The 72,089-nt window shown below is 41.6% G+C and overlaps 1 protein-coding gene and 1 pseudogene across 2 annotated transcripts; both read left to right on the top strand.

Moving 5' to 3' along the window:
• Positions 1-19,827: 19,827 nt before the first annotated feature.
• Positions 19,828-20,206, top strand: LOC146654720 (guanine nucleotide-binding protein G(I)/G(S)/G(O) subunit gamma-10 pseudogene; annotated as a pseudogene).
• A 9,902-nt stretch (positions 20,207-30,108) lies between these two features.
• LOC146654719 (uncharacterized) lies at positions 30,109-54,384 on the top strand. 2 transcript variants are annotated; one of them, XM_085380010.1, is made up of 9 exons: positions 30,109-30,274; positions 32,499-32,602; positions 34,232-34,341; positions 41,957-42,179; positions 42,719-42,834; positions 43,050-43,161; positions 45,367-45,568; positions 49,641-49,967; positions 50,602-54,384. In XM_085380010.1, the coding sequence occupies exons 1-9, from the start codon at positions 30,192-30,194 to the stop codon at positions 50,738-50,740; spliced, it is 1,416 nt and encodes a 471-aa protein (XP_085236136.1). In that variant the 5' UTR covers positions 30,109-30,191; the 3' UTR covers positions 50,741-54,384. The 2 variants fall into 2 exon arrangements, with proteins under 2 accessions (XP_085236136.1, XP_085236137.1); XM_085380011.1 differs by having other exon boundaries at positions 30,113-30,274; positions 41,957-42,173; positions 50,602-54,383.
• The last annotated feature ends 17,705 nt before the right edge of the window (positions 54,385-72,089 follow it).

The raw sequence follows: 72,089 nt of genomic DNA, 5'->3' as shown, positions 1-72,089 counted from the left end.
GTTTCCATGGTTATCTTTGTTGGTAGCGTTTTAAAATGAAGAAAGGGCAGCTGTCAGCAGATACTTAATTTCCACATTCAAGTCTGCAAAAGTGAAATGGAGAGACTTACTGGATGAGATGTAGGGAGGCAGTGCCATCTAGTGTACGCTTTAGTGAGGTACAAAATTATATGAGGGAGTTGGGGATCCTCTGTGTGCGTCATAAAAACGCAATCATTCATCTTCCAACTGTATCTTTCTGTTCTGGCTTTAGAATCATAGGTTGTTTACTGATCTGTACTTTGGGAGTCATGCTGTTGTGATACTGGGGAGAAAAGGGTAAGGTTTGATAGACTAAACCCTTACACACAAAACTTGAAAAACCTAAAGAGTGTGTGAGACTAGCTGTGTTGTTCAGCAATAAACTCATCTACAAATGTGTTAGTAAAGAGTGACTTGTACTTCTGTCCCATTAAGCAACGGTTTAACAAATTTCACTGCAAACTATAAAAGGAATCTGGATTTAAATAGAACATAGCAGTGATGGATTAAGTGCAGGAAACACTAGTATAAGATGTCTATGGAACAAATCTCCTTCAACGTTCAAAATGACCAAAGTGAGGACTACAGGCGTTTCTCTCAGTTGGTTGTGTTCAGGGAAAAAGCAGCTAAATACACTGAGACTGCTCCACATTGTTAGTGAGTTAACTCTGGATATCTGTAGGTTTTGTCAAACTTGGAGTGAACAAATGCAGAAAAAACAGTAAAAGATGCAGACAGTGAAAGTCTGGTTTATTTCATGAACACAGTGAAACATTTTACAGTCCACAGAGCAAAGTAGCATACATGATAAATAGATACACATAACACGGACGGTGAGAAGTAAAACTCGTCGTCTTACCACATGTTATATTCTGTAAACTTAAAATAAACCACAGAAATTAGAGTTTGGTGTTTTATAGTCACCTATTAAAAACATGAGTCAACATTACTGAAGTGACACTTTAATGATGCTTCATATCACAGTCTTTATGATGATAAAACTTGTTTTCTCATTAGCAGATGTCTGCGCTGTCACTTGTCATGAAAATGTCCTGAGCCAGGGTTCAAGCTTCCTCTTCAATTACCATTGATCATTAATAGGACACACAAAAGATTTGTCGCATTATCCCCATAAATAAAATGCTTTTATAGAAATCATTGTGACACAAATATTTAGATTCTTGATTCACAATGTGCCTGAACTCAAAATCTTTAGAGTTTCATAATTTTAAATTACCGCAAAGAATACATTTATACCATTGTATGAGCTACACTTCTTGTAAAAAATAAACTGATGCGTTTGAGAAAAGCTCCTGCTGTGACCTTCCTTCTGTGTGGCACACACACTCTCACACACACACACACACACACACACACACACTCACACACAGAGGGGGGAGATCATTAATACAAAGGATTGGAGCCGGTTTTTTGGATTTTCACTTGTTGGCTTTAATATGAACAGTCACATAAAATTCATTCCAATTTTTTGCCTTTGCTTCAATTAAGATGTTTCTTTAAATCTACAACACCTTCCTTTTCAAAAAGTTTACTGACATAGTAAAGAAGTAGCTAGGGAACTCAGTAAGTATGAGCAGCAATAGCTTAGGGACACTTTCTCCAATAAAGAGGAATTAATCATCTGCTGTTCATCAAAAAGTGCCATTAAAAACAATTCAGCAGACCCTCAAAAAAAGTGCCATTACATTACTACTCCTGGGGATCCCGCAGGCAAATGGGAACCATGAAGAGGTAGAGTTGGATGTCTCGAGACTGGTCTTGGTCTCGAGACTACTTTTACGTGGTCTTGGTCTCGTCTTGGTCTCGACGGACTTTTGTCTTGGTCTCGCTGTTTCTGTCTTGCGTTCTCAAATCGACATAGTGTTCGGGAGATTTGGAGTCAACCATAAGCGGAGCGGGGGGGGGGTGGCTTACTGGGCTTAAGCCCGGGTCATTTTTTCAGAAGCATGGGGTCTTTTGGAGTGTAATTTTTTAGTTAGATGCCTGACTGACAACTGTATAAAACAAAAACAACACACGAAGCACAGAGCGCACCGTCGTAAATTCCCCCTAATTTTGGTATGATCCGAGCTCAGGCACTAGGCGACTGAGCACAGCACCCATGTGAGCGAGGGGGGAGAAGCTGCTGGCTGTAGTGATGGGATTTCCGGCTCTTTTTAGAGATCCGGCTCTTTCGGTTCGGCTCACTAAAAAGAGTCGGCTCTTTCGGCTCCGAACCGGCTCTTCAGGTTGTTTTGTTGCTTTAATTAATTTATTATTAACAATAATATAAAATTATGCACAAAAGGAATTACTAACGTAAAAAAAGTGGTTTTATTTGTATATGTTTATATATAAATATATGCGGTGGCCCCTACAGACAAAACACGTACAAACTCCAAAACACATTTCTAGCATGAACTGAACTTCCAAAGCAGAGCTACTAGATCACTTAAATTACACAATTGAAAGCATGTGTGTATTGTTTGTGTATTTATACACAGGCACTCATATATATTCAAATAATTTTAAAAAAGTTCATTTACCTGTTACTACCACACACCAAATCCGGTCGTTGGTACTTGCTGGCTTGTGTAGCCACTAGGTAACAAAAGCTCAACACTGCGCCCAGCATCCTGGAGCACTTCTGTTGTCTTTTGTACGTGTTTTGAGTTTTTACGTGTTTTGGAGTTTGTACGTGTTTTTACGTGTTTTGGAGTTTGTACATGCTTCAGAGTTCGTACGTGATTTGAAGTTTGTATGTGCTTTGTCTGTAGGGGCCACTGTAAATATACTTTTATTTTTTCACTCCACATAAAATGTAATAAATAAATCATATAATACAAAAATCAACTATTCACATTTCAACTTTTAACTATTTAAATTTTCAGCTTTTTCCTTTTACAAATTTAAAGTGAAAACAACACAAAACACTGCAAACCACAACACAATTAAATATAAATTATAATATGAAAACAAAAAGAACATTCATATTCTCTGTCATATGGGCCTGCATGAATAAACTTTCTGAATCCTTTATCATCTGCAACCGAAAATAGTTGTGGATGATTACTATACCTTTCTAATGTGACGTTGTTGTCCCTGGCTCTCTTTCTCTCTCTCTCCCTCTGGCTCTGTTCCTGTGCTACTGAGTGTAACTACCGCCCCTCCCCCCTCTGCCCAGCATAAAGCACAAGGCTCAGGTGCGAAGTGAAGCGGAAAAAAAGTGCGAGAGAGAGAGAGAGAGAGAGGGTGAGAGAAAGAAAAAAACAAACAAAAAAAACCCACGTGACGGCTCGCGATAAGGAGTCGGCTCGCGTCGTTCACGTCAAAGAGCCGGCTCTAAGAGCCATTTCGTTCGCGAACGACCCATCACTAGCTGGCTGCGAGTTTGCTGCAGACAGAGGAGAGCTTAAGTTTGACCAGGTACCAAAGCAAATCATTCGTACTGAACTAATAATGTAAATATGACGGTGTATCACGAAAGATTGATTTCAAACTGATCACTTGGTTGCGTTACTTGCTCTTCGAGTGAATCAACAAATGGATAAATAAAAAGCCGAACAGCAATGCTGATTTTTTAGAGAGTCTTAGCTTACATTTCATATTTTCAGTTGTTACCCTCCACGGCTAAACAAACTCTCTAAATCGGTTTCAATTGTGTACTGATGTACACAACAATGGACATAAGGAGCTTCTTTCAAAGAAAAAACTCAGGTAGATGTTATTTTATATATTATGCTTTGGATGTTGTTTAGTATATCTATGCAAAACAAGAGGAATTTCAATACACAGCAGTATATTCACAGTTGAAACCAGATATTTACATACAATTTATGGAGAAAACATAAAAACTTTTTTTTACTGTTAAACATCAATTTAGAGTAAACTTTTGTTTTAGATAAATAAATGTTGAAATATCTTTTGAATTAGTTAAATGTCAGAATAAAAAGAGGGAGCTGTCTATTTTAATCACTTTCATCAAATGTAGGAGCACATGTACACTAAGTTTATTGTTAATTAATAAGAAACTCCAGACGATTCGATTCTGAGCTGAAGAAGCTTCTGATAGGTTAGTAGAGTCCATGTGAGTAAATTGGTGGCACACCTGTGGATGCATATAAGGCAAAACACAGAGCCTGTTTCTGTGACATGGGAACATCAAGAGATGTCAACCAAAACACCAGGAAAAGAATTGTGGAGCTCCATAAGTGTGGCTCAGTTTGAATACAATTTGGTGCCATTTGCAATTAAGAAATACAGATAGTTTCTCTCTTTACTCTCAAAGTTAACAAATATGTTTTTTATATTTATCAATCTAAAAAAATAAACATTTAGTCTGATTTGATGTTACAATTAAAAAGTGTTTGTGTTTTTATCTGAAGAGTACATAAATATCTGGTTTCAACTGTATAGTTGATGATGTTGGTGTTTGGCTTGATTGTCAGCACAAAGAGGGAGAGAGAGAGGAGCAGAGAGGGAGAGAGAGGAACAGAGAGGGAGAGAGAGAGGAGCAGAGAGGGAGAGAGAGGAACAGAGAGGGAGAGAGAGAGGAGCAGAGAGGGAGAGAGAGAGAGGAGCAGAGAGGGAGAGAGAGAGGAGCAGAGAGGGAGAGAGAGAGGAGGAGCAGAGAGGGAGAGAGAGAATGACGACAGAACAGAGATGAACAAGAGCAGGTGAGACACACATGTTAGTCAAATGGCTGTTTGCCAAAACTCATCAGAACATGTACCTAGTGTTTCTTTTTAGATACCATTTGTTACTTTTCAAATTCTATATTTATTAAGTTATGCAGGCTTGTTTGCACAACAAGGCTACATAATTATATAAACTTTTCTCAATCTAAATATTGTACTTTGGTAGAATTAAAAAATAAGTGTAGTGCAGGTCTATGATGATTTTTAGTGCTACTATCATCTAGTTCTGATTCTGGTTCTGTCTTGGTTACTGTTGTAGTCCTGTTTTAATTCCGGATCAGTTCTGGGTATGGTTGAATTGGGGTTTAGTCCCTGTGTCTTGATACAGGCCCGACTTTGTTCTGCCTTGTTGCTTAATTAAAAAACTAGTTTAAGGTGTCCTGCATATGTATATAGAATAGCATCTGGCTGCAGTTTAAAGACTTTTTTTGTCTCGGTCTCGGTCTTGGTCTCGTCTCGACTCGGTCTCGTCTCAACTTGGTCTTGGTCTTGGTCTTGTCTTGGTCTCGATACCATCTGGTCTTGGTCTTGTCTTGGTCTCGATACCCTCTGGTCTTGGTCTTGTCTTGGTCTCGGATTAGGCGGTCTTGACTACAAGTCTATGAAGAGGTCACTAGAAAAGCTGCAACCACCAAGTACCTGCAGAGGGTCAGGCAAGTCCTGAGAAGTCAGCTGAACGGTAAGAACAAGATCCGGGCCATCAACACCTACGCCCTGCCCGTGATCAGGTACCCAGCTGGGGTAATAAAATAAGCTGGTCAAAGGAGGAGATAGAAGCCACTGACATCAAGACTCCTGACCATGCATGGAGGGTTTCACCCCAAGTCCAGCACCCTGAGGCTGATCGCTAAGCGGAAGGAAGGGGGCCGGGGACTGGTGAGTGTCAGCACCACGGTTCAGGATGAGACAACAGACATGCATGAATACATGAGGAAGATGGCCCCAACCGACCGTGTGCTCAGATAATACCGCAGGAAGCAGAAACCCAAGAATGAGGAGGAAGAGGAGGCACCATCATGGAAGGCCCCCTAGGGTGGTGGAGAATGACCGAGCTAAGATCCTGTGGGACATCCAGATACAGACGGACAAAATGGTGATGGCTAACCAACCGGACATAGTGGTGATAGACAAACAGAAGAAGACGGCCGTAGGGATAGATGTAGTGGTTCTGAATGACAGCAACATCAGAAAGAAGGAACATGAGTAGCTCAAGAAATACCAAGGGCTCAGAGAAGAGCTCGAGAAAATGTGGAGGGTGACGGTAAGAGTGGTAATCGGAGCACTAGGTGCAGTGACTCAGGAACAACATCAGAGATCTCTGTTCAGAAGAGCGCAGTCCTAGAAAAAGCTAAGATCAAGGGCTGGATCGCAGGGGCAGCAGCCCAAGCAGAGAAGCTCAGACTTCCCTCTCCCCGGCCACCTCCTCCAGCTTTTCCGGGGGAACACCAAGGTGTTCCAAGGCCAGCTGAGAGATATCTCCTCCAGCATGTCCTGGGTCTGCCCTGGGGCCTCCTCCCAGTGGGACATGCCTGGAACACCTCAACCAGGATGCGCCCAGGAGGCATCCTTGTCAGATGCTCAATCCACCTCATCTGGCTCCTTTCGACGTGGAGGAGCAGTGGCTCTACTCTGAGTTCATCCCAGATGGCCGAACTTCTCACCATATCTCTAAGGGAGAGGCCAGCTACCCTTTGGAGGAAGCTCATTTCCGCCGCTTGTATCCGCCATCTCGTCACAGGGAAGAACTGTGGGGTGATTCTTAGAAATCCCCTTTCACAATACAAAGGTCACAAGGAGTTAAGAAGGAAGGAGTTGGCATGATGCTCCCACAACAAGCTGATGTGAGTATTTACGTTCATTCACAAATGGAAAACTCATAGATTTCTTCTTTTTTTGGGCTGTATGGAAGCCCCAAACGCAATTTCATTGTTCTTGACAATGACAATAAATAAATAAATACTAATACCACAACTGTCTTATCCAGTCTCATAAAATATGTATGTGGGCTAATCAGGTTGTTAGCTTTTACTTGTTTCAAATCTGCAACGGTTATAGGCACTTATTTTCACTGTAACTCATTAAATGTACTTCTTCATATCCTTAAACGTATATTTCTATACGATTACAACCTAATACACCATTTGCTCAAAAATTCGTAATTCGTAAATTAATCTGTGCTTAGTACACAACAGCATTAGTACAAATAATGTTAAATATTCTTTCATTCTTGTCAACTCAAAAACTGTACTAAAATAAAAAAAATAAATAATGACAGCATGCATCTCGTCATAAAACTAAACATCTAATACATGAACAAAATAACTCACAAACATTCAAATTTTCATTTCCTTGAAATCAGGTTACCCTGATGTTTATATACATTCACTCAAGTGGCTCCAAAGTGTTTTCTTCAAACAGGACACCTGATAAATGGTAAATGGCCTGTATTTATATAGCGCTTTACTAGTCCCTAAGGACCCCAAAGCGCTTTACACATCCAGTCATCCACCCATTCACACACTGGTGATGGCAAGCTACATTGTAGCCACAGCCACCCTGGGGCGCACTGACAGAGGCGAGGCTGCCGGACACTGGCGCCACCGGGCCCTCTGACCACCACTAGTAGGCAACGGGTGAAGTGTCTTGCCCAAGGACACAACGACCGAGACTGTCCAAGCCGGGGCTCGAACCGGCAACCTTCCGATTACAAGGCGAACTCCCAACTCTTGAGCCACGATCGCCCCACAATATAAACGAAAAATGTTAACGATATGTTCACAGTTAATAATATCCAGAGTACCTTCAAGTTCGAATCACTGCCTTGTGGTTGTTTTACCTCAGCCAAACAATTAAGGTGTGGTTTACATCCATGTCTGTCCACTTATGATACAGTATACACATGTAGTCCGTTAAAGCCACTCACCTTTGATTACTGAATTGCATTTACTTCATCAATGAAGTGAATGCAATTCACATTTGTGCGAACATTTGTCCTTACAATATAACAGACATTGAGTCAGGATTTGTTGACTGTTTAAGTGGTGCTACATGAATCCCCCACCTGTGTGTAATCTCCCTGTGTTTCTCTGAGTGTATTTAAGTCGTGTCTTCAGCTGTAGTAGTTGCTGGTCCGTCTGTGTTTCTACCATGTTCCATTCGTGTGTTCTCCCTGCTGTCACCATCATATGCCATCATCTATCTTCCTTCATGTTCATGTTCGTGTTCAGTAGTTAGTTGTTCCCAGTATAGTTTAGTTCATTCTCCGTTTTCCGGTCTATTTTTATTTTGTGTTTAATAAACCACCTTTACGAGTGCCTGCGTTTGGATCCTCCTGTATTACTTCCACACGGCTCATCTCACTCGCCGTGACAATTGTGTGATAAACAACTAACAGCTTCCTCTTTCTGTAAGAACATACAGAATTAGAAAAAGGGGAACCTCAGCTCAAAGTTCTTAGAATAACTGTTTTATTTGTACACACACACACACACACACACAGAGCCACACAGAAAAGTATAAATAAAGCACGCAGACAGTGATGAGATGCAGGTCGTGCGTCCATGACTGCCCTCGCGAGTGAAAGACAACTGCAGTGTTTGTGTTTTCTAACTCAGGTGTCTCAAGCTGAAGAACTGTGGGGTGATTCTTAGAAATCCCCTGTCACAATACAAAGGTCACAAGGAGTTAAGAAGGAAGGAGTTGGCATGATGCTCCCACAACAAGCTGATGTGAGTATTTACGTTCATTCACAAATGGAAAACTCATAGATACCACAACTGTCTTATCCAGTCTCATAAAATATGTATGTGGGCTAATCAGGTTGTTAGCTTTTACTTGTTGCAAATCTGCAACGGTTATAGGCACTTATTTTCACTGTAACTCATTAAATGTACTTCTTCATATCCTTAAACGTATATTTCTATACGATTACAACCTAATACACCATTTGCTCAAAAATTCGTAATTCGTAAATTAATCTGTGCTTAGTACACAACAGCATTAGTACAAATAATGTTAAATATTCTTTCATTCTTGTCAACTCAAAAACTGTACTAAAATAAAAAAATAAATAATGACAGCATGCATCTCGTCATAAAACTAAACATCTAATACATGAACAAAATAACTCACAAACATTCAAATTTTCAGCATTTTTATTTCCTTGAAATCAGGTTACCCTGATGTTTATATACATTCACTCAAGTGGCTCCAAAGTGTTTTCTTCAAAACACTTTGCGCCACCAGGCCCTCTGACCACCACTAGTAGGCAACGGGTGAAGTGTCTTGCCCAAGGACACAACGACCGAGACTGTCCAAGCCGGGGCTCGAACCGGCAACCTTCCGATTACAAGGCGAACTCCCAACTCTTGAGCCACGATCGCCCCACAATATAAACGAAAAATGTTAACGATATGTTCACAGTTAATAATATCCAGAGTACCTTCAAGTTCGAATCACTGCCTTGTGGTTGTTTTACCTCAGCCAAACAGTTAAGGTGTGGTTTACATCCATGTCTGTCCACTTATGATACAGTATACACATGTAGTCCGTTAAAGCCACTCACCTTTGATTACTGAATTGCATTTACTTCATCAATGAAGTGAATGCAATTCACATTTGTGCGAACATTTGTCCTTACAATATAACAGACATTGAGTCAGGATTTGTTGACTGTTTAAGTGGTGCTACATGAATGAAACTGAACAGACCTAAAGAAGGTGTTCCTGAAATTCGGGTTTATTAGAACAGGATGAGCACAGCCCTCTCAGCACAGGGCCGACAGGACTTTTCCCCGATATGATAAATAAAACACAAAACAGCTTAAGACAGATGACTATACCAAACTTAAAGATAAAAGTGCATTTACTAGACTTGTTTTGTCAGCTCTTTCTTTTCAAAGACAGTAAGGAGCAAAATACAATTAGGAGAGCTTGTTTGGATGAAGACTTAAACTGCAAACAGCAGCTAAGTGAATAAGGAGCTGTGTCCAAAAATCCTCAGCAGTGACATCATACATCATAGTTCAAACATCAAACATCATAGTTCAAAATCCTCAGTGCACACCTTTTTTTCCTGCTGTGTCTAAATGCTCTTAGCTGTTAAAATAGAGGAAAAAGTTTGACATATATCTGTCACGGTTCTGGGTCGGTTCGACCCAGCATTTTAAGTTGGTTTTTTTTGGGGTTTATTTTTGCATTATAGAGTGTTTTGGGGTTCTCTGGTGTTTTGATTATTTACAATAGATTATATTACTGTGGTTCTGGTTTAGGGTTTTGTTCACAGGGTTTGTGTTCTCATGTTTTGTGTGGGTTTAGTTCTGTGTCTGGTCTGCGTCTTTGTGTAGTGATGTCTTGTTCCTGTTTTATTGTGAAGGTCTGCGTCTCATGTGGGTGTGTTCAGTTTACCTCCCTTGTCTCGTCTCGTTAATTACTCCCAGCTGTGTCCCCCACCTGTGTGTAATCTCCCTGTGTTTCTCTGAGTGTCTTCAGCTGTAGTAGTTGCTGGTCCGTCTGTGTTTCTACCATGTTCCATTCGTGTGTTCTCCCTGCTGTCACCATCATATGCCATCGTCTATCTTCCTTCATGTTCATGTTCGTGTTCAGTAGTTAGTTGTTCCCAGTATAGTTTAGTTCATTCTCCGTTTTCCGGTCTATTTTTATTTTGTGTTTAATAAACCACCTTTACGAGTGCCTGCGTTTGGATCCTCCTTTATTACTTCCACACGGCTCATCTCACTCGCCGTGACAATATCACAGCCATTAAATGTTAGAGAAGCCTCTGAAAACAAGATCACTTCCCAAGCAAAAAGAAATCTGCCTGTGCGCACAGACCCTAAATCACAACACGTAAGACAATAATAAGACAAATGACTACAAAGCGACACAGAGGCTAGAGGAAGAGCAAGCACAAAGTGACACGTTGTGTGTGCACACTTTCTCATTACCACTCTTCATATACCAGTTTGATAAAGTCCTGAATGCAGCCTGCATGTTAGTCCATCAAGTCCCATCTGAGCTTTGAATAAAATACACTCAGCTTTTCCTCTGAGTTGTTCAGTTCATACAGGAACTTCAGCAGTCGAGGTTAACACGTCGCTGTTTTGCTCCTCCATCTCAACCATTGAACTTAGTCAGAATTTATTCTGAGGAAAAAAAGAGGAACAAAAAGACATTTTAAAAAGTTGGTTTTTTGTTGCTGTTGTTTATGTTTAAGGTAGAAAAATGAATAAAAACAAAAAGAATTAGGGCTGTGTAATATGACGATATATATATCGGATGATGATATGAAAACATCTATCATTTCATATTATACACTATTGTTTGTTTCGTGGTGTCGCAAAATACACTGTTTGCAGAAATATTTCTTAATCGTTTTGATGGTCACTGTAGTGCCTATAGTAATTTATTAAAGTTCTCACTTTCTCTTATGTTTAAAATAACCACACTATGGACGGACTGTTTTTACCAGTTGCCGTTAGCAACAACAACAGTAAAACCATCATGTGGCTCCACCATCCCTTTGCTTATTTTCCACACAAACCTTTCACAATGAAGCTCAAGATCCTGTTGAGACTTTTCAGAATAAACTGAAATGATACACATTACTCTCAAACATCAAATTTCAGAATATGCATCAAACAAATTACCTCAAATAAAAACATGAACTATAAATGGCGCTTACAGTCACCACGTAGATGCAGGCACAGAGAATACCAGTATGGCCAGTGAGGATGAGGCAGAACCAGTTAGCTCCAAACAGAAGGACAAACAAATTGAGGATCTTATCGAAGAGCAGCATGGACTAAATTCCTAAACTCTGTAGCATGGACATGATTTGGTTATGAAAAGCCTTACACAGACCAGGAAACTGAACAATGCAAATTATGCTGTAAACCGTTCCCCAAAACATTTAAGACATTCGACAGCTACACAATGCCCTGCTGAAAACACTTCACACAAGTCGAGCAGCCCAAGATTCACAGAATTTACAGAAAATGCACTATTTTGTGATATATATCATTATCGGGATGAGAAATGTCTTACATCGGGATATGAGAGTTTGTGTGACATCAAATTTGATGCAGAACAGCTGATTGTTCTGTAAATAGTTTAAAATGTTTATTTAAAAACTGCCTTGGCTGCATTTTTAGGTACACAGCAGCAGCAAAACTCAGTTACTTTTTTGAAGAAGTAACTATATAATTGATTACCCAACATTGGTCATTATATACTGTATTTTGCAGACAGAGAGTTACAGACTCTCTCCCAGACCACAGACTCAGACTCATAATACAAGTCAGAGCTTTATAAAAACAAAACAAAACAAAGTTGTACAACTCTGTTTGTTTGTTTTTAAACACGTGTTTTCAAAATTGGAGTCCAAGTTATTTTTACTTCCAATAGTGTATGTACACACAAATACAGGCCATTTACCATTTAACATACTACACAGGTCATGAACAAGATTTTTTTAAATTTTCACTGTAAGTGGGATAAAGCACGTAATTAAAAGTAGTCTACTTTAAATGCAAATGCTGTAATTTGATTATTTTAATAAACCATGTGACATGTGATGGATTGGATGCTGGCATGACCACAGTGCACACGTCTGCTGTTGCTCATAGTGGTCCAAGGGGCCACTCAGGGAGTTTGTGTGTTCACTCAGACTCATGAAAAATTAGAGGGAACATTGCTCGCCACATATTTGCTGCTTGATTGCAGCTGCCTGGTTAATGTTTTTTATTAGCAATTTAGCAAAGTTGTTGTTGTTGTTGGTGGTGGTGGTGGTGGTGTGTGTGTGCGCGTGCGTGCGTGTCTGTGTGAGTGAAAGACAGAAAGAGGGAGAGCTTTTATAAAACTTCATGTTATGGACGCACAGTGTGAGCACTCAGGTCTTATCAGAGCATCCGCCGTATAGTGTGAGACCCTGCATCGAGTTTGGGCCCAGACATGGCTAATGATGTCGGACTTAAAGACTGGATAGTATTTATGAAAACTGTTCCAGCCATGTGGTATCATAGCAAAAATTATTTTAATATTAACAAAAGTGGAAAGCTTAAGTCATGTTAAACCTAAAAAACAATTATTTTAATAAAAGAAAACATGAGCTTTAATATTTACCACAGAAATTTGAAGGCAGTTTCCCCAACTCCAGAGTGCAAAATCCTGATGAAAGCTGAAACAAGTGTAATGGCTGCTTTGCTCTTACCTTTCCCCCCTTTTGGGATTCTTTTTCCCACAATGCATTGCAGTAGTTGAGAAATACAGGAAAATACCTGTAAATGACTAATACAGAAGTAATACAGTACATTGTACTGTATTTTTACAGATTTTTTTACAGTGTGGATTTAATGCTCAAGTTAACAGAAGTGATGATATATTATTAATCATGCACAAACAGATTGTAATCACTGAGTTACTTGTGAAACAGCAGCAGCTGGCTCAGTTGCCAGCAAAGGACATTCCTGTTTTTAAAGGTGAGGCACTACAGTCTAAGGCTTTCGAAAGAGCCTTCAAACATGCAGTAGAGCAAAAGGCTGATAAAGATCAAGATAAGTTGCATTTCTTGGAACAAGAACTTTTACTGCTGGCGAAACTAATGCATGCAATCTTGCTGGCTGAGGGTAGCGATGTGATAAGGATCATGTAACAAAGCACCTATTAGTGATAGGTAATGGCAGGAAAAATGTATAAAATTACTAAAATCTAGTAAAAACAGATTTTACTTTGGGTTTTCAGGCCCCTCTTCTGTGGAACAAGCTTCCAGTTTGGATTCAGGAGACTTTCCTTTGTGCTAAAGCATATAGTTAGGGCTGGATCAGGTGACCCTGAATCCTCCCTTAGTTATGCTGCAGTAGGTGTAGGCTGCTGGGGGATGATGCATTGAGTTTTTCCTTTTCAGTCACCTTTCTCACTCAACATGTATTAATAGACCTCTGATAGGTTTGTAGCTTGAACCTAATCGCTGGAACGTTGAAGACAATATAATTACACCGCAAGCAAGACACGAAGTAGGCAAAGTTCTTCATGTTTCTCGTGCATGGGAGAGAACCGGACAGACGCCGTTCCTTCGTTTGACCCCAGTTGCTTTCGACCGCTCCCCCGTAACACTGCTCTTTTATTGAGGTTACATGAATATGCATAGGGTCATTACCATACGACGTCTACATACAAACAAAGAGTACCTTGCCTGTGTGTGTGTGTGTGTGTGTGTGTGTGTGTGTGTGTGTGTGTGTGTGTGTGTGTGTGTGTGTGGTCAGAGTGTGACCCCATAAATGACTTCCCTAAACCTGCTGGTCTGGAAGTCCAGCGGTTCATCTGAACAAAAGGCACTTAGCCTAAAACAAACACAGCCACGTTAATCCTACCATAAAACAATAAAACAAGGTACGACCTCTCTCGTGCTCCCAGAGTGCTCTCTAATACACACAAAGTTTGCAGACTATCACTACACAATTGATTATACACCTCTAAGCATATATGGTTAAATATTTCTAAGCATAAATGACAATCAACAATACAAAACCTAACAACCTCTCTGTTGAAACACACTTGTTATTAACAGTGATGGGAATAACGGCGTTACTTTTTTCAGTAACAAGTATTCTAACTAATTACTATTCCTAACTTTACAACGCCGTTACAGTTACTATTTTTCAACAAACAGACGGTTGAAGCTGTGTTCAGCTTACCGCATCTTATATCAGTTGCACGGAAGTAGCTGACTACATAAGTAATCTGGGCGCTACAGCTTTAAGCCCAGTTTACATCGTTGGGGAGTTTGTTGAGCCATAATCTGTAAGTAAGCAATGTCTAACTTCATTTTCTGTAAGATTGTTACTTTCATGTTACTTAAAAGGTTATTTGAACGTATAAGGAAAGATGTTAATGGTGAATGTAAAGCATAAGGAAAGCTATGTTGCTAACTTCTGTTTTGTTTACAAAATATGTTGATACTGATGCTACGTATTATTTTACTGTATGTTCACAGTCTTACAAATTAAAAGAGGAAAAAACGGTCTTCAGTTAAAGACACAAAGACAAAGCGATGTGTCCTGTCGTTCCTGGAACCATCTCCTCTTATGTTAAGCTCGCTGCATAGGGTGAATAGCCATACATTCACCTGAGGGCAGCAGAATAGTAATGAATAATAATGTAAGGATTCTGGATCAGCACCATGATGCCCATAGTATATACAGTATTCTGAAGAAGGTCTAAAATGTCACCGTGTGTGCATGTGTGTGTTTTATTTAGCTGGATTTAAAAAAATATTACTCATGATATAACATTGTGCAGACATGGCTGGTAAGGACATGAGGAGGAAACAGTAGGCACTGTATGAGGCTACTAAAGGCAGTGCTATAACATTTTTCTGTCATCATTTTATTATAGATTAAGTGCAAGAGTTGTTAGGTGTGGATAATTAGATTATAGTTTATTGCAATAGCAAGTTGTGCCTTGTTCTCAGATAGACAGCAAGTGCAGAGTGATATATGAAATGATGGGAAGGAAGGAAGAAGAGAAGCAAAGAGTGATTCACAGGCAGAGCCGAGTTTATGTCACAGTTTTTTGTTGCCTTATGGTTCCAAGCGCTGTCACCAATCTTTGCATTTTGTTATTATCTCATGACACTTGTTTAATCAGCTACCATCTCGCCTGTGGACTTTTTAATGTCTACAGTCTCAGATCAACACAGCCCCGCCCTTCCCATATTAGATTCTTGATGAATGTGTATTGTTGTTATTCAGCCTGGTTCAATGTGCCCCTTTTTAACTTTGAGCACCCGCCCCTTTAAACCTCTCTGCACGTCCCTGACATTTAGCGTGTTTGGCGTGTGTAGTCAATGTGTTGTAGTGTTGTGGATAGTTTTGTGTTGTGTGTCAGAACAATGAGGCGACTGCTGTCTCCAGGTAGAAACAGGAGTGATACACCTGCTGCTGTCAGACCTGCAGGTATCAGTGGACAGAAATTATTTTTTTGGAGAGGCACAAATAATTTGTGTGGCATCTTGTTGAATGCAGAACAGCTGATTGTTCTGTAAATAGTTTGAAATGGTTATTTAAAAAATCAAGGTAAAAGGTAAATGGCTGCAAATAACTGTTGTTTGCAAAACTTGCGCATTGGATTTTAAAATTGACCATTTATATTTGCCTCCAAAAGTTGATTGTATTAGGTGAGGCTGTGTGCAGGCAGGAATAGGACCCAATGTGCAGACTCCGGAGACAGAACTTAAACCAAAAACAGCTTTAATGCTGAACTCAAACATAACATAACTGGAAAAAGGTCAAAAAACAAACTAACACCAGCGGATTGACAAAACACACAGCAAAGTAAACGGTAGATCGCGACACAGACACAGAGAAACACTGGGCTTAAATACACAGAGGGAGCAATCAGGGAATGGGTAACAGGAGGGAAACACAGCTGGGACAAATCAGAACTGACGAGACCAAAGAAGCGTAAACTGAACACACTGAGATAAGACACAGACCTTCAAAGTAAAACAGGAAATGCATAACACAGACTGAACAAAGACATAGGCTCATAAGCAGGCACTACAAAGGGAACAGAGACGTGGGAACAGGGCAGACACAAACACTGACTGAACACGGGGAAATAGGAACTTAGGATACACATAGACGCGAACTAGACAAGGGGATGCAGGTGATAGGGGAGACAGAGCAACTAAAGAAGACAGAGACATAAGCCATAAGACAGAACTCAAAGAAACCAAAAACTAGAAAGTATAAATAATATCATAAACTCCAAAAACCCTGGGTCGACAACCCAGGCATCCTAACAGTACCCCCCCCCCTTAAGGGCTGGCTTCCAGACAGCCCAAAACAAAAAAAACAAAAACAACCCAACCAGGGTGGGCGGCGGGGGAAACAGGATGGAGGGCTCGAAACAAACCAAACAAGGAGCCAGAAACAACAAAACAAAAAAAGTGCAAACACTGGAGCCCGGAAAGCAACAGAACAAAACACAGAAACAAAGTCCAAAACAACAGCACCAAGGCCCAGGCAAAGTCCAAAAGCAAACAAACAAAAGAGCTCACGAAAGGCGCAGAGGCTCAGGCAATAGTCTCAAAAAAGTTCAGTGGGGCTGGCCCGGAGGCTGACAGCACGATAGTCCAATCCCGGGCAGTTCAGGGGAGCGGCCCGGAGGCTGATGGTCCAAGAGCCCAGAAAACAGTTCAGGAGGCCAGCCAGGCAGAAGGCACCGGTGGCGACGGAGCAGATTAGGAGGCCGGCCGGGCGGGAGGCAGCGACGGCGACCGAGCAGGTCAGGAGGCCGGCCGGGTGGGAGGCACTGGTGGCGGAGTAGTTCAGGGGGCCGTCCATGACGGCGGCGTAGTTCCGAGGGCTGTCCATGACGGCAACGACGTCCAGTCATCGGCTGGACAGAACGTGCAGGACGAGCAGGCCGGACAGGATGTGCAGGCCGGACAGGACGTGCAGGCCGGACAGGACGTGCAGGACGAGCAGGCCGGACAGGACGTGCAGGCCAAGCAGGATGAGCAGGCCGGACAGGACGTGCAGGATGAGCAGGCCGGACAGGACGTGCAGGACGAGCAGGCCGGACAGGACGAGCAGGCCGGACAGGCCGGGCAGGATGTGCAGGAACGGAGGCCGGAACAGACGGAACTGCAGACTCGGAGGCCAGACCAGGCGGAGCTGCAGACTCGGAGGCAGGACCAGGCGGAGCTGCAGACTCGGAGGCAGGACCAGGCGGAGCTGCAGACTCGGAGGCCGAAGCCGGACCAGGCGAAGCACAGGCTGAGGCCGAAGCTGGACCAGGCGGAGGCAAAGCAGAAACAGAGGCCGAGGCTGACGCCGGACCAGGCGAAGCAGAAGCCGAAGCTGGACCAGGCGTAGCAGAAGCCGAGGCAGAAGCTAATGGCGGCTGGACGGGCTCCTCGGGCCCTCCAGCTGACGAGGCGTGAGGCTGAACGGGCTCCTCGGGCCCTCCAGCAGGAAGAGACGGCTGAAGCGATTCCTCGGACCCTCCAGCGGAGACAGGTGGCTGAAGCGGTTCCTCGGACCCTCCAGCGGAGACAGGTGGCTGAAGCGGTTCCTCGGACCCTCCAGCAGAGACAGGTGGCTGAAGCGGTTCCTCGGGCCCTCCAGCAGGAAGAGACGGCTGAAGCGATTCCTCGGACCCTCCAGCGGAGACAGGAAGCTGAACGGATGACCGAGGAGAGGAGCGGCGGTGGCGTCGCTTCCTTTTAGACGAGGGAACAGGAACCGGTGGAGAAACGGAGACCTCCTCCTCATCCTCCGACCACACAGCCACCAGGAAAAGGGCAGGCGAACGGACAGGCGAACAAGGTCCCAGCTGGCGTGAGGAAGGGGAGGAAGCCTGCAGTGGCGATGAAGCAGAGTGTGCTTTGTCCTGCGGCAGCGGTGGGGACGATGTAGTGAGGGAGAGAGCAAGCTCACTAGCCCTGACCTGCTCTCTCCAGGCAGTTATGGTGTTCCCCAACTCAGTGTCCTTAGCAAACTGGCTAAGCTGGGGATTATGCCGAATGATGGCTTCCACCGCGCTCAGCCTCACTGCCATGGTCCTTAAATCCGGGGACTGGGCGATGCGGTCGAGCAGGCGCACCAGCCGCTCCATCTCGCCGTCGAACTCAAAAGAAAAAGAGTCTGCAGGGTCCATGTTCTGGTCGCGATCTTCTGTTAGGTGAGGCTGTGTGCAGGCAGGAATAGGACCCAATGTGCAGACTCCGGAGACAGAACTTAAACCAAAAACAGCTTTAATGCTGAACTCAAACATAACATAACTGGAAAAAGGTCAAAAAACAAACTAACACCAGCGGATTGACAAAACACACAGCAAAGTAAACGGTAGATCGCGACACAGACACAGAGAAACACTGGGCTTAAATACACAGAGGGAGCAATCAGGGAATGGGTAACAGGAGGGAAACACAGCTGGGACAAATCAGAACTGACGAGACCAAAGAAGCGTAAACTGAACACACTGAGATAAGACACAGACCTTCAAAGTAAAACAGGAAATGCATAACACAGACTGAACAAAGACATAGGCTCATAAGCAGGCACTACAAAGGGAACAGAGACGTGGGAACAGGGCAGACACAAACACTGACTGAACACGGGGAAATAGGAACTTAGGATACACATAGACGCGAACTAGACAAGGGGATGCAGGTGATAGGGGAGACAGAGCAACTAAAGAAGACAGAGACATAAGCCATAAGACAGAACTCAAAGAAACCAAAAACTAGAAAGTATAAATAATATCATAAACTCCAAAAACCCTGGGTCGACGACCCAGGCATCCTAACAGATTGTGTTCATCTGGACGTAGCGTTTTGTGGGAGAAACGTTTCGTCACTCATCCAAGTGACTTCTTCAGTCTCAGCTGACTGCAGGTTTCAATCTTATAAACAGTAAATTTGCATAATGACTGAAACCAACCCACTGAAGGAACAATGGGCTGGGAGGTCAGTTCCTTAATCTTAATTATGCAAATTCTCATGACCATTGATCAACAACCACTGACCAAATCCCACTGATCAAAGACCACTGATCAATGGCCATGAGTACCATTCACAGGGAGTTGGGGAATGGCTGCAATCACAGCATTGTAAGATGGCGAAAGATGTACCCTTAGGCCCCTCCTCGATTCAGAGATGGTCTTTCCCTTTTCACGTAAATGGCCTCCTTGACTCCGCCCTCAAACCAGCGTTCCTCCCAGGATGTGCACGTCCTCATCATTGAAAGAGTGTCCACTGGCCTGTAGGTGTGAATAGACTGCAGAGTCCTGGCCTGACGAGGTAGCTCTTCTGTGTTGTGCCAAACGCTTCGCCAGAGGTTGTTTGGTTTCCCGATGTATAAATCCTGGCAATCCTCCTGCACTTAACAGCGTACACTGTGTTACTCTGTTTGTGTCGCGGGACCCGATCGGGGTGGATCAATTTTTGGCGCAGCATGTTTTGGGGTTTAAAAACCAAAGAGACCCAGTGTTTAGAAAAAATGCGTCTCGGTCTCCGAGTTTACTTTTTGATTGACGGGTCTAGAGTCCAATCCAGTACCTCATTGGCACAGCGGGGGCGGGGCATTGACGAGTGGACGATGTTTCCCCTCTCGGGTTTAGTTTGGAGCCGTTAGGGGTAAATTTCCTCTCGCTCGGTGGTGGCAGTTTACAAGAAACAGCCTTCAACGTGTCTTTACCGACAGCCGTCGCCATGTCTAACAACAATGCCAACAACAACTTAGTTATCGCCCAGAGAGCCGTGAAGCAGCTCCGGTTCGAGGCCAGTATCCGGAGGATCAAGGTGTCCCAGGCTGCCGCAGATCTGAAAAACTTCTGTATGCAAAACGCCTCCAAGGATCCTCTCCTGATGGGCGTCCCCTCCAGTGATAATCCCTTCAGACCCCCCAAGTCCTGCTCCCTGTTCTGAGCAGAAGGAGACGCGGAGGATTTCTGGATCTGTTCTTTGAAGGCTTTCTTCAGTTCTAGTTGCACACAGGGGTCGGGGGTTATGGGTTTTGGGAGAGGGGAGGAGGGATTATGGGGGGCAGTTATTCCACTTGTTTGCCAAACTAATGGCTTCATAACTCCAATCTGTTACATAAAAGCAGGTCTAAACTCTACATGTTTAAAAAAAAAAAGTGGTTCCTCACACTAACTTGACTAATGATTAAGCCGCTCTGGGTTTACCTAGTACTTAACATGTCCACTCTCCATTTACTGACTGAACAGTGTCTCTTTCCAGTCAGTGAAATTCAGCCCATGTTTAACGGCCAGTGCAAGTGTAACTTCCTCTTGTATTCTGCGTAACATGTGGAAGTACAATCAATCATTAATTTAAAGCAGGTGCTGCTCAGCAATAGGAACATGTTATCCACGCCAAGTGTGTCATTACAAAGCACAGACATTAACACTACAGACACAGGACTAAGTCTATATGTGGCCAAAAGAAACTGCTCATGTATTTGTGATTATGTAAAAGGTGTTTCTAATAATCCGATTTACGACACTTTTAACCTCTCGCTTTAGGGCATGTGATTGTTCATTAACATTTTGTCCCGCTGTTTTCTGTATGTATGTAAGAGCCCATTAGACGTGCTTTTACCTGCCTGCATCTGTACCTGTCTTTAATTTAAAAACACATCATGGCCTTACACTATTTGGATAGTGGCAGAAATTGAATGTATATCACATTAGAAACATTTCTGATAATGTTTGTATTTAATGAATCCACTGCAATGACTTGTTGCAATAGTTGTTTTCCACACTGGAATCATTTTACTATCAACCAAAACCTTCACTGCTGTTAGTCTGTATCTTTATAAACGTTGCTTTTGTGGGAAGCCTTCAAAAGAAACTAAATTAAATTACTTTTTTGTTTTGAACACTGAAAAAAAAAAAGAAAAAAAAAAGAAAAAAAAGAAAAAATGCGTCTCAACTGCTCCAATACTCCTGACACATACGGGATCACTACAGGTTTTCACTTGGACAGCGGTTGTCTCTCCTGGATCGGCTGGAGCTTTCTTTAGGAGCCTTACCAGCTTTGACAAAAGTCCATCTGGGATAACCACATTTACTCAGGGCCTTCTTGATGTGCTGTTCTTCCCCCCACTCCACTGATGACTTGCTCTTGGCCAACACCCTCAACGACTTCTACTGCCGTTTTGACGAGCCATCAGGCAGCCTTCACACCTCCAACGGCCCCAACAATAGAGACACTTTGGACACTCATTCCCCCACCTCTCCCCCCTCCATAGAGCCATCACCACCTTCAAACACTTCACCTACAACACCCCCTTCCTCACCCCACACAAAAGAGGATTTCACACCACCTCCTCCCACCACAACTCTTCATATTCATGAAGCAGATGTGAGGAAGCAGTTTAAGAGTCTGAATGCTCGAAAAGCTCCCGGCCCAGACGGTGTGTCTCCTGCCACCCTCAGACACTGTGCAAACGAGCTGGCCCCAGTGTTTTCTGGCATTTTCAACTCCTCACTGCAGGAGTGCCTGCCTGCTTCAAGTCCTCTACCATAATCCCTGTCCCCAAGAAACCTAGGATCACTGGACTAAATGACTACAGACCCGTGGCTCTGACATCTGTGGTCATGAAGTCATTTGAGCGCCTGGTTCTCTCCTATCTCAAGACCCTCACAGCCCCCCTCCTGGATCCCCTGCAGTTTGCATACAGAGCCAACAGGTCTGTAGATGACGCAATCAACATGGCCCTACACTTCATCCTGCAGCATCTGGACTCCCCAGGAACCTACGCCAGGATCCTGTTTGTGGACTTCAGCTCTGCCTTCAACACCATCCTTCCAGACCATCTCCAAGGCAAGCTTTCCCAGATGTGCCTGATCCCATCTGCCGGTGGATCACTGACTTCCTGACGGACAGGAAGCAGCATGTGAGGCTGGGAAAGAATGTCTCGGACTCCCGGACAATCAGCACCGGCTCCCCTCAGGGCTGTGTTCTTTCTCCTCTGCTCTTCTCCCTGTATACCAACTGCTGCACCTCCACCCACCAGTCTGTCAAGCTAATCAAGTTTGCGTTATTGGACTCATCTCGGACGGGGATGAGTCTGCCTACAAAAGGGAGGTTGAACGTCTGGTGTCCTGGTGCAGCCACAACAACCTGGTGCTGAATGCCCAAAAGACAGTGGAGATTATTGTGGACTTCAGGAAGCACACAGCTCCACTCCCCCCCCCCCCCACATCATCCTGTCTGACACCCCCATCACCTCTGTGGACTCATTCCGCTTCCTGGGTACCACCATCACCCAGGACCTGAAGTGGGAGCCCACCATCACTTCCATCATTAAGAAAGCCCAGCAGAGGATGTACTTCCTGAGGCAGCTGAAGAAATTCAACCTGCCAACACGGACAATGATGCAGTTCTACACTGCAATCATCGAGTCCATCCTCACCTCCTCCATCACTGTGTGGTACGCTGGAGCCACTATCAGGGACAAACAGAGACTGCAGCGTGTTGTGCGCTCTGCTGAGAAGGTGATTGGCTGCAGACTCCCATCTCTGCAGGACCTGTACACCTCCAGGACACTGGGGCGTGCAGCTCGGATCTCAGCTGACCCTTCTCACCCTGGACACAGTCTGTTTGACCTGCTCCCCTCAGGCAGGAGGCTCCGGTCCATTCGCACCAGAACCTCTCGCCATAAGAACAGTTTCTTCCCCTCTGCTGTCGGACACATGAACAATAACCGTATGACTGTTCCCACCACTAACACATGACCCTACGCTGTGTTCACTGCATCATTCCATGTTTGGCACTGATCACCACCTGCACTCATGTATATATCATGTACCGTATTTCCCGGACTACAGAGCGCACCTGAATATTAGCCGCACAAGCTAAAATCAGGGGAAAATCCGGTTTTGTACATACATTAGCCACACCTGACTAAAAGCCGCAGGTGTTTCAATGTTGACTTATCATATGTAAGAGAATATGCACAAAGCGAATTGTCAGGAAAGAGATGGCTGTTTGGAGACACACCTCTTTTATTAATATTTTGAAAAAAAAGTTATGGGTACATATTTGCATAACCTTTTAGGGTATATGTACAAGTAGCGGTAATTACAAGTACAAAACATGTACTGTGCTTCATAAATGAGTAACAAATGTAGTACCGTATTTTCACGACCATAAGACGCACTGTGCTAAAAGGCGCAGTCTCAGTTATGTGTGCCATTACTGTATTTAACACACACATAAGGCGCACTGGATCATAGGGCGCATACAAGTACCGTATGCGTATTTAAAAATAAAGCGGGAGCAAACCTGAGTTCGGTACCTTACTCACATTTTTATTACCAGTAATCGTCATCATCAACAACACACAAGCATACAAGTGTGCGTATTTAAAAATAAAGCAGGAGCAAAACAAAGTTTGGTACTCACATTTTTATCATCAATCAAACCCATCGAAGTCCTCATCCTCTGTGTCTGAATTGAACAGCTGCGCTAAATCTCCATCAAACATGCCAGGTTCACTTTCTTCACTGTCAGAGTCACTTTCCGTGCCGTGCGGCTCCTCGGAAATGATGCCGTTTTTCCGAAAGCTCGAACAACAGTGCCAGCAGACATGTTAGCCCAAGCATCTACAATCCATTGGCAAATTGTGGCGTAACTCGCCCGGCGCTGCCTTCCACTCTTGGTGAAACTGTGGTCTCCATCGGTCATCCATCGCTGGATGTGTTTGTCGCCGATGTGTTTGCTGCAGTAGGAGCGGAAGATGGCCAGCTTTTCCTTATAATCCACTGGAAGTTGCTGCGCTACCGTAGTCCTGGTCCGGATGGAAAAATGGCACAGTTTCATAAAAAGTGAAAGTGAAACTGCTTTTAGCTGAATGGTGACCGTCGAAACGCTTCTCCCGCTCGTTCTTTGCTCGATGATCGCCTTATGTCCGCGGAAACTCAGCTGCGTATTCTTGACCTGTCGGAGCTTGTTTTCCAGCTTCCTCCATTTGCGAACCATCGATTCATTAATCTTAAATTCTCTCGCCGCTGCTCGATTTCCATGTTCCTCTGTGCTTCGTAAGCGTGTCTCTTTGCCATTTTCAGGGTTGTTAAAACAACGGTGTCCTGCATAACGCACATACCTGTTCTTTTATACAGGTATGTGCAATAAAGTCAACGCACACACTTCACCCTTTAGCGTTCTCATGGTGTTCTCTACTACGTCCTCCTTACAACACAAAGGGCGCACTGCGCTATAGGGCGCGCCGTACTTTTTGAAGAAAATCTAAGACTTTTAAGTGCGCCTTATGGTTGTGAAAATACGGTACATAACAATAACCTACAGCACACCAGAACAATTGATTCGGCCTACCTTTTAGGCTCAGGTGCAGTCACGCGGCTTTAACAAGAAGAAAAGTCAGTCATTCACCACCATCTTTCTCTTCTTCCTGCGCAATAATACCACCAAAGTCCTCTTCTCCAGTGTCGGAAACGAACAGGCTCAGGGTGGCTTCATCATCCACTCTCAGCTTCTCTCCTTCGTTGTCACTTTCAAAACCAAAGAAATCCTCGTTGTCAGTGTCAGAGTCGAACACCCTCTGAAGAGCCTCCTCTCCATCATGCAGCAGTCCAGCCCTTCGAAATCCGTTGGTGATCCTGGATGTTTTCACACTTTTCCACGCTGTCAGAATCCAATGGTGGAGTTGGGCATAACTTGCTTTTTGCAAGTTTATCGCCGCTCATCATCCACGCCTCCCGCTGAACGCGTAGTGCTACTTTGAAGTTTGTTTTTCGCGCTACTTCGTACGGCACTACGTTGCCTGGCGGATGGACATGTGACCAACATACCACTCTTGAACCCTGATCCTTCCGCCAGGCAACGTAGTGCCGTACAACAGCGGAACAAACAAAACAAATCCGCTCATGGACAATCCATAGAAAAGCCGCACCTGACTAAAAGCCGCAGGGTTCAAAGCTTGTGCAAAAAGTAGCGGCTTATAGCCCGACAATTACGGTATATATCTATCGACAAGGATTGACAAGAACTAATATTGCATATGAAAAATATTGCACATAGAAACTACCATGGTGAATTGCACCAGGGAAAAAAAGGCTCAGTAATTCTAGTGCTAGTTTGGTCTCAGCGCAGTAGAGAGCAGCCTTGTCCATGATTTATAGACAGGGCTGCACATAAGTGGTCCGCAGGTGCGCATTCGCTGTCAAAATAAAAGATGTGCATCAGATAAGAAGTTGGAACGCGCATTTGTGTACATAAGATTTTCTGTAGAAGAACTGACATTTGTTCAGAACTTTTAAATATGTCGAAGAAGCAAGCTCCGTATGCAATTACTTTGGTGTTCCGCCACCGCAAAAGAAGCGTGTATTCCCGGAAATTCCGAGAATACACGCAATATGTGTATACCTGTTTATAGACATGTTTTGGTCTAGTGGTGTTACTTGGATTCCAGATTTTACACTTCAGGACCAGATCAATCTCTTCCAGGGATTCATTTATAACGTTTGCCTTCAACATCTGCTAATTCAGCTAAATGCTCTGACATCTACTTCCCAGTGAGCTGTACTAGCTTAACTGTTTGAGTTAACTTTAGTCTACTGTTTGTTGCTCCGGCCACCTCGGCTCTTTTTCTTCCACATCTTCTAAGATGTGGGCCAATATGTTCTTGAGCTGGTCTGCACTATTTTGGATTCTCCTAAAGCTCACGCCTGGATTTCTCCGCTATACAAGCGCTGAGCTCCTGCACCTTCGCAGCTAGCTGTCGCTCCCATCCACCCCAGACATCACTTTCCAGCCTCGCCGGAGATACATCTATCGTGGGTCCCGCAGGATTTTCCACAACTCCAGTGGAATGAAATCGTTTTGGTCTGCTACTCTCCTCCCTCGCAGGAACCCTTATCATGTTGTCAACCACCGGTCTCTAGTCCACCGGACCAGGCCGCCCACCGCAATTGGCAAAAAAGAAAATACTCCACTCAACTTTGGCCTTTTAAACATCTGTTCACTGACAAATAAGGGACCTCTCATCCAAAGCCTCCTATCTGACTGTTACATTGACTTTTTCTGTTTAACTGAAACTTGGCAACAACCTGATGACTTATATTAACTGGATAAATCTACTTCTTTTAGGTTTATTTACTTTTTGGAACTTCGCTGCTCAGATCGAAGGGATGGTCTCACAAACATTTTTCAACAGCACTTGAGAGTCCTGCCACTCAATATTGATACCTTTAGTTCCCTAGAGTGCCTTGCATGTGAGCTGACTGACACCATCATAGCTACTGTAACCCCCCCCCCCAGCTTAACTCAGTCTTCTTCAGGGATTTTGCTAACTTACTAACCCACCTTTCATCTCTCTCCCCAAATGTTGAGAGATTTCAACATTCATATTCAAATCTTTCCGTTGCTGAAATCCCCATAACTGACCATTTACTCCTTTCATTTAACCTCACTCTCTGCTGCTTTTTTACCAAGCCAACCCATCTCATCTCGTTCCACAACATCAAGAACACTGATGTAGACATCCTCACTAACAGATTGGATTATGTTCACATTCCAGACTTCTATTCTACTATGATAAGTTGTTGTTATATCAATATAATATAAGATAAGATACCTTTGTTAGTCCCACGAGTGGGAAATTTCATGTTAAGGCTGCCGACCTATTGCACAGTGGGACATGGGAGCGGCATGTTGTGGCAATACTGGTTGGCACAACTGGTTCAGTGAGTTTTAAACCTTCAGTTACATATCTTCACAGATCAGTAAACAAATGTTTCGTATATTTTTCTTGTCTTTTAGAGCACTGCACCACAGATGAACTTTTATTTCTTTTTATAAACTAATAGCAATAATTTAGAGTCAGACAACATGATGAAATAACAATAAAGTTAACTTTGTATTGTTCTAAATTTAGGGTAAATAATTTCTAAATTAGCTTATACCGTGAGCGTGGGTTGCTGTCCAGAAGCAAGAATTGGTGTTTTCGCCCACCACAGCATGTCCAGCTCTAACATCTCAAAAAATTGTAAGTTATAAATCAGCAGCAGCAGCTTTGACGCAGACTATAATCTGAATGTACCATTGTTTGAGACTTTTGACTGGTTATTCATGCTTCACCAGCAGAACTGGAAAATTTTATCATGTTTTTTTAAGTAACGTCTTCATTCTTTCTTTGATGAATATCATCCCTAGAAAAAAAAAAAAGAATCTTTTTCCAGGAAGATTCTTTTCCTTCGTGTAATTGGGTGTGTCTTGACAAAGGGTTTTTTCAAAGTTTATCAGAACAACTGAATAATCTTCAGTTGATTATTGAGGAAATGCCAGTTCTGTTCATTTCAAGGTTTCAGTGACATTTCTGCGCAGATCAGACAAAATGTCTCTTGAGGCCAAATTTATTGAGTTCTGCTAATCTATAAATCACATTCATCCTTCTAATGAAAAATGTGTGTCCTAACAATAAAGCTGAACCTGTTGACCGAGTAACTGCCTCTGAGAGTCCGGGTTGCTGTGAAAGTGGGCGTAGCCCAGTGCCTCTGACATACGTTATAAATGTTTGTCAGAGCGACATACTGCCATTTTGCTTCTCCACTGCTCTTTGGAAATCTTATGCGGCTCTGAATGTCAGATGCTTTTGCAGTTTTACTTTTGACATATCTATGCTTCCCCAGCAGAACAAGAAGATTTTTTTCTTCTGGTTCTAAATAAGTACAAAAAATAATTGCATTACAAATGTAAGTAACATGTTCATTCTTTGATTAATGGATATCATTATTATTAGTGCTCATATTTTCATGTAGCTTTCAGTATACTCTTTAGAATAATTGAGGTAATAACCATCTGATTAAAATTGCAACTTCACAGTGATGCTTGTCATGACATATTCCTCTCCTGGCGCAGTCCTCATGTGAGCCAGTTTCACTGTTGAGCTTCATGGTTTTTGAGACTTCACTTGTGGACACATTCAAAGTTTTAGCAATTTTTCTTGACTGCCTGACCTTCAGTTCTTAAAGTAATGATTAGGGGTGGGTTTTTATAATCGATTAAAATCGATTCTGGCTTGGATAATGTAAAATCGATTCATTAAAATCCTGAATCGATTTTTTAATATAAATTTATTTTGCCCGAAATGCCAGAATCTCTGGTGACATCTCACAAAATTTCAAGAACCACCAAACAGTTAAGACAGTAAATGAGAGCAGGTACAGGGATTCTGCACATAGACTTAAATACACAGCGCGACCCGCAGATCAGAATCAGTTAGATGTCGCCTTTCTCACAGTCGGGGCTGAAAGCCGACAGCTCGCTGATTCTGATCTGTCGGCGGGTCGGCGCTTTGTGTTCACGCCCTTTATGCGCCGATTCTAAAGCTGTTAGTTTGATGTCTCTCCAAACAATGTTGACCGAACCAGCAGCAAAAGAAGATCCAAACTACGCTTCACATAAACATCGTCATGAATTCTATCTGACTTTTACTGTTTTGCTTCCACCACGATGCACAGCTCTCTCTTTCTCTCTCTCTCTCTCTCTCTCGAACAGTTTCGCTTTCTTCATTATTCGCTTGCTTGTTACGCACAAGTCTACCGTTGTTTACAGGCTGTCGGCCGCTGTTTTTTTCCCTTTTACATTCTTCCGAAAAGAAAACCTCATTTCTGCTGTTCAATACTGAACAAATTTAAACTTTTTAAAATTATTCAAAATCTAAAACTCTAATAAAACCGCTGTAACGTCAGAGGTAATGTTCATATGTTGATTAATGGTTTTCTTTCGTTTTTGATGTACTGCAGAATATTTTTATAAAATCCCAGGCCAGGAAAATCACCTTCATGTTTTTCTGTGTTTTATCCTCAGCTACTTTGACACAAAGGCATCTGCTGTGATGCTCACACCTTTGATAAAGTCTTGCGTGTGTCAGCTTCCTTTTTATTGATACAAAAATATGTAAATGTACTGATCTGAATTATATTTCTGACTGTCAAAATTTCCCAGATTTAAATCGAATCGTGGATCGAATCGATTTGGGACCTTGTGAATCGGAATTGAATCGATTCTAGAAATCAGTGACGATACCCAGCCCTAGTAATGATGGACTGCCGTTTAGTGGTGGAAGGATCAATCCAAATATCGATTGTATCGATAACAAGTCAGCATCGGTATCGGATTGATACTAGCCTGGAGAGATAGGTTGTTAAGTTGTTTACATATTGTTTATATTTTTCACCAGTTGTTGTTTTTGTTGTTGAGGATTTTAATTGTAATTTTTGAATCATAGTTTCTCAACAGTAATTATTCGTTTTAATTCGTTTACTGGTTTGCGTGCACTTTTTAGCTGATTGGTTCTAACCATAATATTAATGCTAACATTATAAAATAGGGCTTTCAGCTGTGTACCAACCTAACTTCTGCACAACACAACTGTGATGGTCCGAACCCCATTAAGAAGGCAAGAAATTCCATCAATGAGTTACATCAGATTTTACTTGTCATTCTTGCTTTTCCTGTCATGCATTGTGCTTTCATCTTTATAAGGTACAAAATGTTCACGTGACATTTGTATGTGATTTGAATTTTTTGGTCTTGTTCTTTCTTTATGGAGTTATTTTTATATTATATTGATAGCCATGGCCCTTCATTGAGTTTTGTTCCCTTTCATGGCCTGTTTATTTTAGTCTGCTCTCTGTTGTCTCTCTGTGTTCCCTGTGTTTAATCAGTCTGCATCTCAGTGTGTGTTTCTCATTTATTTTGGATTTATTTGTATAGTCAATGTGTGTGTTAAATGCCTTAAATGCTTATTCCTTCAACATTTTTTCTAGAAATGCTGTTATTTGTCTTCGTTTGCTCTGTGTGCAGCACCTTCCTGTATGAGTTAAAGCAGAAGTTGATAAAAGATAAAAAATCATTCATTGTCTTTTGCTTGTTCAGGTTTCACCAGACTCCAGACTGAAAAGAAGCATCTAAGCTAAAGCAAATAATATCTCTGCGATGGGCCACAATCCAAAGATCAAACAGTTTATGTGGATCATTTATGTCATTACCGTCATCTATCTAATATATTACACCTACAGGTGAGTGAAATTACAGGAGTCAGCAGGAGTTGCAGCAGTGTTTGGTTGTAATCAGATCTATATTCATCCATTTAAAAACTGATAACAATTGAAAAAGCAGTGCCACCTTAATGTGTAGTAGCACACAAAACACATTAAAACCCTGTGAAGTTTAAAGTACTTTTATCTGTTTGTGATTTGACTGGTTTCCTTGCGTAAAAGTGTTGTCATGAATCGCTGCGCGGCAGGCAGGAGTTGGACCCAAAATGCAGGACTCACAGACTCAGGGGCTGAACTCAAAATCACAGCTTTATTTGCTGGCAGGGAAAAAACATACAAACTAATCTAAACTGGGAAACAACACACTAAAACTCACAGGGAGGTCCACACAGCATGAGGGACGACACAACACTGACTCAGAGAAACACAGGGTTTAAATACAATGGAAAGTAACGAGGGGAAAGAGACACAGAAGGAGAGCACAGCTGGGAGAAATCAGAACTGACGAGACAAGGGAGTAGTAAACTGAGCACACTCACATAAGACACAGACCTTCACAATAAAACAGGAAACTCAGACACAGGGAACCAGACAAGACGCTGAACTAAACAGACAGATTCACAAACAGACGGGGTGACACCATAGACAGACAGAGATACAGACGCAGACTCAGAGGCAGACAGAAGAGAACTCAAACAATAATAATCATCATAATAAACTAGAAAATGATAATAATAAACTTAAAGCGCTGGGTCACCGACCCAGGACCATGACAAGTGTTATGACAAAAAATCTCCTTCTCACCCCCACTCATGTTATCTACCAGAGGCCTGAGAGTTTGAAGGTCCTGTGCAGTATCTGTAGTTGTTCCTAATACTGCACAGACAGACAGCTCTGTGCAGAAACCCTAGAATCTACTGGAGCCACTCTTACAGTTTTAGGTTTACAAATGCTAATGCTTCCATTACGATGGAGAGACACATTTGAATTTATACACTTCAGATTCTCAGAGAGGCTAGAGCTTGGCTTGTCTATATAAACACACAAGTTGTGGACATCCTTCACTAAACAAAAGAACATGTTGGATTTGCTTAATTCAATAGTGGACATTAGTTGCACACAAATGTTTTGCTTTGGCAGCATCTTAAATAACTGAGTTAAATCAACACAATTTATTCATATTCAATAAATCTGTGCATTTTGTGTTGATAAAACATGATTGAAACATTTTTAGATGGAGTAAGTTGAGCTCTTGAAATATTTCAGTCCTTCACAATTTTCTTTAATTCACTGTATTCCAATATTATTCAATAACCTTCACCCCAACACTTAAATACCACATGTTGTCTTCATATTACATAATGTTCAACAAAGTCTAGATTCTGGTTAACATAAAATTTCAATGGAGTTACAACAACTTCCACTCCATCCATCCTCTTATCTTTATCAGGGTTGTTGTGGCCTATACCTATGGAACGCCAGGACTGCCATAATGAATTAATTAAATACACCATTAAATAATTAATTAAATGTGGCAATAATTAATTAAAATTGGAATTAATTAATTAAATAAATAGTTATGACACATGTAATTAATTAATTATTGACACATTTAATTAATTATTTATGTATTTCACATTTTAATTAATTATTGACACATGTAATTAATTAATTATTGACACATTTAATTAATTATTTATGTATTTCACATTTTAATTAATTATTGACACATTTCATTAATTATTGACTCTGGTGATTTTCCTGTGGTTTAAAATCTTGTGTGGTCTGGTGAATTTCATGAGTGCAGGCAACTAACCACTCTTACTAGATTGTATCATGTCATCTCAACAAGAACAAATTAAGTTGTTGAATTTCATACAGATACTACATGATTTACTTACGTTCACCATAGAAACATGAAAATATTTTGTAAAAAGTACAAGTTGGACTTTCAATTTCATTTTTTGAGTGTTCAATCATTTTGGACGTGGGACAAAAAGTTGTATAAATAGATCTCCATTAACAAAACGATCCTACCTTAGCAGTTATAGTTATTTAGCCTTGAACTTTTTAATGCACTTTAACAATGGGGAAAAATGTTTTTGTAGAAAAACAGGTTTCAAAAGCAGACCCTGCAGACAGACAGTATAAAGTACTATATAACATTAAAGTACTTAAAACAACACTGTGGTAGCTGCTGCTATTCTGGATGTCTTCATTACCCTGTCATTTTTTACCTCTGTAGCACAGGACTATTCTACCATTGGATGCTTTGGAAGTACAATGGAACAGTCCCAACAATTCTAGATGAGCTAAATATGACTCACAACAGTAGTCCAGAACATGCTGGTAAGCTTACTGTTATTGAATACTTCTCAATGTAAAAGATTTTACATTGCATTTTATATTTTTACATTATTTTAAGATATTTGTCTTGCCTTGTCTTGTATGTTCTTAAGAAATCTTTCCTCTTCCTGCTCACTCACTAAATCATCATTTCATCTTTCTACAGCAATTCTGTTGTTTTGATTTTTATTTAACCCTCTATTGTGACATTTTAAATTTTAAGTGTCTTTTTAGAATGGTTTTCTTTTTTAAAATATAAAACAATGTTTTTTTTTACTTGTTAGATATTGCTATCAATTATTATAATGTTTTTACTTATTTGTTCTTGTTTCAAATCTCACTATAATTCATGTTTTGTTTGATATATTTGATTTTTGGTACAAAATGTAATTGGTCCCACTCGTATTACTGATCATTCTTTAGATTCCTATTATCAGTGTTTTGGATGTAGTTCAGTCCAATCATTGGTGTGTTTTAGTAGATTGGCTGATCAGGCCAATCACCACAAACTATTAAAAGAGTTACGTCAGTGAGGAAACCTCAACTGTGGTGGCCGTTGCTCAGGAGATATAAACTGAAAGTTTTCTGCACATAAATGAAGAAGAAGCATCAAAAGACTAATTATGACACTTTAAAAAATTGTGTCATAATTATTAGCTCAATTTCAATAAATCTATTTGAAATCTATTCATTTGCATAAAAATACAATGCAATGCATGGTGATACAAAACTAAAATAAATAAAGATTACCTCGGTGAAAATACAGAACTGCTATGAAATATATATGACTATACATGCATTAAAATATGACTGCCAAAAGTTATATAGTTATAGTAAAAGATACTGGAAGTTATTTTAGTTAGTTTTGACCTTTACTGTAACCTAAAATTTGTAATTTAAGTTGGTGGGGGTCTACCAGTGTTACGGTTTGGAGGAGGACTCAAGCGCAGGACTCCGGTTCTGATGCTCACAAGAAGGATTTATTTACAATTCACCAGGTGTATATACAAGAAGGTGCGGGGGGTGCTATATACAGCTGAGTGAGTTAAGAAGGGGTCTCCAGGGAAGTCCAGGGGGAAAGCACGCGTTCTTCAGATCATCCACACACACAATCACAGGCTCACACTCCGACACTGCCACACAGGAATCACACGGGGGAAAATCCAGGAAGCTCTGTAGACAGGGAGACAGGGTTAAGTACAACGCACAAAGGAAAATACTATTAACTAGACTTGCTGTAGCTTGACTTCACTAACGCGTGGTAGACAACGATCCAGCGATGAACAGCAGTCGCCTCCTGGTTTAAATGCTGATCGTCTTAATGAGACCCAGGTGTCTCATCTGTCGAGGGTGTGAACCCACAATGAGTTCTGCCCTGGCGAGAGAGAGTGAGAGAGCTGATCAGCGTGCAGCTGATCCGCCTGGCCGTGACAACCAGAGATCTCTATGGAGAAAAGCCTATGTTCAATTTTAAGTCTACAGCTTTGCAGCTGCCATTGACAATGCTCCTAATAAAGCTGTTAATATGATGACTTTGGATGTGCAGCATCTAGACCAAACATCCCTATGTGCCAAAGTTATGATATTATTATTAAACAATTTGTAATAACCTTTTTTTTTTCCACCAATGAGGTTCCCAGGGACCATACACTCAGAGACCATACGCATTTCTTGCAGCAGTTAAAGGGACAAAGACCGTTCTGATATCAGCTTATCTGGAACATCGCACAGACAAAAAGGAGGTCAGTGAAAAGATAAATGTTGCATTATTTAAACCGCTCTGTTGGTTACAATACTAAATGTAAATCTGAGAGTCAATAAAATTCAGAAAATGCTAGGATTTAACAGCAAATTGACAATAATTGGGCGATCATGGCTCAAGAGTTGGCAGTTTGTCTTGTAATCAGAAGGTTGCCGGTTCGGGCCCCAGCTCCGGACAGTCTCAGTCGTTGTGTCACTTCACCCGTTGCCTACTGGTGGTAGTCAGAGGGCCCGGTGGCGCCAGTGTCCGGCAGCCTCGCCTCTGTCAGTGCGCCCCAGGGTGGCTGTGGCTACAATGTAGCTGCCATCACCGGTGTGTGAATGGGTGGATGACTGGTGGTGTAAAGCGCTTTGGGGTCCTTAGGGACTAGTAAAGCGCTATACAAATACAGGCCATTTACTAGTGATGGTCCGCTTGAAGCTGAAGCTCCGGTGCGTGTGTCAAAAAAATCAACACACTGCTTCAGAAGCACTGTGTCGAAGCTTGATTCGTTTGGCCATAGTCACGTGATCAGTGACGTCCGAAGCTTCATTTAGAACCTAACTGCTTCGGTATCTGATTCAATGGTTTATAAGGAAGCGAATCATTCGCAGAGTGTGAGTAATGTGAATGTCTAAGTTGTGAGATAAAATTGAGGCACAAGAAGCCAGAAGGGGACAGAGGGGGGGATGCCTCCCCTGCACCCTGGTGACACACCTTTACCCCAAGGCCCTGCATGTGTGGGTGATTGTGGTGGAGCGGGAAGAGGGAGGCAGCTGGAGATGGAGCTCCCCCTACTGCAGATTGAGTTCCTGTACAGAGGAGAGCTCCTGCAAGGTGTAACAACCTCCCCCACCAGTTGAAGAGCCCCCCAGGTGGCTTGATGCACTGGCGGCACCCTGCGCCAGGGCCGGGCCCCCATACACCCACCCGCCCACAACCCCAGCAACATACCAACCAGGACCCAAGCCCCCGAGGCCCAGCCAGGGCCCCAGCCCAGAGACAGAGCGCCCCCAGAACCTCACGCCCGTCCCGGACCCACCCAGGGGCAGCCAGGCTACCAGGTCAGTAACCCACGTCCGTCAGCACAGACCCTCCCCTAGCCCCGCTGCACGCAGCCACGAGGAAACAGTCACCTAAGAGCCAACAGAGCCCCTAATAGGCCATGACCGCTACCCCGGGTTGAGCCCCCCCAAGAAAGATGCTCCTGGGGAACCCCCCGACGCTCTAAGCCTGTCCCTACCCCCACACCAATCACAACAGCGAAGGCGGGACCAAACTATGACCCCCCCACCCCCACTAGGTGATGGAGCTAATCAAAGGAGCCCAGAGCAATTGATCTGATGTGGTGGCAGAGGCTGTATCAAGACTAATGTAATCTAATAGATAATTTCTATATTGGTTAGAATTAAGATTATTTTTATTTTTCCAGTTCATGAGGACTGTTTTCTTGGCTATGCATAGGGCAGTAAAAACCATATGGACTATATTCTTTTCTGTAGTGACATTATCTAAGCTGCCCAACAAACACACTAAAGGGGAAGTTGGAACGTTACAGTTCAGACACTTTGATAAGTCTTCACATATCTCGCGCCAAAACTTCTGCACTGGTGGACAGCACCAAAGAGCGTGGATATAATTGTCCGGTGTATTGGTTTGACAGTGTGAGCAGTTGTTGGTAGACGTAAAGCCCATCTTGAACATCCGATGACCTGTATAGTGCACTCTATGTAATATTTTGTATTGAATTAATTGAAGACTGGGATTTCTAATTAGATGAAAGGTTTTTAAGCAAATCTGAGACCAGAAGTTTTGGTCTAAGTTAACTGATAAATCCGCTTCCCATTTTGCAATAGGAAGTGATATTGATTCATCTATTTTAGAAAGCATTCTGTATATTTTGGATAGTAATTTGGGGGTTTTAAGAGTAAGAAATTGAACCACACTTGGTGGTGTTTGTAGTTCAACTTGACCCGGTTTAAATTTCTTTTTTACTATGGATTTAATTTGTTGATATTCTAAAAATCTTTTCTTGTTGATCCCATATTGTGTAACTAGTCTGTCAAATGAAATAAATTCTGTTCCTTCTAGTATATGTTCTAAATATTTGATTCCTTTACCACTCCAATCTGAAAAGTTTATCATATTATTGTTTTGTAATATGTCAGGGTTGTTCCAGATAGGTGTACGTTTGCATGGGATTGATGAAGACTCCGTCAATTTTAGAAACTCCCACCATGCTGTCAGAGAAGAGCTGATGCTGATGCTTTTGAAGCATTCATGTCGTTGGATGTTTGAGCTGATAGATCTGAAATCTCTAGATTATTGCAAAGTGCTTGTTCTAGATCTAGCCAAGGTTCATCTAAGAGGGTATGTTTTAGCCATCCTGAGATAAACTGAAGCCTGTTGGCTAAGAAGTAGTGCTGAAAGTTAGGTAGTTCTAATCCTCCTCTATCCTTGGTCTTTTGTAGTGTTTTTAAGCTTATACGTGGGGGTTTATTTTTGCAAAGGAGCTTGGACATACATGAATCTAGAGATCTGAACCAATCTTGTGGCGGTTTAGTTGGGATCATTGAGAATAACTAATTTATTTTTGGTAAGACCATCATTTTTATAGCGGCAACCCTTCCCATGAGTGATATGGGTAGACATTTCCACCTAGCCAGATCGCCTTCTACCTTCTTTAAAAGTGGGATATGGTTTAATTTAGTTAGATCTGCAAGCTTGGGAGAAACATTAATACCTCAATATTTTATATTTCCCGATTGCAGTGGTGTAGAAGAGGAATTATGGAGGGAGCAATTAATCGGAAGGACTGTAGATTTTTACCAGTTAATTGAGTAATCTGATATTCTTGCAAAAGAGTTTATCAATTCAATCATCCCAGAGATATTGGTTTGTGAATTTTGGAGAAAGAGTAACACATCATCTGCATAAAGGCTGATTTTATGTTCCACGTTCTTGCATTTTATGCCCTTAATTACTGAATTCTGTCTAAATGCTGCTGCTAGTGGTTCAATAAAAATTGCAAACAGTGAAGGGGAGAGTGGGCATCCCTGCCTGGTGCCCCTCAAGAGACAGAAGCTGGAGGATGTCTGGTCATTTGTTCTGACACAAGCTGTTGGGGAATTATATAATATTTTTAACCAGTTAATGAAAGAGGATCCAAAACCAAATTTGTGTAAAGTTGCAAATAGAAATTTCCAGTTAACTCTGTCAAATGCTTTTTCTGCGTCTAAAGAGAATATTGTAGTTTCTAGGTTTTTACTTTATCAGTAGTCTATCAAATTAAGTAATCTACGTGTATTTGTTGATGAGTGCCTACCTTTTATGAAACCAGTTTGGTCAGGATGAATTAAGAGGGGGGTTATTTTCTCCAGTCTCTTTGAGAGAGCTTTGCAGATTATTTTAAGGTCTACATTTATAAGGGATATTGGACGATAGCTTGAGGGATATACAGGGTCTTTGCGTGGTTTTAGCAGGAGATTAATGTTTGCAGAATTCATATTTGATGGAAGTCTGCCCTTTTCTTTGATTTCCAACAACGTTCTGTAAAAAACTGGTGCTAGAATCGACCAGAATTCTTTGTAGAATTCTGCAGGAAAGCCGTCTGGACCTGGAGCCTTATTATTGGGCATACTTATCAGGGCTTCCTGGAGTTCGCCTGGTGTCAGTGGTGAATCCAGTGCCATTGCTTGAGTGTCTAATAATTTTGGAAGAGTTATGTTGTCCAAAAACTGATCAATTTCTTTTTTAGATGGGTTTATTTGTGGTGAATACAACGTTTTATAGAAATCCCTGAAAATGTTGTTTATTTGTATCGGTTCATATATTGTGTTCCCAGATGAATCTTGAACAGCACATATAGTTGTTTTTTCTTTCTTTATTTTTAGCTGGTTTGCTAGAAATTGACCGGATTTATTACCATGTTCATAATTTTGTAAGCATAGTCTTTGTACTAAGAATTTTGTTTTTTTTTATCAATTATCTCATTTAATTCTAGTTTTGTTTTGCGTATTTTGTTCAATGTTTCCTGATCTTGGTGGTACACGTAGGCTTCTTCTAGTGATTTGATGTTTTTTTCTAATTCGTGAATATTTTTGTTTTCTTTTTTCTTTTTATGTGATGAGAAAGAAATTATTTTACCTCTCATCACAGCTTTCCCTGCTTCCCATAGAACAGAAGCTGATGTTTCGGGAGTGTCATTATAGTCCAAATATGAAGTCCACTCTTTTTTAAAATATTTAATAAAGTCTTCATCTTTAAGTAGTGATATATTAAATCTCCAGTTTTTACTTGGCGTAGTATTATTCTTGTGCATTGGTGTTAAAGATACAGGACGGTCATGTATCGGTGTGTGGCAGGCAGGAAACAGGACCCAAACGCAAACTCACGGGAAAACAGAACTGAACTCAAAATGCAGCTTTATTGCTGACAGGTGACAAACGATAGCAGTGATACAAAAGCAATACAGAACTAAACTGGGAAGAGCTAATTGTAACACATACCAGAAGACACGGGGAGACTCACACACAGCATGAGGGACGACACGACACTGACTCAGAGAAACACAGGGTTTAAATACACTGGGGAGTAACGAGGGGAATGAGACACAGAAGGAGGGCACAGCTGGGAGAAATCAGGACTGACGGGACAAGCAAAGCAGGACGCATTCACATAAGACACGGACCATCAAAGTAAAACAGGAAGTATCACACAGAGACGCGAACTTGACACAGTGGAGACAGCAACTAAGAAACACAGAGACATAAACCATAAGGCAGAGGTCTAAGAACCAAAATACACAGGGAAATACTCAGCTGGGAACACAAGAGACTAGACTAGAGGGAGTAACAAAAGACCAACCATGAGAACATAATGCACAATGCAGCGTGACAGAAAACAAGAAACTCAAACATGCAAAGACACCCAATTACACAGAACAGAGGGGACACAGAGAGACATGAAGGGCAAGGGATCAAAACTAGAAACCATAGAATAAATCGCAAACAAGTACAATAATACAAAAATCCCACAGAACTAAAAACGCTGGGTCAGGAGACCCAGGACCGTGACACAGGACCATGATCGCTGACAGCTATAGGATGAATCTCAGTGTCTGAAATGTCGTTCAGCAGTGAGCTGCTGACCAAAAAATAATCCAGATGAGAGTAAGAGTGATGGACATGTGAGGAAAAAAGTATATTTCTTACTGGTGGGGTGAAGGGAGCGCCATGCATCGCAAAGACCAAAGTCGCTCATATACTGTTTGATTATATTTGTGGACTGCCAGTTACGCTGAGTTCCCGCTGTATTGAGCCTATCCATTTCTTTATTTAGTCCAAGGTTGAGGTCGCCTCCAAGAACAAGTGTGCCATCTAAGTGTTCAGAGAGTGCACTGAAAAAACGTGAAAGAATGAGGGATCATCAACATTTGGACCATATACACTTGCAATACATAGCTTTTTATCAAGTATAGATAGTTTAATGATTAAGAATCTGCCCTCTGGATCTATAACTGTATCGAGTACTGTGAAATTAATATTTTTATGTATTAAAATTGCTACTCCCCTTTGTCTAGAATTATAACAAGCTGAGAACACATTAGGAAACTCAGGTGTTTTAAGTTCATTCGAACCTCTAAGAGGTCTGTGGGTCTCTTGAAAAAGGACAACATCTGCCTGTAGTTTTTTGAGTTGGTTAAATATTTTTAACCTCTTTTCTCTGGAGCCAGCTCCATTTATATTCCATGTAACGAACCTCAGTGCACCCATAGATGTTTGTGTATAACTAGAGATGTATGCTGTGTGCGTCGCTTAGACAGGTGGAGAGAATACATCACTTTTTCATAAATAAAGAGAAGGAGAGAGAGAAAAAATGTGTGGCGAGATGCTCCCTGAGTCTGACTATATGTGTGCATATTTACTAATCTGAGTAGGCTTGGCTTAAGTGTGTGTATCCTATACGACTGTGTGCGCTGTCTGACTGAAGTAAATGTGCTGCCGTTGAGCGCATGGTGCGTATGTGTCGAAATAAAGGATGTTTGTGGATGAGTGTCGAAGCAGGTGATCGAGGCAGTGAAAGAAAGGTGGGCAGCATAAAAACAAGAGGGGGAAAAGAGAGAGAAAAAAACGAGAAGAAAAAAAAAAGTAAACATTCCAATTAGATCACTGACGGAGAGTGACGGTGTTAATTCTGCTATGAAATCACACTTTAAGATGCGATTTGATACCGGTAAGTTAAACAGATGTTAATGCAAGTTAGTGTGAGTGGATAGGGAAAGGGTGTAGCTGATTCTTATCTGGTGTGAGGTTAATACAGCCACGGAGTAATGTTGGGGTCGCGGTGGAGCTGTCCGTCCACGTACAGCCGGTCCACAGCGATGACAGCGCGGGAGCCCTTCTGGATGAAGCCGCGTCGGATTGGGAAGAGGACCCTGCGTCGTTCCAAGATGTCTTTGGGGAACTGGTCGTTCACGCTGAAGTCCGTTCCTTTTAATTCCCTGCCGCGGCTTTTCACATGTTGCTTTTGTTTCAAGTGGCCGAATTTGGCCACGATAGGACGTGGTCTCCCGGCCGTAGTCCGAATGGGGCCGAGGCGATGCACCCGATCGAAGACGATGTTCTTCACCGTGTCCTCCGGCAGCTTCAGGTGGGTTTTGATGAAGCTTTTTACCGTGGTCTCCGCGTCCTCTCCAGCGGCTTCTGGAATACCAGAAAATACCAGATTATCACGCATGCTACGAGCTTGTAGATCAATAACTGTTTCTTTATTTTTTTTATTTTCTCTATTGAGCTGGGTAACATTTTCTGTGAGACATTTCACCGACTCCCTTAGCGTGGCATTTTCAGCAGCAAGCGTTTCCACCTGCTGCTGGCTGAACTCCAGGGATTCTCGCAAGCATTTAAATTCCCGGTGAAGAATCTCCACCAAGGACAGCCTTGTGTCGAAACTGGACAATCACTTGTCGATTGACTCCAGTATGTCAGCAATATCTTTGCCGGCTGGCGATGTTGAGCCGGGGGAATCTGCCGGGCGTTGTCTTTTCGACGACGGCGTCTCAGATTTGGCCGGGGAAGCTGCACACTGGGCCTTCTTCATCACGAGATCCTGAAAGCACTGATCGATGTAATCTTGGAGAGTCTCTAAACTCTCCCCGTTGTTCTCCAGGGTGTTGGAGATTATTTAGACAAATATTGTTAGTTATAAGACAATTGATAAGTGTATTTGGTAATACTGAAGCTTAAATGAATTTGTTCAAATCTAAACTATCATTTGCTTTAATTTTCCGCCAAAATCTCCGGCGTCTGATGTCAGTTACAACATGAGTCGCTTACCTTGTCCGTCACTTCCGTCACTTACCTGTCCTTCCATCACATTTGCCTTATTTTAGATTAAACCAAGAAAAAAAAGCACTTACCAACATATTCACTTACAGGAACAAGGATATTTTCTGTCATGCACATCTACTATGCAGATGAGTAACACAACATGATTGGCTTGTATGAGTCCAATAAGGCTGTTGATTAGCACTTTGGTGGCAGTGGTTAAACATAATGCTTGTCCTGTAATTTCTCTTATATTAAACCCTCCTTCCTGCCTTTTTCTTGTTCCAGGTTTGTGCCATTGCAATGGTGCTGCGGAGTGAGAAGGTGGCCTATCGCTGTGTCTTTCGTTGCCAGGAAAAGCAGCTTCTCTCTAATGGTGTGGCCGACATCCACACTGATCACTTTGGTTTTGCCTATGGGACAGCAAACATCATGTGCCCCCTCCCCTCAGGCTGTGAGACACCATCTTCTATTGCCGTGACCTCCGCTGATGCCAACTCTACAAGTACAAGTACAATGTTAACCTTGCTGTGGGGCATGTTAATGTAAATGCCAGTCTGTTTGTCAATTTGGTGCTTGCTTTAAGTTGAAATATCTCAGCAATTAATGAATGGATTTCAAAAATACATCTAGTCCCAGTTCATGGTGTGCATGAGATCAATTAAATACCAAAATATTGATGTAAAAAGTAAATAAATAATAAGGTAAATAATTACTTAATTTTTTAAAGGTTCTACAATAATTTTTCTAAACTTTACATTCTAAGTGAACTATTTGATGACCATTCAGGTTTACATTATGTTGACATTAGTGATTTTCTCATTTTGCCTCCTATGTCACCACCAGGTTTAGACTCCCACTCATTTTGTGAAATATCAATATCTACTCTATAGCCTGTCAGTAAAACAAAGCTTCAGGGAGTAACTGATACCTGAAACATTTTTATATGTCAGTTTGACTTTAAGATTGTTTGACCCAAAAAGTATTACTAATTGGAGTTCAGTTACAAAAATAAGATGGTAAAAGTGTATGTTTGTGTGGTCTCTTAAGATGATCCCAACCAAGAGTTTTTAGAGGTGAAGAACCAGCAGGAGAAGACAGAATCTTTTCCTTACAACTTCACCGTCTGCATCTCCACCATGTTTGATTTTACCAACGTGCTGCAGGTACAGTGACATTTGCTTTCTTGCTTTCAGAAGACAGAAAAAATAGATTTTTGAAACTCATTCTCTAAAGTATGCAGACTAAGACAGGAAGAAATAAAACCAGAAAAGGTATATTTTTCCCAGTATTCCTTACAGTTATAATAATAATAAAGAAACAAGACATTTCTGCCATCCTTGCATATTAACACTTGTTGTTCAAATGTGTTGGATTGTAGCTGGTACAGAGTCTTGAGATGCTGCAGTTACTGGGAGTGAACAGAGTGGTTGTCTATAAAACCAGCTGCAGTCCTGAAACGCAACGAATACTGGACTACTACACACAAAAAGGTGGGGTATGGTATAATTTTCTGTCTGAGTGTGTCTTTCCTTATGACCTCACATCACCAGCTAAAGGCATTTTCCCACAGTGAACACTGAGTGAAGTTGCCAAACACCCTGAACTTCCTTCCTTCAGCTAATCACAACTAATGTTTTGTGATCAAAACATACACTAGTTTACTACAGTTTCCTCTATAAATCACTCCAGTTTGTACTGGATTTGGACTTCTCCAGGCAACTTCAGGATTAGCCTGGAGTTTTCAGTACTATGATAATGGTTCGTGTTTAAACAAGGAATATCAATATGGCATCATAGACAGAAAACCTAACCTTCTCAGGGGCAGATCATTTGTAGGATAAGAGATCAACAAGAGGTTAAGTGTGAAATCATTACTGACCAATCAATTCTTTTGAAAATGACATCATATTAAACATGTTAACCTGGGTCGTTTGGCTCTTGGCAGAGGTGGTCGCGTCTTTCTCCCTCATCTTTCCTGCTTGGCTTCTCTTGTCCTTGTCTAGTCTTGTCTAACTCAAAGAGACTCTCTCTGTCTTGTTCTCTAACCAAGAAATTACGGATTTGATCAATTGGTCTCTTGATGCAATTGACATCCTCTTCTCAATGAGAAGCCTGGGCTTGGGGCAGGCTGAATGGAGGACGTTGAAGACATCTACCTATTCGGAACCATGATAACGGGGTTCTTGCTGATTGGAGCTGGCACGGCCCTGGTTTACTGACGACTAATGGAAACGGTTACAGCTGCTCAAAATCCCATAAGGCCGGCTGGATTGATGCCGTGGGTAGAGCCACAAGTACTCAGACAGTGTTTATTGAACGCAATATGGATAAAATCATAGAGAAGCTTGCGACTCCGCAACGGGAAATTGATAGATCTGTGAACCAATGATGGAACTGGAATGCAGAAACCAAACCCGAACAACCACTATCTTTATGTGGCCTCCCCTAACCAGCTGGAAGCTCCAGGGCCAAAGCTGGAACAACAAATTCTCCCAGATAACAAGACGGTGTATGACTCTCTGCCCTTTCCTCCTACTTCTTCAAGATCACCTGCGTCGGCTTGGGGATTGTCGACTTTTGTTTAAAACTGGTGAAAGGGCACTCTCTCGAGTTGGACACACACACATGCACATGCACTCAGACACAGATATACAAATTCCCCCCATCTAAAGTTTTGGTCTTTGTCTGACACACATCAATAGAAGCAGCTGTATCACCTGATGTTTATTTTATTTTATTTATGTATTTATTTATTTATTTATCTAATGCTGGCTATAAACATTTTCATAACAATTGTATTGTTTTATAAAACTTGATATATAATTCTAAAACAGGATACAAATTTGTACTTATAGATCTATCAAATTTGCAAGTTTGTCTTGTTTATGTGCTCTCAGACCATCAAACACCATCAGGGCTGCAGCTGAAATGAGTGAAAGTTAAAACTGTCTTACACATTTTGTCAGATTCTCCCGTGTCTTTATGTTCATGTTTCCACTGTTTATGCAAGTGAGTCATCTTGACTTGCTGTGTATTACAGAGACCTGGAACTGTTTGGTGGTCTCAGTATTGAGACTGCATGAGCTCTCACAGGATCCTTCCGTGGCCATGCTCACAAACTGGATTTATACTTAATATTGGTTTCTCTAATGTTTAATGCCATTAAAAATGACTAAAACTAAGTACCTAAAAGAACTGATAGTTCTCTGTGGATTTATGTATTTTTTTGTTTCACACATGGTACAGCAGTAATTCATTTCCTATACACAACCTTCCTTTCAATTAACAACAGAGCCTTTCACTTAGTCACACAGACCAGTTCTAATATTGGAAACCTTTATGAAAACTAGCATTCATTCTTGGATCATGTTTGAGAGCAACAGATGAGAGTCTGTTTTGTCTGTTTTTAGTGCAGCCAAAACCTTAGGTTGTTTTAATGAGATCATTAAGTTTTTGCGTTGGGTTGTTTCTTAGCCATGTCACTGCTGCTGCTCCAGGTTGTTTATTACTCTAGTCTTATTCACTGAGACAAAAAAAAAACAGGTAATGTTTTGTTTTCATGTGTCTGCTTCACCATAAAGATCCAGAATGCATTTCACCAGTTCAATGATTTCAGTTTGAGGTTGGAGTTGCAGTAATTGTAATGTCTAGTTTTAATTACTGACATTGAACTGCTTCCAATGTTTTTTTCTCAGGTTTACTGGAGGTGATTCCTTGGTCTCTGTCCAGATATGTGAACGTGTCTCGTGGCTGGCTGCCTGAACATGGTCCCGGTGAACTTCACTACTTTGGTCAGATTCCTGCTCTCAATGACTGCCTTTACAGATACATGTACCAGTCCAGATATGTGGCTCTACATGATATAGATGAGCTCATACTGCCCCAGAAAGTCGTCAGGTATGTGTGTGTATTTTCATGGTTTATTATGAAGATGGAAAATATGTGCAGTGATATACTAAAACATGTGCTGCAAACATACATGGAAATACAAAATATAAGACAAAACAAGAACAGTTTGTATGATTAGAGAGGTCAATGAGGTTGAAAGTCAATATTTATAATGTTTTAGTAGTCTTTAGTAATAGTTCTCCAGGCTTCTTGAAGGACATTCAAAGCTCTTCTTTGGATGTTTGCTGCCTTTCGTTTTGTCCTCTGTCAAGATAATCCCCTAACCCTGGTGGTCCCCGTTTCATAGCGTCGTCACGTTTTTGACTCAGTGCACGTTCTATTACATCTGGGGTTCCGGGCCTTTGTTAAATTGGTCAGCTTCAAGTTTGTTTGGCCAGGCCTTCGCAGGTCTGTTAGTGAATGGACTGCAGCGTGCGTTCCATGCCAGCATGCAAAGGTCCATAGGCACACCAAGGCACCCTTTGAACCATTTCTCATCCCTGGCAAATGTTTTTGATCATGTGCATGTTGATCTGGTGGTTCCTCTACCGCAGTCACAGGGTTTCACATACCTTTTGTCCATGGTTGATGGGACCACCCGGTGAACAGAGGTGGTCCCCCTGATATCCACAACTGCGGCGGTGCTTCCGTATTTCCCTGTCTCAGGTTTTTATGTTTCATGTTCCAGGTTTCTAGTCACAGGCTTTTTGTTCCTTTATATCAGGGGTAGGCAACTACAGGCCTCGAGTGCCGGTGTCCTGGAGGTTTTAGATGTGTCCATGATTGGGGGCCCATCCCTGGCGCATGGTGCCGCCGGTGTGTCGAGCCACCTGGGGGGCTCTTCAACTGGTGGGGGAGATTGTCACACCTTGCAGGAGCTTTCCTCTCCTCAGGAACTCTCTGCAGGAGGGGGAGATACAGGAGAGGTGGAGGAAGATCTCAGCCTGGGCGTCTATCGTCTCATGTAATCTGGAAGATGAGTGGATGGTGGGGTGGGTGCAGTTTTCTCTGTGGTGGGGTTGGGTGGACTGTCCCGGGCTCTGTGGGGCCGGGGGGCGCTGCTGCGCTGGGCCCCGGTCTGGATGGGCCTGGGCCCCCTTTCCCTGGTGGGTCGCGGAGTATGGGAGTGCCTACTGGGGTCAGCGGGGGAGCTGGCCCCAGGGAGGGGTCACCTGCCCCTCCCTTCCTTCCCTCCCCATCTCCAGCTGCCTCCCTCTTCCCGCTCCACCACAACCACCCACACATGCAGGGCCTTGGAGTAGGGGTATGTCACCAGGGTGCAGAGGAGGCTACCCCCCCTCTGTCCCCTTCTGGCTGCCTCTGCCTCAATTTTATCCCACAACTTAGACATTCACATTACTCACACTCTCATTACACATACATATAGGATCTTGGGGGTGGGCACAATCACGGAGTCCAAAATACCATCAGGGTGTACACCTCACCCCTGGCATCGTTGCCCACCTCTCAATTTTAAATACACGTAGACATTGAGGGCTAGCAGGAGGGACTATGCGCTTACCTGCTGCTCTCTGGCAGGTAGCTCCATGCCCTCCTGGGTTTTAATTGCACCTTAGAACACACATGCATCAACACTACAATGAGCGGGTGGAGGGAGGTTTGGAGTCTTCTCTCACCCCCATTCTCTGCGGCCTGCTGGAGCGGGGGGGCTAGGAGGAGTTGGCCGTCCGACTGCGGTCTGGGGTGTGGGGCCTCCCTGCTGCTGCGGAGTCGGGGCGGTCTGCCTCTCCCCACCGCAGGGAAAAGGGTAACACCACCTGGGTCTGGGTGCAGTTCCCCCCTCCAGGGGCAAGGGTACCTAGACCCGGTTGGTAGAGTACGCTTGGGGAGTGTGATCGTGTATACAGCGTCTCTTTATGTCTGTCTCCACGTCGGTTGAGTGTGGTGTAAGTGCATATGAGAGCATGAGGGTGGGAATGGATGTTTGTGTCTGTGTGTGCCTGTATGTCTGTGTCTATATGTCAGGTTGGGTATCAGACGCCACCTCTCTGGGGACATCTCAGGCCTCCAAACCTTGGAGGGCCTATCTCCACCCACCACCACTTCCCCTGCCGGTGGCGGACTCCCTCAGGTGTCGGTGCGTTGGTGGTTCTTTGTGTCTGGGGGTGGGCGTCCGGGTACACACCGGCTCACTCCTTGGCGGCCGCTTATTGGGGCTCGCTCGGGCCATTTCGGAGGTGGGGTGCCCCCGGCCTCTCGGCCTGGGGCTCGGTCACTCAGGCACAGCTGGCTGCCGGCGGAGCTCACGGGCGTGTCACTGCAACTCCCCCTGGCTTCTGCTCCGCGGCTGCTGAATGAGCCCTCATCTGGGACTCTCCTCAGCTCTTACTGGGACAGTGGCGCGGCTGCCCCTCTGTGTGTCTTCCTTGGTCTCTTGTGTTCTGGGGGCCTCTGGATGTCTGGAGTTTTGATCTCCTCCATACCTGCTTCATACCATAGAGGACAGGGCTGTGGCTCCCCACACTCCCTAGCAGATCATTACATGGAGAAACCTTTGGAATACAAGCATGCTGATCCACACAGGTATGCACATGGGTGTTCACAGACGCGGACTACAGCTTTCTTGGCTGCTGCCTCAAAGCACATTGTGCGCTGTCTATCTTGCGTGCTGCACAATATCGTTTATTATTTAGTAACTATTGATATCTACTGCTAGCTAGTTTATTGTGATGGTGCTTTTGTTTTCTTATTATGTTGCTCTTTGTTGTTTGCTTTCTCTTCTGTTTTTTTTTTTCTCCATACAGGTGACCCAGGTGTTTTGTTTTTTTTGTTTGTTTGTTTGTTTTTTTTCTCTCTTCCCCCCCTTCTCACCGTCTCTTCTCCCCTTTGGTTTTCTTTCTCTCCCTCTCTTTCTTTCATTCTTTCCCCCTGTCCTATCCCCCAGTCATGTCTGTCCCGTTTGTAGCAACCGAAAATAAAATAAATTCATAATTATAATAAAGGTCAATCAAATGGACCAATATGGCAAGGCCATGATGATCCACTTGGTAAAATAAATCCGCTTGGCATCTTTCTTGGCCTTAAGACAACAATTCTGATGGCTATAGATCCAAACGGGACAAAAAAAAAAAAAAAGATGTGTCTATGATCCATCACAGCTGATTTAAAGGGCTAAATGACTCCTCAGCATTTCTTGAAGTTCTCCAGAGGCCTGGTAATGAACTAATCATTGGATTCAGGTGTGTTAACCCAGGGTGCGATCTAAAACCTGCAGGATACCGGCACTCGAGGCCTGGAGTTGCCTACCCCTGCTTTATATTATTATTTTGTACCTGCTCCCATCATTAACTGATCATTAACTAATAAAACATTCTTATTGAACGATTTTATGTATTGAAAAAAAATTCGGAAACCTGACGATCTGGCTTTGACTTTTTATGCCTCATCAAGCTTTGCCTTAATCGTCAATTCTTTATCAGTCAGCATCAGACATCCAGTCATCTCAAAACCAGTTCTCTTGTTGTTCAGTCAATGTTGAACATTTTTCTTCATTTGAACTTCAGCTTATTAAAGTTAGGAATAAGTGGTTTTTATTTTGAAAGTACAATAAATAAATAAAATGTGTTCTCTTATATTTCTTTTATACAACACTTTGATCAGCTATTTATCTTTTTTTTCTTTGATAGGAATGACAAATATCTTGCTTTATAAATTTGAAGTCTGCAGTATGTATATACGATGTAGAAAGGAGTAAAAACAAAGAAAAACCATTAAATAAGAAGGTGTGTCCTGTTGGTGTGTATTGATGACAATGTCAGCCAAAATTTGGATTCATGACACCAATAGTAAGTTAGTAGACTTGCCTAAACGATTCCCAGGTTAGTGAAATAACAAACAAACAAACATTAAAAGTAGAAGGTCAAGTCCAAGGTTTGGTCCTGAAATATGGGAAAATCCAAAGAAAAACTTTGAGAGATCACTTAAGATCACTTAGAGATCACTTAAAACACATTATTGAAATTGTTTTCAACTTTCCTGCTGTGGTTAGTCATCTTTTAATTGCTTGTGTGCTGTTCAAGTGGTTTTACATGTTATAACTATCTTGTTATTCTGTTGCCAGCTGGGTAGAGTTGTTGCCGCTGCTGGAGAACAAATATGGTGCCAACAAGTGCTACATGTTTGAAAATAACGTGTTCCCCATCAATATCATGTTGGCTCCTCCAGCATCCCAAAGTCTGCCACCACAGACTGACTGGAAGAATGTCACTGGTGTGAACATTTTGGCTCACCTGTACCAAGAACCAATCATTGAGGAGACTCATTACAATAACTTCAAGATCATTGTCAACCCTCGAGCAGTGTTTTCCACAACTGTTCATGGGGTTCTGAAGTCACAGCATGGCTGCTCCTGGATTGACAGGAACATAGCACGGATGTACCACACAAGGTAAATTAGTTAAACAATTCCTCATCATTAGTTGCTACAAAAACCAGCAAAAATTGTGCTCAATCCCATGATAGTCTGTTTCCCTTTTAATGCTATTCTGCTGTGCTTCACTGGATAAACCCATTATTAAATCTGTTTGTTTACCACACTAATATTTCTTTCACCTTCCTCTCTTTATCAACAGATTCATGTTTTTGTTCCTGAGCAGTGACTTTTAATTTATTAAACGCTTAGTTCCTTTTGTTCTGAATATTGTGGATATTATTTATACATTTTACAGATTTCACCCTTGTGCATTAAGATCTATTGTTTCTTTAGACTTTCTGGGGTCAGAAAGAATTTATAATGGTAGCCAAACAAGGACACTCACCGAGTTCCAGGAGGATTTGATGAAAATTGTAAAGAATGTATTTACAGTCAAATCTGATTACAAACAACTTGGAAATTTTTCTTTATACAAAACAATTGTCTAAATAAAGATTACTTATTTATCACTGTGTTTTTACCTGTAAGATATACTTCCAACAGCATCTTTGCTAGCACGTAATTTTTAGATATTTTTATTCTGAATCTTTTGTCTCTCTTATAATGTATTAAGCACATACAAACCTGTTTCATACAATTTTTTTTGCAGATTTCCGAGACAACCCAACCTGGCAGAAGACAAGCTGATTTATGATGGCAGACTGCTGAGCTACAGCGCCCACTTCACACCAGCTGTGAACAAAGTGCTCAGAGAGACTGGATTCCTACCAGAGCACAGCACACAATAGGCTTGGTGCATAGCTAACTCCCTTTGAGAAACAGAAAATAAACAAACAAAAAAAAAACAGGGGAAGTTTTAGGAGTGACGGCGAGAGAGAGAGAGAGAGAGAGCGAGTTTTGAGATGTGAGAGATTCGTGACGTTTAGCGTGTTTGGAGTGTGTAGTTAATGTTGTGTCTTGTGTAGTTAGTGTGTAGTGTTGTGGATAGTTTTGTGTTGTGTGTGAGAACAATGAGGCGACTGCTGTCTCCAGGTAGAAACAGGAGTGATACACCTGCTGCTGTCAGACCTGCAGGTATCAGGCTGTGATGTTCTTCTTTATAGTGGACAGAAATTATTTCTTTTGGAGTGGCACAAATAATGTGTGTGGCATCTTATTGAATGCAGAACAGCTGATTGTTCTGTAAATAGTTTGAAATGGTTATTTAAAAAATCAAGGTAAAAGGTAAATGGATGCAAATAACTTTGTTGTTTGCAAAACTTGTGCATATGATTTTAAAATTGACAATTTATATTTACATTTAAAGTTATGAAATATGATTCATTAAACATGTTTGTGGTTGTTACAGTAAAAAAAACTTTTTCTACTCTGATTTTTATGTTTTTTGTCTGATTTTAGATCAATTGTGTTAATACAGTCCGTAAAAATGAAAACAAAACTGTAAATTCAGACACGTGAGGTTGTGCTGAAAAGGATGATACCAAACGAGGCAAATAAATAGTTTTTAAAGGTAAAATGTGGAGGAAACATCAAAAGTAGTTAAAAATGGCCGATTATACCCTGGACCCCAGAGGGTTAAATGTTTTTTTTTTTAAAGTAACGCAATAGTTACTTCAAGTAATTAATTACTTTTAGAATCTTGTAACTCAGTTACTAACTCAGTTACTTTTTTGAAAAAGTAACTAGTAACTATAATTAATTACTTTTTCAAAGTAACTTGCTTTGAACACTGCTGTTCACCGGGACAGTTTTGCTTGCAGAGCTATGGACTCCTCCTCCTTCCTTTGAGTCACGGCTTCTTAAAGTTGGTTCATCAGATATGTTTTATTGTGTTTTAATTTACTGCCCTCCCGGCCCCGCTGGTGTTTTTATTCAAGATTTTACAGACTTTTTAGAATAATAATTATAATGTGTACTTTATCGATCCCCGTGGGGAAATTACTCTTTCTGCATTAGTCTTTTCCCATTTACTTAGTGAAGCAGTGGGCAGCCACAAATCAGGCACCCAGGGAGCAGTGTGTAGGGACGGTACCTTGCTCAGGGATACCTCAGGGTAGTGGATTCGAACCCCTGACCTTCCAATCATGGGGCGACCACACTACCTACTGAGCTTGCATTATTAAACTAGAGAAGGTCTTAATGATTGGGGATTTCAACCTGCACGTGGATGATCTTAGCTGTAGCATGGCCTCTGACTTTCTATCCATTACAGACTCTTTTAATTTTATTCAGCATGTCTCTGGACCCACCCATGTTAAAGGCCACACCTTGGACCTTGTGTTTTCTCTTGGCTTAGACAAAACTAATGTCTGTGTTAAGGACACAGGTGAGTGACCATTCCTGTGTTATTTTTAATCTTAGCTTCCCTCTGTACACACCACCTTCTAATCTCATGTTCCATAAGCGGTTCATGAATCAGGATGTTGCTTTGAAGTTTTCTAATTTGTTGGACCGTTATGTGATCAGTGGCTGCACTGATGCTGATGTTGCTACTCAGTGTTTTAACAATCACTGCTTGGAGATTTTAAATTCAGTGGCACCTATGAAATCTGTCATTGCTGCCCCAAAAAGAGCTCATCCATGGATAAATGATGACATAAGGAAGGTCAAAATAATCTGTAGGAAAGTAGAACGCCTTTGGAAATCAACTAAACTCGAAGTTCACAGGCTCCACCTTAGGGAACTTTGGGTTTCCCTACATGAAACCATAAAAACAGCCAGATCAGGATAGTTTTCTCAGTTAATCTCATCAAGCAAGAGAAATTTCAAGGTACTGTTTAACTCCATAAACTCTATTGTTTCCCCCGTGGTCCACCCAGTACCCGTGACCTCCATATCTGAGAGTGATGACTTTCTGAATTTCTTTGTGGATAAAGTTGATAATGTCCGTATGAGCATTGGTTCTTCAATACTGTCTGTTTGTGTCTCTGGGCCACCTCCCCCTCATTTAATGTCAGTGTTTAACCCAATGACCATACATGACCTTTCACTCCTGCTGGATAAAATGAAAATTACCACTTGTGCAAATGACATTCTACCTGCTGGGCTGTTTAAAAATGCTCTCTCTGTCATTGTAGAGATATGCAATGCCTCTCTTTCAACAGGTGTGGTCCATAGGTTCTGTAAGCATGCTGTTGTTGAGCTGATATTAAAAAAGAGCAGTTTGGATCCAACTCAGCTTAAGAATTATAGGCCTATCTCTAAGCTCCCGTTACTGTCGAAAATTCTGGAAAAAGTATTTGCAGATCAACTTACTTCTATTTTAGAAAAACATGAAATCTATGACAAATTTCAGTCAGGTTTCTGTAAAAGTCACTCAACAGAAACCACATTACTTAAAGTCTCTAGTGACATTATCATGTTAGCTGACTCCGGAGCATCCTCAGTCATGGTTTTGTTGGACTTGACATCTGCCTTTGACACCATTGATATCTCTAATCAAACAGCATCTTGGTTCTCTTGGCTCATCTGTTCACCTGAGCATCAGGTACCTTGGTGTGATCTTTGATTCTGCCATGTCCCGAGAACAATACTCTCGACAGTTAATTAGGAACTGCCTTTTTCAGCTAAGAAACATCTCCAAACTTCGAACTTTGCTGTCTAAATCTGCGTTAGAAATGGTTATTCATGCTTTTATATCATCTCGCTTAGATTATTGTAACAGCCTTTTCTTTGTTTAAGCAAAAGGAATCTGGACCGTCTCCAGTCAGTCCAGAATGCTGCTGCAAGGCTTTTAACTTAGACACGAAAAAGAGAGCACATTACACCAGTTTTACATTCATTACACTGGCTTCCAGTACATTTTAGAATTCATTTTAAAATCTTGGTACTGACTTTTAAAGCTTTGAATTGTGATGCCCCTGCCTACATTTAGAACCCCACGCTCCCTCTCGCAGCCTGAGATCATCTAATCAAAGGCTCTTGGTAATCCCCCAAATACGTTTTAAAACCAGAGGAGATAGATCTTTTAGAGCGGTGGACCCCAGGTTGTGGAATGCTCTCCCTCCATCATTACGTTGCCTTGATTGTATTTATTCTTTTAAAAAGCAGCTTAAGACTCATTTATTTAGATTGGCTTTTAATTAGATTTGTGCTGTATGTTTGATTGTGCTGGGGGGGGTTGATTGTTTGTTTGTTGTTTGTTTGTTTTTTATGCATTTCTTTTTTTATATTACTGTGAACTACTTTGTGGCTTTTATCCTGTGAAGAGTGCTATATAGATGAATTGAATTGAATTGAATTGAATTGAATAAAGATTTACCTAGCATTGCTAGGATTGATTGATTGATTGATTGATTGATTGATTGATTGATTGATTGATTGATTGATTGATTGATTGAATCTTTATTTTGAATATGTTGAAGAAGTTAAACAACATGAAAATAAAAAGAGACAAACGAACAAAGCAAAACAGAAGGAAAACGAGCACCCACAACTACGAATAACTTTCATGTTCAAAAAGGAGCAGGAGGAAGCATGCGCTTATTCAATCCCACCCCCTTTCCACTATCTAGTAATCAATATGTTTTTTAATGTATTAATTATATGTGTATCTATCTATATACATATACATATGTACATACACATATACATACATATACAGTGGGGCAAAAAAGTATTTAGTCAGCCACCGATTGCGCAAGTTCCCCCACTTACAATGATGACAGAGGTCAGTAATTTGCACCAGAGGTACACTTCAACTGTGAGAGACAGAATGTGAAAAAAAATCCATGAATTCACATGGTAGGATTTGTAAAGAATTTATCCGTAAATCAGGGTGGCAAATAAGTATTTGGTCACCTCAAACATGGAAAATCTCTGGCTCTCACAGACCTGTAACGTCTTCTGTAAGACGCTTTTCTGTCCCCCACTCGTTACCTGTATGAATGGCACCTGTTTGAACTCATCATCTGTATAAAAGACACCTGTCCACAGCCTCAAACAGTCAGACTCCAAACTCCGCCATGGCCAAGACCAAAGAGCTCTCGAAGGACACCAGGAAAAGTATTGTAGACCTGCACCAGACTGGGAAGAGTGAATCTACAATAGGCAAGCAGCTTGGTGTGAAGAAATCAACTGTGGGAGCAATCATCAGAAAATGGAAGACATACAAGACCACTGATAATCTCCCTCGATCTGGGGCTCCACGCAAGATCTCATCCCGTGGGGTCAAAATGATCATGAGAACGGTGAGCAAAGATCCCAGAACCACACGGGGGGACCTGGTGAATGACCTGCAGAGAGCTGGGACCAAAGTAACAAAGGTCACCATCAGTAACACACTACAACGGCAGGGAATCAAATCCCGCAGTGCCAGACGTGTTCCGCTGCTGAAGCCAGTGCATGTCCAGGCCCGTCTGAAGTTTGCCAGAGAGCACATGGATGATACAGCAGAGGATTGGGAGAATGTCATGTGGTCAGATGAAACCAAAGTAGAACTTTTTGGTATAAACTCAACTCGTCGTGTTTGGAGGACGAAGAATACTGAGTTGCATCCCAAGAACACCATACCTACTGTGAAGCATGGGGGTGGAAACATCATGCTATGGGGCTGTTTTTCTGCCAAGGGGACAGGACGACTGATCCGTGTTAAGGACAGAATGAATGGGGCCATGTATCGTGAGATTTTGAGCCAAAACCTCCTTCCATCAGTGAGAACTTTGAAGATGAAACGAGGCTGGGTCTTCCAACATGACAATGATCCAAAACACACCGCCCGGGCAACAAAGGAGTGGCTCCGTAAGAAGCATTTGAAAGTCCTGGAGTGGCCTAGCCAGTCTCCAGACCTCAACCCCATAGAAAATCTGTGGCGGGAGTTGAAAGTCCGTGTTGCTCGGCGACAGCCCCAAAACATCACTGCTCTCGAGAAGATCTGCATGGAGGAATGGGCCAAAATACCAGCTACTGTGTGTGCAAACCTGGTAAAGACCTATAGTAAATGTTTGACCTCTGTTATTGCCAACAAAGGTTATGTTACAAAGTATTGAGTTGTATTTTTGTTATTGACCAAATACTTATTTGCCACCCTGATTTACGAATAAATTCTTTACAAATCCTACCATGTGGATTCATGGATTTTTTTTTCACATTCTGTCTCTCACAGTTGAAGTGTACCTCTGGTGCAAATTACTGACCTCTGTCATCATTTTAGGTGGGGGAACTTGCACAATCGGTGGCTGACTAAATACTTTTTTGCCCCACTGTATCTGCAAGACCTTAAAAAGGCCAAGGGCCATCCCTGTGCAGCCCCTCAATCCCTCCCGCCCCTCCTGGTCACGAAGCCCCTTTGTGTGTCCCTGCTTTCCGTTTTCAGTCTAACATCTGTATGCTAATGCAGCTGAATGGGAATAAACTGGAATCAGCCTGGGAGCGAGGGTGAGGGGTGGCTTCCCTGTGTGTGGACAGATATGGGTGGATAAAGTGATTTGGGAGAATTCAGCAGCAGGGAAGGGTTTGTGCTGAGCTTAGAGAGAAAAAGAAGAATTATTGGTTAACGGGGGAGCTTAGGAGGGAATGGATGGGCTTGGGCTGTTTCAAGGAGGTGTCCTAATAAGCAGATGGCTCTCATCAAATATCCTGAAATGCTCACAAAAATTAAACAGCAAACTTAGATAACTTAGAAGCATAAATACGTTTCACCTGTGATGCTGAGGCACAACTGTGTATTTTTAAGTTAAGAATGTTATTTGGCTGCTGGAACTGGACTGTGAGTTCAGAGGAACTGAGGCTCTCATTAAGCAAACAAATGGCTCAAGTCAAAAATCCATGTGGGAGGTAGATTTGCTTAAGTCATGTTGCTTCAGTTGCTTGAGACCTGACATTTAAACACCAGTTACTAAAGTGCTTTCATAACACTGAGAAATGTATGTTGACGATGGTTCTCGGTATTTACTTAGACTGCACATGTAGTAGTAGTAGTAACCCTGTTAAGCTGTGACAAATGCAATTCTGCAGGCTTTCCTTACATTTTCACTCTCTTTAGAAGCTACGGGCACATTGTCATTAAAGATGTTTGTCTGTCCACTATTTATCTTCTAAAACGGGAAAGTTTCCTTGAACTCATAAAAACTGGATTTAATATAACTTCTATATGATAAAATCCAAAGTGATATAGTAAAAAGATACAATTAACACTGTATTTCATGTGGCATAAAACAAGTCTGTAAAAAGCTGTTGCTAAACTGGCCACTGGAAGACTTCCTGGTGTCTTTAATGAGTATTCTTTTTCCATTCATAAGTTGTAGGCTGTTAGATATTTAGAATAATCAACTATTTCATCCATTTGTGTTATGATAATTTTTTCATCACAAAATGCAGTCAGGGCTGGACTGGACAAAAAATCATCTATTTTTTATCCTTGTGACCCATCATTACCCCTCTCTGTCTCTCTCTCTCTTGATTACCAGTCCAGCCCTGTAGCAGTGGACTGGAATAAAACAATGTCCATGACATCAAAGCGAGAATGTCTTTTGGCGTCCACGCCCATTATCTTGACTCCTCTCCTTCCTATCTCATCCATTTGTATCCAATGGGGGAGTGGCAAATACATGTGGAGAGGAGATGAGGAAAGGAACTGAGGATGTACAATCTGAGAAATAAGAAGAGCACACATGGTCTCTCCTCCTGGCTCCAAGCCCACTCACCTGCCTCCCATCATCTCAGCTTATGCAATATACTCTGTCTTTTGAACCAGCTCTCACCAGACTCTTCTTTTCTGTTACAAAAGATTGCAGACTACAAACTTAACACACATCAATTACAGTTCCAATTTTTCACCCCCAGAGTCCCTATATTTCAAAGCCTCTTCAGAATCAGAATCAAAATACTTTATTAATCCCTAAAGAAATGATGACAACCGGCATGCAGCCTGTTTCAGTTGCCCTGCCTTGATTCCATCTGATTCGTACCTCTGTAACAAAAGATCCTTAAGTAATAGTATTTAAGATGCAAAACCTCTGAGGAACATTTCTAGCTATTAGCTTTTGACTCCCTTTGTTGGTATTTAATAAACACAACAAAAAGTGTTTTTATAGCATTTGTTACTTTTCAGTATATTAAACAAAAGTTTCCCTAAAAGTTCGACCAAAACATGCTGAAGTCCACGGCACTGAAAATAAGAAGGCCAAATAAAAGGTCACTGCTTTAGTGTCCACGTTCCTTTATAACCCCAAGCATGTCAAAGTTCATAGTCATTTGTTCTCAGAGCCATCAGACTCTGGAGCTCAAACGGAGAAATCGATCCTCTAGTGTTCCTGTTTCTGTTTGTGTTATACCTCCTCACACATGACCTCCACAGAGAAGAAGCAAAGTTTTACTGCTTACTTAGAAATGCTTGAATGCTGGCCCCGGGTTATCCGTTAGACCTGGCACACTCTGGTCAGTGGGCCAACAGCTTTAAGTGGCCCCAAGATTCAGAGTTACAGGACTGTCCAGTTTTTACTAAGTTGCACATTGGAAACTTTGGAACAGCCTCCTCAAGTAGTCAATAGTTTAAATGCATCACAAACAACATCTTTAGTCGGATTCTATTAATTTTAGCTGTATGTGCCTAATAAATGACGACTAAGTGAACATGTTCGAAGCAAGTACTCATTTCTACCCGTAGACATAAACTCAACACACAACATTAAGCTAGAAGAGTGTTTTGGCAGCTCCCTCTACAGGTCCTCTTGCTTTTTTCAAGATGTTAGGAGGTTAAGAAATGCCTTCAGTTTTTACTACTGCACTTTTCATTGCATTATCTAAATTTTTATTTCGATTTTTTTTCTAATCCCTGCTGCCAGTATCTGTAGGCATTACTAACCAGTACAGATATTTTGGTGAATGCATTTTAATACAAATCGTTTTAGCCAACAAATATCAAACCTGTACCTATACTGTGGTAAACATACTGAGCTTGAAATCGGGAATTAGGATTCATTTACTATTCTTAAACTCAAAGCTACAACAGCATTCACGAGACAAAAAAAATGTCCTGAATTACAAATCATATATCTCAAGGTTTCCATGGTTATCTTTGTTGGTAGCGTTTTAAAATGAAGAAAGGGCAGCTGTCAGCAGATACTTAATTTCCACATTCAAGTCTGCAAAAGTGAAATGGAGAGACTTACTGGATGAGATGTAGGGAGGCAGTGCCATCTAGTGTACGCTTTAGTGAGGTACAAAATTATATGAGGGAGTTGGGGATCCTCTGTGTGTGCGTCATAAAAACGCAATCATTCATCTTCCAACTGTATCTTTCTGTTCTGGCTTTAGAATCATAGGTTGTTTACTGATCTGTACTTTGGGAGTCATGCTGTTGTGATACTGGGGAGAAAAGGGTAAGGTTTGATAGACTAAACCATTACACACAAAACTTGAAAAACCTAAAGAGTGTGTGAGACTAGCTGTGTTGTTCAGCAATAAACTCATCTACAAATGTGTTAGTAAAGAGTGACTTGTACTTCTGTCCCATTAAGCAACGGTTTAACAAATTTCACTGCAAACTATAAAAGGAATCTGGATTTAAATAGAACATAGCAGTGATGGATTAAGTGCAGGAAACACTAGTATAAGGTGTCTATGGAACAAATCTCCTTCAACGTTCAAAATGACCAAAGTGAGGACTACAGGCGTTTCTCTCAGTTGGTTGTGTTCAGGGAAAAAGCAGCTAAATACACTGAGACTGCTCCACATTGTTAGTGAGTTAACTCTGGATATCTGTAGGTTTTGTCAAACTTGGAGTGAACAAATGCAGAAAAAACAGTAAAAGATGCAGACAGTGAAAGTCTGGTTTATTTCATGAACACAGTGAAACATTTTACAGTCCACAGAGCAAAGTAGCATACATGATAAATAGATACACATAACACGGACGGTGAGAAGTAAAACTCATCGTCTTACCACATGTTATATTCTGTAAACTTAAAATAAACCACAGAAATTAGAGTTTGGTGTTTTATAGTCACCTATTAAAAACATGAGTCAACATTACTGAAGTGACACTTTAATGATGCTTCATATCACAGTCTTTAGGATGATAAAACTTGTTTTCTCATTAGCAGATGTCTGCGCTGTCACTTGTCATGAAAATGTCCTGAGCCAGGGTTCAAGCTTCCTCTTCAATTACCATTGATCATTAATAGGACACACAAAAGATTTGTCGCATTATCCCCATAAATAAAATGCTTTTATAGAAATCATTGTGACACAAATATTTAGATTCTTGATTCACAATGTGCCTGAACTCAAAATCTTTAGAGTTTCATAATTTTAAATTACCGCAAAGAATACATTTATACCATTGTATGAGCTACACTTCTTGTAAAAAATAAACTGATGCGTTTGAGAAAAGCTCCTGCTGTGACCTTCCTTCTGTGTGGCACACACACTCTCACACACACACACACACACACACTCACACACAGAGGGGGGAGATCATTAATACAAAGGATTGGAGCCGGTTTTTTGGATTTTCACTTGTTGGCTTTAATATGAACAGTCACATAAAATTCATTCCAATTTTTTGCCTTTGCTTCAATTAAGATGTTTCTTTAAATCTACAACACCTTCCTTTTCAAAAAGTTTACTGACATAGTAAAGAAGTAGCTAGGGAACTCAGTAAGTATGAGCAGCAATAGCTTAGGGACACTTTCTCCAATAAAGAGGAATTAATCATCTGCTGTTCATCAAAAAGTGCCATTAAAAACAATTCAGCAGACCCTCAAAAAAAGTGCCATTACATTACTACTCCTGGGGATCCCGCAGGCAAATGGGAACCATGAAGAGGTAGAGTTGGATGTCTCGAGACTGGTCTTGGTCTCGAGACCACTTTTACGTGGTCTTGGTCTCGTCTTGGTCTCGACGGACTTTTGTCTTGGTCTCGGTCTTGGTCTCGACGGACATTTGTCTTGGTCTTGTCTTGGTCTCGACGGACTTTTGTTTTGGTCTCGGTCTTGGTCTCGCTGTTTCTGTCTTGCGTTCTCAAATCGACATAGTGTTCGGGAGATTTGGAGTCAACCATAAGCGGAGCGGGGGGGGTGGCTTACTGGGCTTAAGCCCGGGTCATTTTTTCAGAAGCATGGGGTCTTTTGGAGTGTAATTTTTTAGTTAGATGCCTGACTGACAACTGTATAAAACAAAAACAACACACGAAGCACAGAGCGCACCGTCGTAAATTCCCCCTAATTTTGGTATGATCCGAGCTCAGGCACTAGGCGACTGAGCACAGCACCCATGTGAGCGAGGGGGGAGAAGCTGCTGGCCTGGCTGCGAGTTTGCTGCAGACAGAGGAGAGCTTAAGTTTGACCAGGTACCAAAGCAAATCATTCGTACTGAACTAATAATGTAAATATGACGGTGTATCACGAAAGATTGATATCAAACTGATCACTTGGTTGCGTTACTTGCTCTTCGAGTGAATCAACAAATGGATAAATAAAAAGCCGAACAGCAATGCTGATTTTTTAGAGAGTCTTAGCTTACATTTCATATTTTCAGTTGTTACCCTCCACGGCTAAACAAACTCTCTAAATCGGTTTCAATTGTGTACTGATGTACACAACAATGGACATAAGGAGCTTCTTTCAAAGAAAAAACTCAGGTAGATGTTATTTTATATATTATGCTTTGGATGTTGTTCAGTATATCTATGCAAAACAGGAGGAATTTCAATACACAGCAGGATATTCACAGTTGAAACCAGATATTTACATACAATTTATGGAGAAAACATAAAAACTTTTTTTTACTGTTAAACATCAATTTAGAGTAAACTTTTGTTTTAGATAAATAAATGTTGAAATATCTTTTGAATTAGTTAAATGTCAGAATAAAAAGAGGGAGCTGTCTATTTTAATCACTTTCATCAAATGTAGGAGCACATGTACACTAAGTTTATTGTTAATTAATAAGAAACTCCAGACGATTCGATTCTGAGCTGAAGAAGCTTCTGATAGGTTAGTAGAGTCCATGTGAGTAAACTGGTGGCACACCTGTGGATGCATATAAGGCAAAACACAGAGCCTGTTTCTGTGACATGGGAACATCAAGAGATGTCAACCAAAACACCAGGAAAAGAATTGTGGAGCTCCATAAGTGTGGCTCAGTTTGAATACAATTTGGTGCCATTTGCAATTAAGAAATACAGATAGTTTCTCTCTTTACTCTCAAAGTTAACAAATATGTTTTTTATATTTATCAATCTAACAAAATAAACATTTAGTCTGATTTGATGTTACAATTAAAAAGTGTTTGTGTTTTTATCTGAAGAGTACATAAATATCTGGTTTCAACTGTATAGTTGATGATGTTGGTGTTTGGCTTGATTGTCAGCACAAAGAGGGAGAGAGAGGAGCAGAGAGGGAGAGAGAGGAACAGAGAGGGAGAGAGAGAGGAGCAGAGAGGGAGAGAGAGGAACAGAGAGGGAGAGAGAGAGGAGCAGAGAGGGAGAGAGAGAGAGGAGCAGAGAGGGAGAGAGAGAGGAGGAGCAGAGAGGGAGAGAGAGAATGACGACAGAACAGAGATGAACAAGAGCAGGTGAGACACACATGTTAGTCAAATGGCTGTTTGCCAAAACTCATCAGAACATGTACCTAGTGTTTCTTTTTAGATACCATTTGTTACTTTTCAAATTCTATATTTATTAAGTTATGCAGGCTTGTTTGCACAACAAGGCTACATAATTATATAAACTTTTCTCAATCTAAATATTGTACTTTGGTAGAATTAAAAAATAAGTGTAGTGCAGGTCTATGATGATTTTTTAGTGCTACTATCATCTAGTTCTGATTCTGGTTCTGTCTTGGTTACTGTTGTAGTCCTGTTTTAATTCCGGATCAGTTCTGGGTATGGTTGAATTGGGGTTTAGTCCCTGTGTCTTGATACAGGCCCGACTTTGTTCTGCCTTGTTGCTTAATTAAAAAACTAGTTTAAGGTGTCCTGCATATGTATATAGAATAGCATCTGGCTGCAGTTTAAAGACTTTTTTTGTCTCGGTCTCGGTCTTGGTCTTGGTCTCGTCTCGACTCGGTCTCGTCTCAACTTGGTCTTGGTCTTGTCTTGGTCTCGATACCATCTGGTCTTGGTCTTGTCTTGGTCTCGATACCCTCTGGTCTTGGTCTTGTCTTGGTCTCGGATTAGGCGGTCTTGACTACAAGTCTATGAAGAGGTCACTAGAAAAGCTGCAACCACCAAGTACCTGCAGAGGGTCAGGCAAGTCCTGAGAAGTCAGCTGAACGGTAAGAACAAGATCCGGGCCATCAACACCTACGCCCTGCCCGTGATCAGGTACCCAGCTGGGGTAATAAAATAAGCTGGTCAAAGGAGGAGATAGAAGCCACTGACATCAAGACTCCTGACCATGCATGGAGGGTTTCACCCCAAGTCCAGCACCCTGAGGCTGATCGCTAAGCGGAAGGAAGGGGGACGGGGACTGGTGAGTGTCAGCACCACGGTTCAGGATGAGACAACAGACATGCATGAATACATGAGGAAGATGGCCCCAACCGACCGTGTGCTCAGATAATACCGCAGGAAGCAGAAACCCAAGAATGAGGAGGAAGAGGAGGCACCATCATGGAAGGCCCCCTAGGGTGGTGGAGAATGACCGAGCTAAGATCCTGTGGGACATCCAGATACAGACGGACAAAATGGTGATGGCTAACCAACCGGACATAGTGGTGATAGACAAACAGAAGAAGACGGCCGTAGGGATAGATGTAGTGGTTCTGAATGACAGCAACATCAGAAAGAAGGAACATGAGTAGCTCAAGAAATACCAAGGGCTCAGAGAAGAGCTCGAGAAAATGTGGAGGGTGACGGTAAGAGTGGTAATCGGAGCACTAGGTGCAGTGACTCAGGAACAACATCAGAGATCTCTGTTCAGAAGAGCGCAGTCCTAGAAAAAGCTAAGATCAAGGGCTGGATCGCAGGGGCAGCAGCCCAAGCAGAGAAGCTCAGACTTCCCTCTCCCCGGCCACCTCCTCCAGCTTTTCCGGGGGAACACCAAGGTGTTCCAAGGCCAGCTGAGAGATATCTCCTCCAGCATGTCCTGGGTCTGCCCTGGGGCCTCCTCCCAGTGGGACATGCCTGGAACACCTCAACCAGGATGCGCCCAGGAGGCATCCTTGTCAGATGCTCAATCCACCTCATCTGGCTCCTTTCGACGTGGAGGAGCAGTGGCTCTACTCTGAGTTCATCCCAGATGGCCGAACTTCTCACCATATCTCTAAGGGAGAGGCCAGCTACCCTTTGGAGGAAGCTCATTTCCGCCGCTTGTATCCGCCATCTCGTCACAGGGAAGAACTGTGGGGTGATTCTTAGAAATCCCCTTTCACAATACAAAGGTCACAAGGAGTTAAGAAGGAAGGAGTTGGCATGATGCTCCCACAACAAGCTGATGTGAGTATTTACGTTCATTCACAAATGGAAAACTCATAGATTTCTTCTTTTTTTGGGCTGTATGGAAGCCCCAAACGCAATTTCATTGTTCTTGACAATGACAATAAATAAATAAATACTAATACCACAACTGTCTTATCCAGTCTCATAAAATATGTATGTGGGCTAATCAGGTTGTTAGCTTTTACTTGTTTCAAATCTGCAACGGTTATAGGCACTTATTTTCACTGTAACTCATTAAATGTACTTCTTCATATCCTTAAACGTATATTTCTATACGATTACAACCTAATACACCATTTGCTCAAAAATTCGTAATTCGTAAATTAATCTGTGCTTAGTACACAACAGCATTAGTACAAATAATGTTAAATATTCTTTCATTCTTGTCAACTCAAAAACTGTACTAAAATAAAAAAAATAAATAATGACAGCATGCATCTCGTCATAAAACTAAACATCTAATACATGAACAAAATAACTCACAAACATTCAAATTTTCATTTCCTTGAAATCAGGTTACCCTGATGTTTATATACATTCACTCAAGTGGCTCCAAAGTGTTTTCTTCAAACAGGACACCTGATAAATGGTAAATGGCCTGTATTTATATAGCGCTTTACTAGTCCCTAAGGACCCCAAAGCGCTTTACACATCCAGTCATCCACCCATTCACACACTGGTGATGGCAAGCTACATTGTAGCCACAGCCACCCTGGGGCGCACTGACAGAGGCGAGGCTGCCGGACACTGGCGCCACCGGGCCCTCTGACCACCACTAGTAGGCAACGGGTGAAGTGTCTTGCCCAAGGACACAACGACCGAGACTGTCCAAGCCGGGGCTCGAACCGGCAACCTTCCGATTACAAGGCGAACTCCCAACTCTTGAGCCACGATCGCCCCACAATATAAACGAAAAATGTTAACGATATGTTCACAGTTAATAATATCCAGAGTACCTTCAAGTTCGAATCACTGCCTTGTGGTTGTTTTACCTCAGCCAAACAATTAAGGTGTGGTTTACATCCATGTCTGTCCACTTATGATACAGTATACACATGTAGTCCGTTAAAGCCACTCACCTTTGATTACTGAATTGCATTTACTTCATCAATGAAGTGAATGCAATTCACATTTGTGCGAACATTTGTCCTTACAATATAACAGACATTGAGTCAGGATTTGTTGACTGTTTAAGTGGTGCTACATGAATCCCCCACCTGTGTGTAATCTCCCTGTGTTTCTCTGAGTGTATTTAAGTCGTGTCTTCAGCTGTAGTAGTTGCTGGTCCGTCTGTGTTTCTACCATGTTCCATTCGTGTGTTCTCCCTGCTGTCACCATCATATGCCATCATCTATCTTCCTTCATGTTCATGTTCGTGTTCAGTAGTTAGTTGTTCCCAGTATAGTTTAGTTCATTCTCCGTTTTCCGGTCTATTTTTATTTTGTGTTTAATAAACCACCTTTACGAGTGCCTGCGTTTGGATCCTCCTGTATTACTTCCACACGGCTCATCTCACTCGCCGTGACAATTGTGTGATAAACAACTAACAGCTTCCTCTTTCTGTAAGAACATACAGAATTAGAAAAAGGGGAACCTCAGCTCAAAGTTCTTAGAATAACTGTTTTATTTGTACACACACACACACACACACACAGAGCCACACAGAAAAGTATAAATAAAGCACGCAGACAGTGATGAGATGCAGGTCGTGCGTCCATGACTGCCCTCGCGAGTGAAAGACAACTGCAGTGTTTGTGTTTTCTAACTCAGGTGTCTCAAGCTGAAGAACTGTGGGGTGATTCTTAGAAATCCCCTGTCACAATACAAAGGTCACAAGGAGTTAAGAAGGAAGGAGTTGGCATGATGCTCCCACAACAAGCTGATGTGAGTATTTACGTTCATTCACAAATGGAAAACTCATAGATACCACAACTGTCTTATCCAGTCTCATAAAATATGTATGTGGGCTAATCAGGTTGTTAGCTTTTACTTGTTGCAAATCTGCAACGGTTATAGGCACTTATTTTCACTGTAACTCATTAAATGTACTTCTTCATATCCTTAAACGTATATTTCTATACGATTACAACCTAATACACCATTTGCTCAAAAATTCGTAATTCGTAAATTAATCTGTGCTTAGTACACAACAGCATTAGTACAAATAATGTTAAATATTCTTTCATTCTTGTCAACTCAAAAACTGTACTAAAATAAAAAAATAAATAATGACAGCATGCATCTCGTCATAAAACTAAACATCTAATACATGAACAAAATAACTCACAAACATTCAAATTTTCAGCATTTTTATTTCCTTGAAATCAGGTTACCCTGATGTTTATATACATTCACTCAAGTGGCTCCAAAGTGTTTTCTTCAAAACACTTTGCGCCACCAGGCCCTCTGACCACCACTAGTAGGCAACGGGTGAAGTGTCTTGCCCAAGGACACAACGACCGAGACTGTCCAAGCCGGGGCTCGAACCGGCAACCTTCCGATTACAAGGCGAACTCCCAACTCTTGAGCCACGATCGCCCCACAATATAAACGAAAAATGTTAACGATATGTTCACAGTTAATAATATCCAGAGTACCTTCAAGTTCGAATCACTGCCTTGTGGTTGTTTTACCTCAGCCAAACAGTTAAGGTGTGGTTTACATCCATGTCTGTCCACTTATGATACAGTATACACATGTAGTCCGTTAAAGCCACTCACCTTTGATTACTGAATTGCATTTACTTCATCAATGAAGTGAATGCAATTCACATTTGTGCGAACATTTGTCCTTACAATATAACAGACATTGAGTCAGGATTTGTTGACTGTTTAAGTGGTGCTACATGAATGAAACTGAACAGACCTAAAGAAGGTGTTCCTGAAATTCGGGTTTATTAGAACAGGATGAGCACAGCCCTCTCAGCACAGGGCCGACAGGACTTTTCCCCGATATGATAAATAAAACACAAAACAGCTTAAGACAGATGACTATACCAAACTTAAAGATAAAAGTGCATTTACTAGACTTGTTTTGTCAGCTCTTTCTTTTCAAAGACAGTAAGGAGCAAAATACAATTAGGAGAGCTTGTTTGGATGAAGACTTAAACTGCAAACAGCAGCTAAGTGAATAAGGAGCTGTGTCCAAAAATCCTCAGCAGTGACATCATACATCATAGTTCAAACATCAAACATCATAGTTCAAAATCCTCAGTGCACACCTTTTTTTCCTGCTGTGTCTAAATGCTCTTAGCTGTTAAAATAGAGGAAAAAGTTTGACATATATCTGTCACGGTTCTGGGTCGGTTCGACCCAGCATTTTAAGTTGGTTTTTTTTGGGGTTTATTTTTGCATTATAGAGTGTTTTGGGGTTCTCTGGTGTTTTGATTATTTACAATAGATTATATTACTGTGGTTCTGGTTTAGGGTTTTGTTCACAGGGTTTGTGTTCTCATGTTTTGTGTGGGTTTAGTTCTGTGTCTGGTCTGCGTCTTTGTGTAGTGATGTCTTGTTCCTGTTTTATTGTGAAGGTCTGCGTCTCATGTGGGTGTGTTCAGTTTACCTCCCTTGTCTCGTCTCGTTAATTACTCCCAGCTGTGTCCCCCACCTGTGTGTAATCTCCCTGTGTTTCTCTGAGTGTCTTCAGCTGTAGTAGTTGCTGGTCCGTCTGTGTTTCTACCATGTTCCATTCGTGTGTTCTCCCTGCTGTCACCATCATATGCCATCGTCTATCTTCCTTCATGTTCATGTTCGTGTTCAGTAGTTAGTTGTTCCCAGTATAGTTTAGTTCATTCTCCGTTTTCCGGTCTATTTTTATTTTGTGTTTAATAAACCACCTTTACGAGTGCCTGCGTTTGGATCCTCCTTTATTACTTCCACACGGCTCATCTCACTCGCCGTGACAATATCACAGCCATTAAATGTTAGAGAAGCCTCTGAAAACAAGATCACTTCCCAAGCAAAAAGAAATCTGCCTGTGCGCACAGACCCTAAATCACAACACGTAAGACAATAATAAGACAAATGACTACAAAGCGACACAGAGGCTAGAGGAAGAGCAAGCACAAAGTGACACGTTGTGTGTGCACACTTTCTCATTACCACTCTTCATATACCAGTTTGATAAAGTCCTGAATGCAGCCTGCATGTTAGTCCATCAAGTCCCATCTGAGCTTTGAATAAAATACACTCAGCTTTTCCTCTGAGTTGTTCAGTTCATACAGGAACTTCAGCAGTCGAGGTTAACACGTCGCTGTTTTGCTCCTCCATCTCAACCATTGAACTTAGTCAGAATTTATTCTGAGGAAAAAAAGAGGAACAAAAAGACATTTTAAAAAGTTGGTTTTTTGTTGCTGTTGTTTATGTTTAAGGTAGAAAAATGAATAAAAACAAAAAGAATTAGGGCTGTGTAATATGACGATATATATATCGGATGATGATATGAAAACATCTATCATTTCATATTATACACTATTGTTTGTTTCGTGGTGTCGCAAAATACACTGTTTGCAGAAATATTTCTTAATCGTTTTGATGGTCACTGTAGTGCCTATAGTAATTTATTAAAGTTCTCACTTTCTCTTATGTTTAAAATAACCACACTATGGACGGACTGTTTTTACCAGTTGCCGTTAGCAACAACAACAGTAAAACCATCATGTGGCTCCACCATCCCTTTGCTTATTTTCCACACAAACCTTTCACAATGAAGCTCAAGATCCTGTTGAGACTTTTCAGAATAAACTGAAATGATACACATTACTCTCAAACATCAAATTTCAGAATATGCATCAAACAAATTACCTCAAATAAAAACATGAACTATAAATGGCGCTTACAGTCACCACGTAGATGCAGGCACAGAGAATACCAGTATGGCCAGTGAGGATGAGGCAGAACCAGTTAGCTCCAAACAGAAGGACAAACAAATTGAGGATCTTATCAAAGAGCAGCATGGACTAAATTCCTAAACTCTGTAGCATGGACATGATTTGGTTATGAAAAGCCTTACACAGACCAGGAAACTGAACAATGCAAATTATGCTGTAAACCGTTCCCCAAAACATTTAAGACATTCGACAGCCACACAATGCCCTGCTGAAAACACTTCACACAAGTCGAGCAGCCCAAGATTCACAGAATTTACAGAAAATGCACTATTTTGTGATATATATCATTATCGGGATGAGAAATGTCTTACATCGGGATATGAGAGTTTGTGTGACATCAAATTTGATGCAGAACAGCTGATTGTTCTGTAAATAGTTTAAAATGTTTATTTAAAAACTGCCTTGGCTGCATTTTTAGGTACACAGCAGCAGCAAAACTCAGTTACTTTTTTGAAGAAGTAACTATATAATTGATTACCCAACATTGGTCATTATATACTGTATTTTGCAGACAGAGAGTTACAGACTCTCTCCCAGACCACAGACTCAGACTCATAATACAAGTCAGAGCTTTATAAAAACAAAACAAAACAAAGTTGTACAACTCTGTTTGTTTGTTTGTTTTTAAACACGTGTTTTCAAAATTGGAGTCCAAGTTATTTTTACTTCCAATAGTGTATGTACACACAAATACAGGCCATTTACCATTTAACATACTACACAGGTCATGAACAAGATTTTTTTAAATTTTCACTGTAAGTGGGATAAAGCACGTAATTAAAAGTAGTCTACTTTAAATGCAAATGCTGTAATTTGATTATTTTAATAAACCATGTGACATGTGATGGATTGGATGCTGGCATGACCACAGTGCACACGTCTGCTGTTGCTCATAGTGGTCCAAGGGGCCACTCAGGGAGTTTGTGTGTTCACTCAGACTCATGAAAAATTAGAGGGAACATTGCTCGCCACATATTTGCTGCTTGATTGCAGCTGCCTGGTTAATGTTTTTCATTAGCAATTTAGCAAAGTTGTTGTTGGTGGTGGTGGTGGTGGTGGTGGTGTGTGTGTGCGTGTGTGTGTGTGCGCGTGCGTGCGTGCGTGTCTGTGTGAGTGAAAGACAGAAAGAGGGAGAGCTTTTATAAAACTTCATGTTATGGACGCACAGTGTGAGCACTCAGGTCTTATCAGAGCATCCGCCATATAGTGTGAAACCCTGCATCGAGTTTGGGCCCAGACATGGCTAATGATATCGGACTTAAAGACTGGATAGTATTTATGAAAACTGTTCCAGCCATGTGGTATCATAGCAAAAATTATTTTAATATTAACAAAAGTGGAAAGCTTAAGTCATGTTAAACCTAAAAAACAATTATTTTAAAAATGAGTCAGTTCAATATTCCTGACTTATCTGGAGATAGTAGAAACAAGTTAACTATAGTTTAGTCTTTTGAAAAACATTATTTTAATAAAAGAAAACATGAGCTTTAATATTTACCACAGAAATTTGAAGGCAGTTTCCCCAACTCCAGAGTGCAAAATCCTGATGAAAGCTGAAACAAGTGTAATGGCTGCTTTGCTCTTACCTTTCCCCCCTTTTGGGATTCTTTTTCCCACAATGCATTGCAGTAGTTGAGAAATACAGGAAAATACCTGTAAATGACTAATACAGAAGTAATACAGTACATTGTACTGTATTTTTACAGATTTTTTTACAGTGTGGATTTAATGCTCAAGTTAACAGAAGTGATGATATATTATTAATCATGCACAAACAGATTGTAATCACTGAGTTACTTGTGAAACAGCAGCAGCTGGCTCAGTTGCCAGCAAAGGACATTCCTCTTTTTAAAGGTGAGGCACTACAGTCTAAGGCTTTCGAAAGAGCCTTCAAACATGCAGTAGAGCAAAAGGCTGATAAAGATCAAGATAAGTTGCATTTCTTGGAACAAGAACTTTTACTGCTGGCGAAACTAATGCATGCAATCTTGCTGGCTGAGGGTAGCGATGTGATAAGGATCATGTAACAAAGCACCTATTAGTGATAGGTAATGGCAGGAAAAATGTATAAAATTACTAAAATCTAGTAAAAACAGATTTTACTTTGGGTTTTCAGGCCCCTCTTCTGTGGAACAAGCTTCCAGTTTGGATTCAGGAGACTTTCCTTTGTGCTAAAGCATATAGTTAGTAGGGGTGCAACAATACACAAAATTCACGGTTCGGTTCGGTTCGATACTTTGGTGTCACGGTTCGATATTTTTTCGATACAAAAAAAATGTTCATGCCTTTTTAATTTGTCATTTATTAAATTTTCACGGCACATTCCGCACCACATCTCTGTGCGTTCATCATTTGTTTGAAGCCAGCTCACCTCCTGCAACTACTTTTCCGAGAATACATGCTTCTTTTGTGGTTCGGACTCCTTCTGACATTTCTTTGGAGGTGGAGGAACATCACAGTAATTGCTTAAAGGAGCTTGCTTCTTCGACATCTTTAAGAGTTCTAAACAAATGTCTGTCCTCCTCCTGAAAATCTTATGTATGCAAACACGCGTTGCAACTTCTTATCTTGTGCCCGTTTTTTATTTTGACAGCGAATGCGCACCTGCGGACCACTTATGTGCAGCCCTGGTTATTTCACTTGTCATATTGCAGCCACAGAAATTCTTTTGTCCATGAAACCATAAAGCTGCACTTTCTTTTTGCCTTATAGTCTGATTTGTCATAACTTTTCCATTTTGTGGTAAGCTTTTCTTTGGCTGTCACTTCTTCACCCTGACCTGTCTTACTTGGCTCAGCAGAACTAAAATATTGTGGCGAGCTCAGACAAGGAGGAGACGGAGGTATCGTTTGGTCTTGCTTCCCGTG

Source organism: Rhamphochromis longiceps, linkage group LG14, assembly GCF_057381845.1.
Source record: "Rhamphochromis longiceps isolate RC_006_pf linkage group LG14, R_longiceps_female_GT1.1, whole genome shotgun sequence".
NCBI lineage: Eukaryota > Metazoa > Chordata > Actinopteri > Cichliformes > Cichlidae > Rhamphochromis > Rhamphochromis longiceps.
The sequence above is the reverse complement of the archived record's forward strand: the minus strand, read 5'-3'. Positions and strand labels throughout refer to the sequence as shown.

Bases quoted from the DNA above. Each gene is read 5' to 3' on its own strand.
- LOC146654719 (XM_085380010.1), top strand. From the start codon at position 30,192: ATGGGCCACAATCCAAAGATCAAACAGTTTATGTGGATCATTTATGTC. The intron at 42,180-42,718 runs GTACAATGTTAA...TGGTCTCTTAAG, and splicing joins TGCCAACTCTACAAGTACAA to ATGATCCCAACCAAGAGTTT. The intron at 45,569-49,640 runs GTATGTGTGTGT...TTCTGTTGCCAG, and splicing joins CTGCCCCAGAAAGTCGTCAG to CTGGGTAGAGTTGTTGCCGC.